The 72,089-nt window shown below is 38.7% G+C and overlaps 1 protein-coding gene and 1 long non-coding RNA gene across 2 annotated transcripts; both read left to right on the top strand.

Moving 5' to 3' along the window:
• The first annotated feature begins 17,654 nt into the window (after positions 1–17,654).
• On the top strand, positions 17,655–37,241 carry LOC141592474 (E3 ubiquitin-protein ligase listerin). The gene is made up of 16 exons (XM_074413158.1): positions 17,655–17,949; positions 18,125–18,236; positions 18,395–18,457; positions 20,064–20,141; positions 21,757–21,848; positions 22,022–22,124; positions 24,606–24,758; positions 25,227–25,882; positions 26,598–27,072; positions 27,847–28,337; positions 28,670–29,417; positions 30,632–31,337; positions 31,643–32,661; positions 33,101–33,559; positions 35,839–36,069; positions 36,809–37,241. Exons 1-16 carry the CDS (start codon positions 17,894–17,896, stop codon positions 37,034–37,036), a joined length of 5,670 nt encoding a protein of 1,889 aa, XP_074269259.1. The 5' UTR covers positions 17,655–17,893; the 3' UTR covers positions 37,037–37,241.
• Positions 37,242–52,096: 14,855 nt separating this feature from the next.
• On the top strand, positions 52,097–54,729 carry LOC141591219 (uncharacterized). The gene is made up of 3 exons (XR_012520741.1): positions 52,097–52,282; positions 52,375–52,438; positions 54,501–54,729. It is a non-coding gene; the product is annotated as an uncharacterized LOC141591219 (long non-coding RNA).
• Positions 54,730–72,089: the final 17,360 nt, after the last annotated feature.

Genomic DNA, 72,089 nt, shown 5'->3' with positions numbered 1-72,089 from the left:
AGGTGCCTAAGCAGATTCTAGACCGAAAGGTTAGAAAGACTAGGAGTGGTGAGACAGTTTTGCTTAAGATCCCGTGGGTCTAACCACGAGACCAAGGAAGCTACATGGGAGCCAGAGGAAGCTATGAAAGAGCGTTACCCTTTCCTTTTTGATCAGGTATGTATGGTTACGGGGACGTAACCTTGTTTCTTTTAGGGGGGTAGGAGATGATCGCGAACAGTTTTTAAGAGTTTTATACCCCTTTTATATGCTGTGTCGGGATGTTTGTCGGGATGAGTTGGGTTAGTATCATGTTTTATGTGGAATTTTGTTTTGGTTGCTGAGTCGGGAAGGTTATGGGAGTACCTTTGTTTAGTAGTGGTTTGAACTTCGGGGACGAAGTTCCTTTTAAGGAGGGAAGACTGTAATACTCCGTATTTATAAGTCTTGGGGTACTCTATCGAGTAGCCCTTACTCTGTCGAGTAAGGGTAAGTTGCGAAATAAAATAGTTTCGACTGTTGGGTACTCGATCGAGTAGTCAGGGGCACTCGATCGAGTAAGGGGGTACTCGATCGAGTACCTTGGGTACTCGATCGGGTGTCGGGTTTACGGGGGAGTTTTCTCGGGTTTTGTTAATTATGCGATTAAGGTATTTAAGTTTCGTCGTCATTGTTTTAAATCACTTTTACAAAACCTAAAACCCTGTTTAAGAGAGAAAGCAACAAGTTCATCTTCCTAATCGCATTCTTAGCAATTCACGGAGTTCAGACGGTCAGTTCTTGTCGTTATTCGTATCGTTGAGTTCCTTGCGTCGAGGGTAAGATCTATGTACCCTTTTTATTGTTTTTCCCTTGATTTGGTTAAACCCTAATTTAGAGATTGGGGGTTTTTATGTGTAGTATGTGATGTGTAGCCTCTATGTGTTGTATGATAGGAGGAGGGTTCATAGAAGAGGCTTTTTGACTCGGATGAGAGACCGTCGATTGTGTGCATACCAGGTAGGATTTCCTACTCAGTATTAGTCCCATAATGGGATATTGGTTGATGTGTTGTATTTGGTTGTTTGATATAATAATTGTACTGTGATTGTGGTTGTGATCGTTGTTGATGGTTCGCGAGGCGTGGCCTCGGGTGAGTGGGGTCACTTGCGGGAGTGACTTCACGCCCTAGTTTCGCCCTTCGTGGAACCCGCCACGAAAGGGGATGTGCACATTAATGGACAGGGTTATCGCTCACTATGTGGAGCGGGGATTTGGTGGGTACGGCTGCGGTCCCCCACTGGTAGGGCTTGGTCCAAAGGGACGATCGATATTGAGATGATGGGAATTGGTTGGTTGTGTGTGTGTGTGTGTGTGTGACGATTAAAGTCGTCTGTGTATCTTATTGTTGTTATACATATTGGTTGTGTGTGTGATTAGTACTTGACCCCTGTTGTTTTGTAAACTGCGGTGATCCATTCGGGGATGGTGAGCAGATATTGAGCGAGTATTGAGATGAGTCTTGGGATAGGTGGGATGCCACGACATGATGATAGGAGTCTTCCGCTGTAGCCTTTAGTTTATCTACATTTCAGTTAGAACAGTCATTTTGAAATAATGTATCGTACTTTTGGTTTGGTTTTGAGGATTGTAACTATTCGCTAAATTATTTATAATAAACGTTGTTTCTTTATTGTTGTTTGATTATCATTGCCTCGGGTAACCGAGATGGTAATGTCTTCATACCTAAGTGGTCCTGGTAAGGCACTTGGAGTATGGGGGTGTTACAGTCTGAGGTTCGATACTAAGCACATAAACTATGAAAAAGTATGTGGTGAGAAGAGCATCACTTCACATTTACATTCAGAGGGTTACTGCTAATTAGAAGGTCAAAAGAGAGCAACATTACAACTTCACAACACATGAAAGAGGTACACTAAGATATGACACCATACCCAATAAATAATCAAAACTAATAAAAACAAAAAAAAACAAAAAGTTGAACAAAACCCAGATGGAAATCACTCCTTTTTCAAAGTAGTGGATTTATTTAAATTGAAGTGGAAATAACCATTAAACCAATAGTAGATTGAGCAGATAACAAGCTAAATCGAATAAAATAGCACAAACTTCCTAATCAATATCATCAACATTATAGATAACCGAAATCAACATCACCAACAACATCATGTAGTTCATCAAAATATGTATAAAAAAAATACTGAAGATCAATGTATGTGTTCATCTAAAAATATGTATAAGAAAAATCATGTAGTTCATCAAAATATGTTAAAAAAAAATACTGAAGATGAAGATTGAATCGACTATACCTGAGGTTCTTGCATTAGTGGATATGGTGTACTTCAGTGACTCTTTTATCACTCTGAACTGGTGCAATCTACAACAGAAACAATACACACATATATATAGAAGTGTAAGTGGAGGGTCGTTGTAGAGGTTATGAAAAAGTGAGGTTAGTTCCCTTTTTCCTGGAATGAGTAACCAAGTGGTCAGGGAAATCACATTTAGTCATTGATACACAGTGAATGGTACACACTGAATGCATGGGGGTCAGTTCCGTGTACTTGGTTCTATTTTTTTAATATTTTTTTAAAAAGTAAGAGTTCTCCTTTTCAGGATTTCTTGTGTTTGAAGAGATATTTTGTAGCAACAATCTTCCAGGTTTTCATGTATAGGCTTGTCTATGCTAGAAGTCTAGAACTCTTATTTTGCCCTTTGAAATCCAGTGTGGTTTCTGGTTCATATAGTTGGAACGTCCATGCATATCTAAGATTAAGTATGTAAAGCGAAATTCATTGGAGATGTAGCATATGGATTGTATGATTATATGGACACCTGTTTTAGTTGATTCGACAGTGTTAATGTTCTTGTCTATCTAATACAAGTAATGTCGTCGCTGGACTACGCAATTATGCATTAAGTCGTTGGGATTCGGAAGTTTTGACCATGTAGCCATGCGACCAAGCAGTGTTAGTTATGGACGACCACCAGCTAGGAGGGTTAAACACATGACAGAACTTCTAAAGGTTGTATGCATTTTTTAGTTTTAGCTACTTTAATAGTTCAAGATGACGATGACCATTTCGAACTCGAGGACCATTAAGAAGTTTCCTGTAGGTTATCTTTCTGTTCTGGGAATAATTGACACAGATAGTCCAAGTTTAGAAATTTAATTTAAGCGGTGTAAGCATCGGCCTTGAAGGCATGTGAATGCAACTTCATTTGACAAAATGGCGTATGCAGTACAGAACTTTCGTAGGCACGATCAATGGTTTGCAGGTTCTGAGCAATTTCATACCTAGGCTGATGAATACCACCTGCTGAAAGGCGTAAGTGACGCTGTCGTAGGTGCCGCCACCTCTATTCCCAGCTAACATAGTCACACAATCTTGATAGTATTACAGGGCTGCCTGCTGGCAAGAGCGTACCAAGTCATCTTCACGGTCAATGCTACAATTGTTAGGTTATGTAGGAACACGGAGCTAGGAGGGTTAAACATGTGACGGGACGCCTAAAGCCTGTATGCATTTTTCTAGTTCTAACTACATTTGTTATTAAAGATGCTTATTACGGAGAACTTTTTTTGAACTCGAGGACAATTAAGCATTTCCCTGTCGGTTATTTCGTTGTTCAGTGATTAGTTAGCACATGTTGTCCAATTCTAGTTATTCAATTCAAGCGATGTAAGTATATGGCCTTTATATCATGTGAATGCAACTCTACATGACTAAAGGGTATCTGCAGCACTGATCTGTCACAGGGATGAGCAATTGTTTGCGTATACTGATCAATTACATACCTAGGTTGACGAATACTACCTGCTGAAGCGTGTAGGTGACACCGGCTCTTCTCCCGTCTGACCTAACCACGCAGAATTGATGGTAAAAAAATGACAAGTGGAAAGTGAAAACATAATTAAATCAACCGATTGTAACCTTTAAATGAATATCAGTCGGATTGACACAAATTGAAAAAAAAAAAAAGGAATATCAGTCGGATTGACATAAATTGGAAACGGAAACGGAATTCAGCTATAAAATGAATAAAAATCTGTTCGGTGCCTAAATTGAAAGAGGGAATGGTCAGATGGAAAGGAATGTAAATACAATGAGGTAACAAGATGATAATTGGAAATTACCTCAGTCGACTTTGTTAGTGCCTTTAATGGTGTATGAGTCAATGTCACGCTTTTCCGATCGAATTCACCCCATTGATGAAGGAATAGTCCAAAAAAATGAAGGGTTTGAGGGAGAAAGATGGAATGTTGAGGTAGAAGGGTCAACAATAGTGGAGAATAAAGGGCCACGTGTCTATGTAAAGGAGTGGGGTAGAAAGAGATCGTTTCATCACATGCCCTGCACACAAGTGAATAGTTAGCGCTATTCCTCAGCAAACGATCAACACAACACACGAACTTTTCACTGTAAATGTAAACAGGAAAAATTAACAACTGAAAGCAACCTGATTTGGGAACACGCAACACATTAATAGTAATTTTAAAAAAAGAAGGCTTCAGAAAATAAAATTAGCCAGATCTGAAAAGCGCAACTCAAACACAAATGACACTGGTCTACTAATACAAGGAACAGACGATAAATCGAAGATATTGACAGTAAATCTGAGACAAGCAAAAAATAAAACAAAATATCCAAGACACTAAGCGAAGAACCGTTTAACTTAACTGAGATCACAAATCAAAGATATTCCCAACACTCACAGTAAATGAAAATCTACTACACACCTCACCAACAACCACAATACAATTCTCACATTTACCGATGTAATTATAACAAAGTCAACCGAGAACTCAGATTAACGACCTCTGGTAAAATCACATATTAGCACGGAATATTTCTTCTACACCTGACCTCTAGAATAGAGGACTTGATGATAGGCTTGTTGTGAGTATGATGTATCCTCATTTATCTGATGACAGTGAGGTAGCAAAAGGTCGTAATCTAATGCTCATCACTGTTAATCTAATTGCTATATTCTTAATTTCAATTGCAAATAGAAATGATGGGAATTTCTCCTGCAACACAAGGCAACAAAGAAGTAAAAAGTTGAGCTCAATCATGAAGACTTGAAGTAAGCTTAATTAGTCTTAATGATTCTCGGTAGTAGTCAACACGTATTAATACGACATTTATGTGGACATTAACGCTACTAATGTAATTTCGCATAGCGAACATAACTCACAAGGAGCTAGCCTAGTTAAGCCGTTATAAGATCTACAACGGAAGACACCTGCATTTAGCACAATGAAGACATACTTCAGCTACGGATGTGAACAAAGCGACAATCCCCATAACCTATAACTTAATTCAGGTGACACAAATTAAGAAAATCCATACCATTCACAACAAGAATAAGCTAAACTAAACCGACCCACCAAACCAAGTTTTGACCACATCTCCAGATCTTGAAATCAGAACCAATTGACAATAAAAAAGCAACTTTAAAACAAAGAAATCCCTACTTAATGGATTGATCAAGCTATATGACAACTTTAATGGATTTTAGGTTACTTCAGCAGCTTGTTTACTCCCGAAAACTTGTTCTTCGCATAATTTGAATTAACATACACTATGTATTACGAGATGGGTCTGGAGTCAATATACCCAGACAACCCAAAAAGGATCTTTTGCCCAAACCTAATATCTGATGATGAAGTGATGAGAGCCAAAATGGTAGAGGAATCAAAAAGTGGAATAGAAGACCAGATCTCAAGAGAGGAAGCACAGAAATTGAACAAGCTAGAAACATGGAAAAGCAACAAATGGATGTGATAAAGATGATGATGTGCAGGGTAAAATAAAGTAGTATATTCATTTATCTAATGACAGTAAGCTGTAACATTCAAGAGTTCAGCCAATTAAAGCAAATAGAGCAGCTAATTTGTTCATTTCTCACCTGAGATTCACTTTTGACTATTGTAGCCAACAGCACAACCAAAATCGACAAAAGCGGGTATCGTTCCATCTGTCAAAAACGACAATACGAGGATTACAAAGCCAATTACTCCCAACAACAACACCCTCTATGGTTCAACAAATAAATGATCAATGAACAATATAATTGAGCCACTAACCAAACCACAAAGGCACTTTTTTTTTTACATAGAAGCAACCAGGTGATTGATTGAGCGATGTCGCTAGAACGACGCCATTGTTGTAGAACCAGCCATGCCGCGGCGATGGACATAATAAAACCGTACTTAAAACCCTAATTTGACAACAGTAAAATAAATCAGAAATCATCAAAATAAGATCATGATTGAACATTTACAACGAAACCAAAAATGCAGAGAATGAACCCCTTACCTTTAAGTGAAAGCTCTAAGATGCAGTGTAAACAATCTGAAAATTACGACATAGAACTAACCAGGTGATTGATCGATGATATGATGCAAAAACGAATCATTAAAAGCTCCAGATCTACAGGGAGGGAATGAAAAGAATGATAGAGGAAGAGTTAAGCAGAAAAGATAAGGAGAACGAGTCAACGTTACGCCTTCCCGATCGAATTTACCCATTGATGAAGGAAAAGATCAGAAAAATTAAGGGTTTGAGGATTGATGATGGAATGTTGCGGTGTTCAAATAAGAGCAGAATGTAGAGGAAAAGAGAAGGATAAAGGGCCATGTGTATATAAAGGAGTGGTGTAGAGCACACAAGTGAATAGTTAGCACTATTCCTAAGAAACATTTTCAGAAGTCCTTGTATTTTAAGAGGTTATAGATATGGAGGCTTTTTTTACATTTATTTTCATAATTGTGACCTCTCTTGTTCTCAAATCTAACTTCGCTACTGATCGTAGTTATACTCTGCTCGCCTCTCTTACTCAATCCTCATATATCTTAAAACATTCGAGCATTTTGATCAAAAACATAAAACCCAGTCAAATTACGTGCATCAACCTAATATTAAGTTTTATCTTTAAAAGAACTAACTAGTTTTTATTCCCGTGAAAATCACGAGACTATTTAGATTGCTAGCATCAATTACCACCCCCAATTATTCCATGTTTTTCATTTCGATCTAAAAGATTGCCGAAAATGTTATTTCAAAGGATAGTCTAATGTTCAATTGAGATATGCTTACAACTACTTCGTAAGTGATAAGCTCTTTTATTAGGGGTTGTGGAACACTTTCACTTTGTTGTTAATGTAAAGATAAGGCTGCGTATTTTACCATGTAATTTACATCAACACTTGAGGCAATAGGTAATCGCAAAAAACTTTAGATCACTACCAGTTACTCATTGGTATTCGTGACAATAATTTTTATTTTATTTTCTTTTAGATTGCTACAAATTATTTTGTTTATCCATATACTTCGTATTACTTTTAAGAAAGAGTATTTTTTTAATCTTTCTATCTCGCCTTGTATTTGCATTTTTTTGGTTTTTTCACCTACCTCGATATTTTCATTCCTAATCTTAGTAAGGTCTTCTAATACATTATATGAAGTACATATCAGTTCATCATTCTTATAAACTGTTAATACGTGTTTGTTCTTTATCTTCGTATTGAATGAACAACTAATCTTCACGATCTCACCATATCATCATTGTCCTTTTTAATTTCTAAATAGTTGGTAAGTGGTTTACACCATTAAGCTTTTGATGAGCATTATAAATCAAAGGTTGATATGAAAATTTCTCAATTATTGTTTGATGATGGTAGGTGATTTCGAATGGCTTCTTTGTGAACGAAACAAAAAAATGTATGGAGTAGAAAGGATGGAAAAAAATACTCCCTTCGTCCCGGTCAATTTTTGTCCTAGACCAAGGAAAGAAAAAGTGACTAATTACTAAATAACAAATTAAGTATAAATGATCAAATTGTTCATCAATTAAGGATAGTGATCTTTCTATCTCGTACGGAGTACTACACTAATTTAGAGATAATTTGCAATGTACCATCTCCTTCCACTATTTTCGCTCTAATTCTGAACCATGGCTGCAACCTGTCACCTCTAACACCATTCACATCCATGCATGTCCAGCCGCCTCCAACACTAATTCATCACCCAAATTCGACCACCACCTTCTCGGATCACCTACATCAGCAGCCGTGTCGTGCATCCCAATCGACAACCACCAAGTACCTTATTTCGATGTCGAAACCGACCTATGCTGCACTTAATCGACCCACCACCGCGCTTAGCTCTACATGGGCCGACCAATGAAGTCTCACTTGCCTCCGTCTTGCTGCGAAAACCTGCTCCTCCATGAAACAGTCACCACGCACAAAGTCGGAATCAACCCTGAGTATCGTCCCAACTCCCAACTCCCAAAGCACCATACACCTCAACTTAAACCACCATGGCTCGAACTCAGAAGCCCAGAAAAGACAACCGCTATAAAAACTCGAACCTAATTCGCCGCACCACAGTTCGGCCTGATAAGAAATTAAGAATAATAATCAAACCATTCCTAATGTCACTCCTAATCATACGCATGACAAATGATCAAATAAAGCAACAAATTATTCTAATTGCCAATCATCAGAATGATTGATTTATTTTTCTTAATTGTACAAATTAGTCAATAATTATGTGTAAATACAATATAATACTTTAGACAACCTATGTTTTGTTAACAGTATAATTTGTACTCGTAAATATTTGTACACTTTGTATGCAATTAATCATCTCAATAATAATACTTCATTCTTCTTCATAATCTCATACAGCCAACATAGTCGACGTCGAGCCCAGATTTCAACTCAAGCTGACCATGGCTGCCTTCATTTGCTCAACTCGGCACCAGAATCGTTCGACTATCATTACTTTCCCCATCAATTCGCCTGTCATGCTCGAGCAGAAATCACACCAGCTTTGTCTCCCTTGCCTTTCGACTTGTGCGGCCAAAATCATAAAATCACCATCGCTTTTACAATCAGGGAAAACGACTCTTTTTCCGATATAGTAAACAAAGAGCAAATTTATTAGATTATACATTCCTAACAAAAGTAGAGTGGTTACAGGAAACAAAATAAAAATGATCGATAATAAAAATGAGTTTTTGGAAGCAAATGGAGGGCAAATATATATGGGGGAGGGAAAATTCAATCGACAGGGGAAGAGGCTCAAAACTTACAAATGCAATTCAATGGAATTCATGAGTTTTTAATGCTTTGTTTTTATGCTAATTAAGATGAGGAGATGGAGAGTTAGAGTAGCGGTGGAACTGAAGAGCTTATTGAAACGCTTGTTATTAATTTTTTTTTTTTTTAATGTGGCATTTAATTTTTACCTTATTACACCATAAAAGTTAGAAGCCTAAAATGAGGAGAATGCTAGAAAAAAGGCTAAAATAATGCTGCTGACATTTCCTTCAATTGTGACGTGGCATTTTTTTATCCTAATTGGCATTATCTATGTGGCATTAATGAGTCATTTTAGGGTAGGCTTTTAATATGAATTATAGATGTGCCCTTCATTAAACTTGACCCGTATCTTCTTTTTTATCCATTATTTTCCTTCGGTGTTAATATTAGTGTGCCTTCGATCATTTTCATGCGACAAAATCTGGTGGTGATGTGCTTCATGAGAACTCTAATAGAGCCCTAAGTTGTATTTTACAATTCTTCATTAAAACTTCAACTCATTTGCGCCAAATAGTCCCCTAGTTTAGTTAGATTAGATTTAGTCTAAAATATGTGACAAATCTCTAATAAAGCACTAAGTTGTATATTCTACTATTTTATAATTGTCTCAAAACTTCATCTTATTAACTATAGTTAACACCACCATGTTATTTCTATTGTTAATTATAATTATCGTATGATAATGTTGTGTTAGAACATAATTATTTTATGTTTAGATATTTATTACTCTTCATGTCGTTTGATATTGAAGAGAGAAGGAAGTGTCTCGAAAAATACATATATAAAAAATAGAGGGAATATTCTCTATTGTCGAACTCTCTCTCTCTATATATATGACTTGAAAATTAGTCTAATATTTTCGATGTCGATCGTATTATTCCTTAGATATGTGTCATCGTCACCTTGTGTTATACCGTAGAAAACAATGTTTAGAGCATGTGTACTTACTCTTACGGGGATTATTGGAATATGCATGTTTACATGATGTACTACAATAAAAAAGGAATAATAGCAAAATACGATAAAACTTATGTATTGTTGAAAATCAATCTTAATAGAAGTTATAATTTTTTATCGAAATACAGCTTAAGGAGAAAATAAATAACTGATTAGCACACCATGATTAGTTACATATTTTCCCTACTAATATATCTCCATCTTCTAACGGCTCTCTTGACATCGATATATATTCCAATCATGACTCAGACTTCTCAGATGTTAATCTTCTCCCCCTTCACAGATTATCCATGGTTTCATCAGGTTACTGCAAGACTATCGTATCTATGAGGCATCGGTTTGCGCTAATAGTTATCAGGTGCCTCATAATCATAGTGAAAGATGGCTCCCACCTCCAGAAAGCTTTATTAAGATCAATGGAGATGCAATAATTTTTAACGGAGCCATATTCAAAATTAGCTAACCTTAAGTTTAGTAAATTAAGTTGGGATCGACCGCCATGAGTGTATAATAATCTTGTGACAAATTCTAATTCCTGAAAAATAAAATAAAAGTATACATAATAAAGAAATGCATTCAAATAACAGAAATTGCACAACAATAATGTACGATCAAGAATAACAGGGAGAAAATAATACCGTATAATAACGAAAATATCTCGCTAATAAAGGAATTGAAATATGAAAGAAAATAATAGAAAAAAACATACCATAATTGTGTTTAGGAAGGAGCATTAATATACACACACAAATAGTTGTCCTATGTACATAGGATTGTATGATGTAGTGGTTTCTTTTAGGTAGAGTTTTAGATATCCAAAGTTGTACTGTAGTTTGCTTAGAGTTATACTCCAAAACGAAAACATTATCTCTTATTTCAATTATTTATCTATTACTTATTTAATAATTAAAGTGGTTTGTAAGTATTGGACTCTCTGTAATCGCTCGAAAAAAGCTTCCTTTATTAATATAGATAGATAGATATAGATATAGATAGATTTTCAACTTATCTATGATGAAAGTTTTGTTAGTTTGACCTTAAAAATAACTATGAAAATACGAAAGAAATAGTTGTTCACTTACATAGACCTGACAAACAGATCGAAGTGTCGGGTTCGTGCTCATGTGACATGCATGTAAATGGGTCATGAACTCTTTAACCTAAACCCAACCGAATTAAATCATTCTTTATATACTAAAAAACGAGTTATGGTAGAACATCGTTGTATGTGAACGATTAAAGATCATATTTATAAACATAATTTCATGTGAACGATTATAAATTATGCTGTTATAGAAACAATTGGATTTTGTTTGATTTTTTAAGGGGTGCGGCTTATAGGCATCTAATAGTCGATTAGGGATGAAAGTCGACCTTAGTGCTTCTACGGTGCCGATAAAATAGTTATTTTACAGCTATTACTTGAGGTTTTTATACATAACTAGTTTTGGAGCCCGTGAAAATCACGGGATCATTAATAATTTATTATTTTAATAATCTTAAAGATTATGGACTATGAATGTTTATCTTCCAACAAATATTTAGGCGTTATTTTAAGTTCTCTTTATTGATTGAATGAATTAGAGTGTTTAGACCGACAAAATAAAATCTCAAAGGTGTTAAAGGTAGACAAGTAGAGATATTATGATAACACAAGAGATGACAATCGTAGACAAAAATATGGCAATGAGTATATGTAGTATAAATGAGGAGGGAAGCCAAAAATTCATCATTTAAGAAAAAAGTGATATGCTAAATTAGTAGAATGTATTAATTATTAATAGGTATAAAGCTGAGAGGAAATTAAAAAGTTTATTACATTTACATTCTTTTGTTACATTAAAATTTGTCATTTTAGGTACCATTTAATTAAATTGCATAGATTTTTTTTATAGATGAGTAAATGAAATCAATGTCATGTAACTATAAATTGATAATCCACGTCACATTAAAATTTCCATGTTACATTTAATTAAATTTGTCATTTTATGTACCCCTTTAATTGGATTGTATAGATTATAAATGGGGTTTTAGGGTCGCCGCATGAAACTTCATAGTGAAAAGAGTTGCATATTCAACTAATAAAAAGTTGCTTAAGGTAATATTTTTAAATTATGTGAGTATGTATCATCCTCCTGCAATTTGAAAAAAAAAAAAAAAGATTCTAGTTAATTCAATATACAATAAATAAATAAAAAGTAAAAAAATATTCTAGTTATCTATGTAAACTTTACATACCAATTTTTGGAATAAAATGGAAAATTTGATTTTTATATAATGGTGAGGGAAAAGCAAAAATATCATCATTAAATAAAAGTAATAAAGTTAAATAAATAGAGTAAATTGATGACTAAAATTATGAGAGGGAGATAAAAAGTTTGAATCAATTTTTTTTAATTTATTTTGTATGTTTGAGACTTTATATTTTTTAATTTTTTTTACTAATAAGCATGTGACACATGATAATAAAAAATAATTTTTTTTCATGACACATCACTTAGTGAGATGACTTAGTGAAATATTTAATCTTGCATTTTTATAATATTGTACTTTACAAACCAATTTTTTGAATAACATGGAAATTATGATTATTGTTATATAATGGTGAGGGGAAAGCAAAAACATCATCATTAAGAAGATAATAAAGTTAAATAAATAGGGTAAATTGATAACCAAAGTTATGGGAGGGAGATAATGTGACACCCCGCGATAACGCGGAAAATATAAATAATAAATTAAAGCGGAAATTTATGAGATTTTTGAAACTTTTAAAATTTAAAGCGGGGGTTCATTAAAACCCAAAACACAAATAATGATTGCGGAAATAAAGATTAAATTATACAAACGTGATAGTCGAGGTGAGGGAAACTATATCCCTCGAATGACAAAGCAATAAAAGGTGAGTCAAATCAATCCTAATAAACCGACTACAAGGCCAAAGTGCTCGCTAGCTCACACATGTCTTCACCCCATGAATGCACCAACTAGTACCTGTCATTCATGTAAACATGAACGCATTACAAATGATCGGTGGGGAGTAACTCAAGGTTCTCCCAGCCACAAAATGTCGAAACGAACATAACAAGGAACTCAATTAGATAAATCATGTGATATACTTATAAAAGATATGAACATCAATTTTATATATTTAAACATGTCAATTAAATGGGGTGGGATGCAATGGATCAGTATTAGCATAATGGAGACTCACTATTCATGTGAAATAATTAAATAGTATGAAAGACAAGAATACGGTCATTTATGCAAAAGCACGCATTTCAAGAAATACAACATAGATGTGAGATTAGAATCCGAATCATGTGAAATAGTTAAGTAAGAGATCAACCAATGCAAATTACAAGAATAGAAACCGTAGCCATTATTTGGAAAACCACTTAGCAAACATTACACGGGACGTGGCTACTAATGTCACATTCATACTTATGGCTTGCATCTCACCATAAGAACAGATGGGAACATCAATCCCGACGATCATATCGCAACTAGAGGGCTTATAGCTCACCTCTAGTATCCGATAGGACCAAGACAATATAACACCAGGCATAACTCTTACCTTGAAGGACAAATACCAATATCTATAACCAAGCAAGACCTTTACTACTCATATATAAATATACAATTCCCCTGGTAGGACGACAATGGTACTCCCAAGACTCGATCCTAGTCTAAATCCGGCCGGACTCTCGGGCGAACGGTCCCCGATTCGACATGCGGCGAAACGATCCGCATCCAAGACTCGATCGACGAACTAAGTCGAGAACCCACAATCGCGAGAACGATCCGAAAGAGGCGGAAAATATGAGCTAAACCCACAATCGGCGAATCGATCCGAAAGAGGCGTAAAGATAAGTCAAGCAATACGGTATAGCATAAAGGCATTATCACCAGAATACGATATGAGCTAACCCACAATCGACAGAACAGTCCGAAAGAGGCGGAAAATATGAATCAACCAACTCCCAGCAGAACGGCACGAGAGCGGCGTAATAAAATACTTGGCAGAACGGCACAAGTAAGGCATAAAGGTATGTCGAGTAATACGTTATAGCATATATGACAGTATAATGGCATTTCTACAAGAATACGACTCTTACAAGTAATTATTTATAATAATCTTTTCATACTTGTAACACCAAAAATAAATATTTCATTTCATATTTATACCTGCCGGTTAAATAGAATATAACAAGTGGTAATGAATAATTTACGTTACATGAAATATACGGGATAAATTGTGACCAACTTAAGTGACTCAATTATGAGCCCAAATAAACAAATTATAAGGAGTCCATCAATTAAATCACATTAAGCCCAACAAACAAGATATGTTAGACCCAACTTAATACTCATGTAAAATTCAAACATATAATCATGTGAGACCCAACAAATTTGTCATGTGAAGTCCAATAAATTTATCATGGGAAGTCCAACAAACTAAATTAAATGAGCCCAACAAATAAATTATGTCAAGCCCAACAAATATAATATGTCAAGCCCAACGAATCAATTATGGCAAGTCCAGATAAATTAACATGTCTAAGAGCGATATTTAACGAATTACTTGTATAGAACATGAGACGGGAATTAATAATATTTTAATTAAACTAAATTAGCGTCCACCCAGTAATATGGCAAACCCAACAATTAAAGCTCAAGGCCCAAAAGAATAAATATATAAGAGATCGATAGGTAATGAATTACGTTATAGAAATTACGAAACGGTTATTTAAATAATTTCAAGTAAACAAAACTAGCGCCAAAATGATTCATGAAGCGATTTAAACACGTCATTGGGTCACACTATGCACGACCTTCATACCCAACCATACACTACTTCCGCAAGCCACCATACCCGACCCCATACACACCCGGTTACCACCCAAAACGGCCACCATTCAGAACACCAATTACCACCCTCACCATCACTCCTCCACGGCTAACACTCAGCCTGTTAAAACAGTCCACATAGCTGACCTTAAGGCAACCCAAACAACCCCCATGGAACCGAGTCCATCCACTAAACTCAGCCACCAAAACGTCACATAACCATCGAACCAACACGGGTCCCAACATACCACAGACATCCGTCATAAAAAGGCCCCAAACGCCTCCCATTCCCCTGTCCCAAAACAGAACCCAAGCTAGCCATTAAAGCATTCCCAAACAGAGGGAGAGTACACTCCATTCCTACGCACAAGGCAACCCAAGGTCGAGTTAAACTAAGACCATAATCTGAGCCGGGTTCAAGATGTAAGTTCCCAAGTACAACCCAACTCAACAACAGACCTAAAAGACTGCCCTAACCGTTCCAAACAGAGTTAAGCCACCCCTTCCACTCGTCTAACTGAGTCAAAAACCGAGTCCGAGCAAGCATAGCCCACGACTGAACACGGGCTCAACACAAACAATTCCAAACGCCAATATGAGGCAATATTTACCATACAAACGAAGTAAAAGTGTAAAGGATTAAACTTTATTCGAAATGAGCATGTAAAACGACGCAACAAGACGGAAATATCGACCCATTGTCGAGTAACCTATCAACGTTACCTTATTGCTCTCCTAAACGTCCAAGAAATCGCCCTACGATGATCTTAAACCCAAAACGGCACGGAAAAGCTCTAAAACCGGATCCTTTTGAAGGACGACCGAAATGCAACAGTCGAAAGTTTGGTTCTTTTTTATATAGAAAGATGGAGAGTGAAGAGGGGAAGCTAAAGGTACAAAAACCATGGAGTTTGGTTGAGAAATGGAGGAGGGATCGGAGTTTGAAGGGGGACGGGAATGGATGTATGCTGCTCTGATTTTGTTGAGCTGCTGCTGCTGCGTTTTTAAAGAAAGAAGAAGGGACAAGGGTGTGGGGATAGATACGGGGTAGAGTAGTAATAATGTAATAATCATAATAATATATAATATATAATAATAATAGTAATAAATATCTATAATGATATAAAAGTAGAGTGTGGGGTGGATAAGGGTATGTGTTGTTGACATACGGTTGGTCCGAGTTTAGATAAAATTCCCCTTAGAAATGTGACGGTCTAACGTTAGACGGAATTTTAAGACGCGAATTATTATTATCACAGTCATTATTATTATCCGGTCAAAAATACGTATACATATATTATTATAAAAATTATGCCTCAAAAATATAATTTAATAATACGTATTTTTATATAAATGAGCTTTTATATATTACTTTTACAAAAATCGTATTTGACATAAAAATAATTAAATAAAATAATTCAAAAATATATAACAAAATAATTAAACGGTTTAATAAATTTTAACTGTCAGAAAGGGAAATTCGCGGGTGTTACAGATAAAAGGGTTGCATCAAATTTTTTTTTTTTTGTTTGAAACTTATATTTTTTAAATTTTTTTAAAAAATTTATGAATGAGGTGAAATATAAGGTTTTGTTTGTCATGTTGAACTCAAAGCTGGTAAGAATATAAATTATACATATATGAAAATTAAAGGGTTAAACAAATTAAAAAAAATGGAAAAATAAAACAATAGGCGAAAGTAGTAACTTACAACGTAACAATAAAGCGTTCACATCAAAGAAGATCATGACATTGAATCCTATAAAACACAACAAAATAAAGAGGTTAGACTTAATTTACTAATAGAAATGTTAAAAAAAAATCATAAAAAAAATCAATACCAAGATATACACAAAAAGATATGTAATTTCACTTAAAGAGATGAAGTATATATACATAAAAAAAATGCTATAACATTCATTAAGATTAAGAATTCAAGAGTAAGATGAAAGGTTGAAATTAGGTTACGAACTTACAATGAATGGGAGAAGAGGAAAAACAAAAGTGGAGTAAATGCATAATAAAACATCTTGAATGTGTTATTATTATTATTATTATAACTTAATTAGACATGAAATATTATAGCAAATTAGGAGGTTTTTGAGAGTTGTCACATGACAATTAAATACTACTCAAGTTAGTCTTTTAATGGTATTTTATAGATGATTTAATTAGTCATTTAACTATATTGTATAGATAGAAATATATTTGAACACGGACATCGGCAATTCAAAGGCATTTTGGCCAAAAAAAATTGGGGAAGATGATATTTTGAAAATTGTATATGTAGTTGATTCATATGTGGGTGAAGTAAAAGAACAAGGATTACTAATCTGATTTTGGTTTTTTTTAAAGAAGGAAAAAAAGAGTGGATTAAAAAATAATTTATTGCTAGGTGGCTTTTAGTCGATGTCTACGTGACATTTATAATCTATCTTAGATAGCTTTTAATTGATGTCTACGTGACATTTAATAGGTGTTTCAAGTAGCCTTTTAATAAAATTTTATAGATTAGAGTGACACGCGGATTAAGATGTGGCATTGCAAATGCATACGTGGCTTTTCCTTAGCCTACGTGGCATTGTCTGCGTGGCCTTTTGAAGTTAGCCTTTTAATAAGATTTTATAGATATGCTGGCATTAAATTGATATTAAATGAAGAGCAAGCTACTAAACACATAAGACAACTTTAAATTATACACGACAGAACATTACAATTAGGCCCGGACATTAAATCTATTATAATAATATTTCATAACACAAATACTGTAAAAAAAAAAAAAAAAAAAGGAAAATATTAGACGACGGGTTGCTAAGAGCAGAAGACCTTAATTGAAAGACCTACCCGAATCAAAACTAGTCTTCCAATGGCGGCAATTCTCGCATAAAAACCCATCGTCCATAATCATATCATTACCCAATTAAAAATTGAAGATACGCTCATCAATTTCTGAACAAAGAAAGAGAGATTACAATCAGTAATACTTAATCAATAATGGGTAAACAAAAGGGTGAAAGTGGAAGAACCAAAGCTCGTGCATCCAGCAGCAGGTTTACTCATCTCTTTATTATAATCAATCAACTTTTTTATTGTTTTTTTTGGATGTTTCAGTTGTTTTCGTTGTTGGATTTTTGTGAGTTTTGGTAGTTTAGTTTAAAGTTGCAATCTTAATGATTTGTTAAGCTCAATTAAGTGCAAAATTTGATGAATTTGATGATTTTTCAGTCTTGCTGCCTCACTTGTTCCTGTGGGCACACCTCAAATTGGGTTTGGTGGTTATTTGGGCAGTACTCGGGTTGATTCTGCTCTTCATGCCGAGGAATCCGGTTCTTTTAAGGTGAAATTTTTGAGCTTTTCGATTTAATTCGGATTATGTTGATCAATTTTGTGTAATTTAATTGCTGTAGTTCCAACGGGGTGAAAATTCCGTTTCGAGTTTCCTTGTTTGGCTTAGTAGTGCTGTGGTGGTGAACAATTTAAGTGGTTTGAATATAGGGTGTTGATGGTGAGATGGTGCAATACTTGAAAAGACTTGCTAGAAGAGACCCTACTACAAAGGTGATTTTCTCGGCTTGGTCTTTTTATCGTTTGTTATTTATGTAATACGAAGTAATACTTCTTTTGTTTCTAGGTATAGTTCGTATTTCATATCAGTCCGCTTAGAAAATTGTTTACGTTTTTGTTTTAGTCAAGTTTTTATCCCACTGGCACACATTTGCACGGTCTTAATAGCAAATGTAACCTATATGCGGGGACAAAGCGGGTTTGTGTTGAAAGATGTTAGTATTGATAAGACAATAATAAGATGACACTTAGCTCGATGGATGGGAAGAGTATCTTGAAAGCAAGTGCATAGATATGTACAATTTTGAGATAAGGAGTCATTGGGCCAAGTGCTTAAACTGCTTATTGTTCTTTTAGATCATAGGATATATATGAAATCACACGGGTTGCTATCAGTTTTATCACTGCTGTTAAGTATATGTTAGAATTGAGGCAAAAGGGCTTTTTACTCTTTTTAATAGTTGCGGAATGTTTGCGGGCTCCCATGGGAGATGACGTATAACAAGACGTTGCAAGTGTTTTTTTTTTTCGAAATGCAAATTGACTAAAGCATTAGAGGATATCTAAATCTGAGCAAAAACTACGCATAAGGCTCCAAGTTTCTGCCGAATCAAAGTTTGACAATTCTGGGATCACACACTACTTGATCATAAAGAAGCTAAGCCACGTCTGAGTATACTCTTCAGAGTGATTCATTCTCGGATATATAGTAGAATTATGCTCAACTGAATACACTTAGTAGATGTACACCTTGTGATTCCTGATCATCTGAACAATGCACGAAGACAGTGGTGGTGTGAAGAGAAATGGGGATGCAAAAGTAGAGAAAACTCATAATCCATGTATAAAACTTTTAGAATCCCTCCACGTTTCCTTCCCTTATCTTATATTCCTAATAAATCAAAGACAGTTTTAAAATCTGACAAAAAAGCCTTCCGGTAGAAGTATGTGCACTTAGTGATCTTGATGAAGAACTCTGACCTTTGTATTAAGAGGTTATCTCGTCCGAATAATCTAGTGTCAGAAAGATGCAAGTGGCAAGATTTTATATGCTGTTGTTTTTTGTAGATGGGCCCTGACTCCTGCCCTTCTGGAGTTACTTTTCAAACTTTCATTGATGAACCGTATCTTTGTCCAAGAATATATGTGTGACTTCATATGCTATTTTCTGTGAAAAGAAGATTGAGCCGAGTGATTAATTTTCTTATTTACAAGTTTTGTTGAAGAATATTCCTTTTCCATCAAAATTTTCATATTTTTCTCAATGCGTCTATTCTAATTCTCTGAGATTAGGTTTCCATTATTTTATTTTAATGACGATTTATGCAGAAGGATGCCTTTAGTATGTTCGTCTTGGTATCTATCCAAAGCATGTGACATCTCACATGTTGTGCTAAACGGGGATTGACAGTTTTGACATGCTACACTAAGCAACACCTTTTTTTGTATTCTGTTAATTTTTTTATATATATTTCGTTCGTTCGTAATTACATCTATGAGACAGTAAATGACATATGATGCTTAATTTTGTATGTATTAAAACAAATCATTTTTTTTCTCTATATTGATCTTGAAGTGCTGCTATCTTTTGTTACTACAGCTTAAAGCTTTAAATTCTCTAGCGGCACTACTGAAGGACAAGTCTGGGAAGGATGTTGTACTGATTATTCCACAATGGGTAAGTACTGTTTTGGACCCTTGTTTATGCTGCAGCCTATAGGAGTAATTGTTATTCAGGTCTCATCCTTGTGGGTGACATCTTATGACATGGTCATCATTTGTGAGTCAGGAATATAATTTTTTTAATTTCTGTTTTCTTAGTAGAGTAGTGTTTCTAATATTATATTGGTACGCTCTCAAGACACTATAATAGATATTATCTTGGGGAGAGGCTTATCTTTGTTTTCAGTAGAACATTTTGTGCATGTTGATGGATTCCTCACTGCCCAAGATTTGGGATCCGAGTTGTTGTGGAGACTATTGGTTTGGTAATTGCTTTTTGAGTACTCGAGATGTGTCGGCAATGGGCATGGTACGAGATCGCCCTCATTTTGCAACGGAATTTAAGCTTGTCGTTACGTTAGTTCCCGTTATATAATGCTTTTCCAAATATCGTTAATGTTTTTCCAAATATCGTTGAAAGTTTACCATAATTTTCATGACTTGCTCATTGTTCCTTTTAAGAAAAAAGTTTGGTAAATGGGCAGATTAGCAAGTGATGAATGTGTGTATCTAAAAAACATCATAAGATAGAGAACATGGACTCTTGACGTGAAAAATAATCTCGAGAATCTGATTTCAAGAAAAAGTAAAGAAATAACATATGATATCACATGGTGTTCAAAGCTTGTTTGAAGGGAAATGCTTATGGGAACAATTTTCCGTCAATAATTAATAAACTGAATCCTCCTAAAGTTATAGATATTTGGAGTAAAATCTCACCTTTCTCCATTTCAATGAACAAGTTCCATCTTCTTTATGAACTCTTTCTCATCCTTTTCTTGTTGCATCTAGTGTGAAGAGTATTTCGTGTTTCTGAAAATCACTGTATTGGCTTATGTGATCTTTGTGGGATTATTATGGTGCAAAGGTCTGGAAACATCATCAACAAATACGAAAGAAGTGTATAATATGGCCACCCAGCCCATGCATATTTGTGAGGCATTGCGCAGTATAAGGATGGTGGTTTCTTTTATCTAGAATAGATATTCCTCATCCTGAAGATTCACTTGATGGCATTACCTTTGGCCATGAAGGACTAAAGGGAGCATATGACCATGATTTGGCCATTTTTGAAAGCCTGAAAATGCGTTTTTAATAGTTCAGGGAAATATAATTCCAGCGGCCCTTTGATAGATAAAAAACAGGCTAGAGAGTGAGGAAATTTGGAACCAACCTTAACCATGAGCGAAGTGGTCTTAAGAAGTATTCTAATTTTGGTACAATTTTCTTTTGGATTATTTTGTCCGCATCCATTGATTGTATCACCCTTGAGAAAATCTTGTCAAAATTAAGAAAAAAGTTTCATGCTAGGCCGTATGTTTATTTTTGTGACCCTAGTAGTTATAACCATATCGCATACTCCGCATAGTGTTTGGTATTGAGGTATGCTCTGATGTCACTCCCATATGGTCTGGTGTGCACTTATTGATGAAAGTTTTGATTATTTTTTCTTTATATACTGTTCTCTTCTATGTCCTTTATTTGACCTTACTTTCTCATTAAGGTTTTGATATCAATTTTGATATTACTTTTTTCTGCGACCTCAGTCTGACCTGTGCTTTCTGATTAAGGGTTTTGAATATAGGAGGCTTTTGATGGATTATAACAGAGAAGTTCGACGTGCAACCCACGAGACTATGACCAGCCTCGTCACTGCAGCTGGGTTAGTAATATTCACTTTCTAAGCTGGATTTACATTGTTGTTATGTATCCCAGACTCCCAGTACAGTCGGTGATCTACCCTCACTAGTTTCTTTGAAATGGGCGAATGAAATTTTAGTTGATGCCAAATGAACTTTATTTTCTGGTAAAAGTAACATTTTCTCTCTTCTGCAGACGGGAGTTGGCAGTGCATCTTAAGTCTCTCATGGGACCATGGTGGTTTGGTCAGTTTGATTCAGTCTCGGAAGTATCGGTAGCTGCTAAGCGGTCACTGCAGGTTCATAGCATTTCATTCACTATTATTGTTCTTGATTGGTGACTAGGGCATTAGCTTGCTTATCAATCCCAATTGTTTTCTGTACTACTAAGAAAAACTAGTCAACTTGAGCTTCTGTCACAGTTTCATCTATGACTGTTACCAATCAAGAAAAAAAATTCTGTGCCAGGAGATATTTGAATGGATGGTTACATAAGCTTAAAAAAATGCATTTGTCTATTAGTTTCCGTTCTGCTATCAGATTTCACTGCTACATGAGTGTAACAACCAGGCCTACAAGTCTACAACTCATCGTCATTTTAGACATAATGTCATGATATGACTCTTTAACCAACCGTGGCAATTAGCCCAATATCTAGGAAAACGCTCATGTGGGGGATGGCGCAGGCCGCCTTCCGCTTCAATAACTAAGAGGCTATGTCCAAGTGATCCTTGAACGAAAATGAAACAACCATTTGCTATCTATCTAAAAAACTGTGGAGGGATTTACAAGGCATTTTAAATTAGTTTTGCCAAACTGGCGTGGAATGGATATATGTTAGTATGACACTATGACCTTCTCTGTATTAAATAACTTCTTTTTTCTATAGAATGCTTGATATTTATGCCAAATTTATTGAATAAAAAGAAAAACAATCGAAGAATACTGTTTTTTAGAGAGTGATATTATTGAACTCCCTATCTGTTGTGGGGCTAAAATGCTTACGAGAATTACCCTCTCTGGACTTTGCCAGACTGGTTTATTTCTTGTTTCTAGCTAGGATAGTTAGCAGTGAAGATGGAAGAACCTCTATACTTCTATACAGAAATTTGTCTCATTTCTCAGTTTTTTGGTGCACAACGAGGATATCTTATGATCATAGCAAGATGTGTGGAAAGAGAAATTGTGATTCTCTAATCAGAACCCTGGCATGTAACACTTATCTGATTTTCACCGTTCCAGTCTCTTTTTAGGTGCATAATGTTACAAGGGGAAACTCCTAGAATCTCCAGTCGAGGAGAGATCGCCTTGAGGGGCTGAGGGGGTGTTGGAAAAACCATGTTTATGCTATCTAGGATATTACAATATTTGACTCCGCAATTAGGTGGAGCATGAATTTGTGCGTGTTTGTGATTAGCCATTCTTTAGACTTTGTTTGAGGCTTTGTTGCTAGAACTCTTTTCCTATCAGTCTTTTAGTTCATTGATAACTCGTTTCATTTTTCTTATTAAAGAGAAAAAAAAGAGCGGAACCCTTTGTTTTTCCTGTGAAGGCTTCGAAGAAGTCATACTAAAGAAGAGCTCACTAGCAAGCAACTATTTTTTTTTGCAACGTCGTCTTTCATTTGTTATCTAAATTTCATTAGGATCATGCTCAAAGATCTATTATGGATAATGATAAGTATCCATATGATCATGAGCCACTAAAGTGAAGGGTCATACACTTGAAATATAGATTATCATGCAAATTTGGCCGGGCTCCTTCAGTTGAATATCCAGTATTGTGAACTCTATACTATTGCATAATGCGTCCTTTAAACCTCTACCAGCATGGCAGTATGTTGAGGCTAAAAAGGAGCTTGAGAAATAGAAATGGTTTTCTACTCGTGTAACCCTAAAGATTTCCCCTATTGACTTGGTAAAGGAGAATGAAGAAGAGTTGATTAGCCGAAGTTTGGAAGATGATTTGTTGGCTATACGTTAATGTACTTGGTGAAAAACATCATCGTGTATCTAATGATAATACTTTCACATGTCTAGTTAAAACTCCACTTTTTGAAGTTGTATAGTTGGAGTCGAGCTCTTGAGCTCTCCACTTGGATCAACTTTTTACTCCCTCCTTTCCCCTTAAGATTTGATTATCGTGATAATTTGAGAGAAATTGCTTTGCTCGTTTGCTCTTGTTTTTTTTATATGGACGTCGCCCTCATGGTGTCTTTTTGTATATGGGCATCGCCCCATGGACCTATGGTGTCTTTTTGAATGTGGATATCACCGTGTCATGCCTTGGTCTCCTTTAATGAATACTACCACATCTTTCTTATCATAAACATAAAAGAAACAGTTTTCTGTAACCAGTTTAATTGGCTAGTTGGCTTTTGTTCGAGGTGCTTCTAGGTGGTCTCATCTCGTATATACTCGGCCTTTTGCTCTTACCAATTTTCCTTGTATAGTTCTTTTCTGGTTGCTGATAGCGTAGACGGTTGAAAAGGGGATTGTGAGTTGTGACTAAGGATTTCGCTTTATTTACTGTAAAGGGCTGAAATTTGTGAGGCTGCTAATTTCAAACCTGGCTTTACCTTGGCAATGACGCATGTAATGCACCCTAATATGTCTGTTCCTTGCAAACATATCTATGTGATTATACTATGAGTCTATGACTACTTTGTTGGATCTCCTCTTCAACCTATATATGCACAAGTTTGTCATTTCATTATTGTGCATTCCAAATAACTACTCAGGGTGACTGGCTAAAAGTAGGATCTGTTTGCTATTGAACAGGTTGCCTTTCCATCTCACGAAAAGAGACTGGATGCACTGATGTTCTGCACGTCGGAAGTGTTCGAGTATTTGGGTGATAATTTAAAGCTGACACCGCAGAGTATGGCTGATCTTGCTGTCGCTTCTGACGAGTTGACAGAAATGCATCAACGAGTATGTACCTAGTCAAATGTCAATTGCAATGTCAAATGTTAAATGTTAAATGTCAATTGCAACTAGTTAGTCTATATGCTTTATGTTTTTGACATTCGTAGATCTAATGGAACTTTAAGTCTTTTAGGATAACTTATATATTTTGTAGACAGGTGTTATTAGTTTAGTTAGTTGTGCTGAGAAATCTCTCAACTTGTAATACTACATTATATTCTTTCATGTATGTGAAGTAGCCGTCTTTTGGTGCAATTCTTGACACATTTTTCATTATGAGTCTCTTGTATTGTTTACACATGGGTAAGGTTGCCTACATATGATCCTCCTTACCCCGCCATCTGTGGAATCATTGAAGACTGTTTTAATGCTGTTGCTACTTTTCTCTTGTATGTTGGTCTTTCATGATGTTTTGCTTCCCCTTCTAACATTGCTCGTCCCTTCATTTTTTCCGTCTCTTTCAATTTATGTCAGGTTATTTCATCATCATTATTGGCTCTTGCTACTCTAATTGATGTTTTACTGGGATTAAAATCTGCTAAAGTCAGCTCTGATGAGTCAAACAACCTACCAAAGAATGCTCTGAAAGCCCAGGATGTTGCAATTTCTTCTGCAAAAAGCTTGATGTCTGCTCATCGTAACTTCCAAGATTTTTTGAAATCTCATGATTCCGTTGTTCGGACAGCTACATATACAGTATTGCGAAGTTTCGTCAAGAATATTCCCGAGGTTATTGGTGAAGAAGATGTGAAAGCTCTTTCACCTGCTATACTGGGTGCTCTTCAAGAAAAGGACCCATCGTGTCACACAGCATTGTGGGAAACAATTCTGTTTTTCTGCAAACGTTTCCCTCAAAGTTGGTCTTCTATAAATTTTCAAAAAACATTTTCAAATCGCTTTTGGCAGTTCCTCAGAAACGGCTGCTTTGGCTCACAGCTGGTCTCGTACCCTGCATTTGTCCTTTTACTAGATGCTTTACCCCCAGAAATAGTTGGACTGCAGTTCTTTATTGACTTTTTCCAGAATCTGTGGGCGGGAAGAGATGCATCTCATCCTAGTAGTGCTGATCGCTTGGCATTCTTCCTTACCCTGAAAGAGTGTTTCCTTTGGGTCTTAAATAATGCATCAAGGTAATGTTTCTTCTTGGCAAATATATTAGCATGTAATTTGTTATTTATTTATTTATTTATGTGTTGCTTGTTCTATATTTTATTTCTTTTATGTTTGACTTTAACCTAGCAGGCCTGATTCTAGTGTTTCGTTTCATTGTAGCAAATATCTGACACACAATGCTGGTTTATCTTAATGCGTCAGGATTTTCCTGTACCTTAAGGACTTCTAATAGCTGCCAATATCTTTCTATTATGGACGATATTTGACCAACGCTGTCAGTACATGGCTGATATTTGACTGAGACGGTGCATCCTATGCCAATATATAACCACCACGACCAATACTAGACCGATAAAGCCTGTATGATTGATAAAAATAAGACTTCATAAACCGCACTATTGTCTACAAGCATAGTGCTACACTATCATGACCGTTATTGTAATCAGGACTGATGTCCAATACAATATGATATTTTGTTTATTTATGTGTAATGCAGCTTTCAAGTAATGAAGTGGCTTGCATATTAGCCTTTAGTCTATAATTCTATATCTCTCGTTTAGCTTGAATTAATTTGGTTCAGGTGAAATTAGTTTCAGACTTTCAGGTGAAGAGAATAAGAAAATACAGAGTAGTAATTAGTCTTGGTTAATATAAAAGCTTTGTTCGTTGTGATTCGACATGGTTCACTCCCTTCCAGTCATCTAATTTTCATGTGTTTTCTTGTTTTGCTAGATATTGTAAACAAGAAGATGTTTCCTCTTTTCGTTTTTCTCTTCTTGACAACATAATTGTGAAGCTTTTGTGGCACAATTTCTTGTCTGACTCTGAGACAAGACATGGAGAGATAGTTGAATCTGGTAAAAATGATGATGCTTTTTCAGAGATACCGAAATTGCTAGATAGTCATCTATTCGAGATAAGGCAAGGGCATTTGCATGATACAGGGGAATGTATTATCAATATTCTTTCTGGTATCTACCCTTTAGATTGTCAACTGCTCGTTCTGTTCTGTGAAGCATTTCAGGAAAACTGCCTTAAGGCGTTGCAGCAAACAGTTCATGCAGATGAAACTAGTTACAATCTAATGCAAATTAATCGGTTTATAGTCATGGTGGGAAAGTATGCAATTTCAAAATCTGAAAGCTGGCCTCTAGAGTTTCTGGCTGGACCTCTTTTGGAGAAAACTCTGTCACTAATTATATCTGCGGTAAGTTCAACATTTTTTTTTGTATGTGCAATCTTGCTTTCAAATTGGAATCTCTTCTTGTGGAGTTCATTCTTGATTTAATGGTTGCCTGCTCTTTTTTACCAATATTGACTGTGTTAAGAAATGCTTTGGAAGCCTTCTGATTGAAATTTACTGTCTTAAACCTTGTGGCTTAGGGAGTTAGGGTTAGCGTTTTTTTCCTGAGATGTTTTTATTTGTGGACAAGCTGATAAAATTTCTTCTTCCTCTTTTAAAAGAAGGGTCTGATTTTGCTCACCTTAAGTCATTAGTTTGAAGGCCATCCATTCATTATTAATATCTTAACAGATAAGGTATGGATGTATATGTCACTCATAGAACTAATGAAACATGGTTGAAGTAGACGAGTGCAAAGAGTTTCCATGTGATTCCGTTATCACCCTTCGAAGGGAAGATTCTATCACACGACATTTGTGTTTGAATTGTCGTCATTATATGGTGGGTCGTGAAATAGTGTCACTTTACGGGAACCTTTGAGGCACTGGACATTTCTTTCAAGATATTGATCTTATTATTCTATTCTTCTCTTACGTACTATGAGTTAGTTATTAGCTTTGCCTTTTGCATTTCTTATGCACTGATCAGATGTTTGTTCTTACTTGTTTTCTACTCATATATCTGTGGGACAACTGTTTAAGGTGTAGAATTTATCGATATATGGATCTTCAAATGCTGTCTCTAGCAGGCACCTCTTTAAGGATCTGGCTGATGATCTGTTTGTGTATTGTGTGGCAGGATTCAGCAGATGCAGTAAACTTTCTACTAGTCATGGTTTCTATTTTTGGACCCAAAAAAACCATACAGAAAATTATTTCTAGTGAGGAGACTGCTAGTGGGATCGGTGCTGATGTCACTGATGGGGTCAATAGAGAACCCAACAAATTTCTGAATGCTTTTGAGAGAACATTTGTACATTGGTGTTTTATGGGAAATGAGAGTTTAGTTGATTCCCGAATGAATGTTTTGCTTGCATTGCTAGATGAGGAGTGTTTTACTGAGCAATGGGATACCATTATCTCATATGCTGCCATTGCTGGTACATCTCACGTTGGAAGGTTGGCTACTCTTATTCAAAAAGTAAGGAGTTTGACAAGGCAAAGATCAAGAGTCCATAACAACAAAATTTTCCAAATTTCGTGCTGGCAGCATGAGAAGCTGGATTCAGTTGCATTTTCTGTTATGTTGAGTGCTCCTGAGTCGCTAGATTCTCATGTGAAGTTCATACGGTATGGCTCATGCTTCAGATTTATGTTATTTGTGATTGCATTCCGATATGGCCTTTAAGCTTTTTGCTGAGCTCAAGCTCAATGGTGACTCTCATCGTTGTTGGGGAGAGTCCTGGCCCATGTTAGATTTGTAAGACCATATACATTTCGGTGCATTTTTTCATTTCCAGTGGAGCCAAAGACTCATATTCTAATGGCTAACTAAATTGGCTGTGCTTTATATTGTGAAGTAGCAGTCATTCTGCTACACTGTTCAGGCTGTTTAGTTATTATCGTGGTACTTGTATCTACATTTATGTCATCTCTGATGCTTGGTGGACTTTCTGCTGCAGAGCTGTCCTTGGTGGTTCCATGGAAGATGATGATGTATCTTTTCTTTCCAAAAATGCGACTGTTCATGTTTACGAGAGAGCATTTGATGAGTTAGTAGCTTTCATTATGGAGTCTCCTTTTGCTTGCGTCAGGAAATTCGGTTCATTATCACGTTCTCTAGTGAACTCTTCTACATCAGAAATAAAACATAATGTAGATGTGGGACATTTGGCTAAGAGGGCTTACTTTGCTCTTGAGGTTCTTAGTAGTAGCACTTTTACCTTGAAGTCATATTGCAAGGAGAGTGAGTTGCTCCTAGGCGCTGCAGGTGTTATGTTTGTAATTGACTGGGACTGCTGTTTATCGCAATTATTAGGCACCGAGTTAAAGAATTGTTCCCAGGATCATATGATGGCAAGGGAGAAGTTTGGTAGAGCTATGCACGAATTCCGTACTAGCATTGACAAACAATTCTGGAGAAGTTTTCCGGCACAATTTCGTGCTAAACTAGGGAGCCTTCTTGTTCAGTTTAATAGGTCCTCTATTTTTGTGGACGACACATTTGATACTAGTGTAGTAACGTCTTTATGCTGCAAGTGGATCGTTGAAGTTTGTGAATGTCTGTGTGTAAGTCAATTAGAGGAGCAAAATTTAATCGACAAGCTTTTAGGCAGTGATGACTTATGGCCACTGTGGATCATGCCAGCTAACAGCACAAACAAAGAGAAAATTACTCTCAGACTTGAGCATGCACCTACTGATGTTCCTGTAAGTTAATTTTATGGCTGGGTCCTTTTTAATAATTTAGGTGGCTTTTTTTTCTTCATCAATGTCTCCTCTGTTCTAATCATTTGGAGGTAAGTTTGTGTACAGTTGATTCCTTCTTTGCTTGTTAGAATTTTCTTTTAAGATGCCGACGACTGGCATAATGTGGATGCCAAAGTGACCTGTTGTATTCTATTATAGAATTACTACTTGTTCATGCATTCGTCAATTGCTCCGAAAACGTTCAGGATTGTATAACTGTGTCTGTGATCTTGTATACATAGTTCTGGACTGGTTCTCTTCTTAAAAACCTTTTTTTTTTGTGGGAGCAACTTTTATAAATCTTATGCACCTGGAGGATGCTTATAACGTTTAGGGGGTCGTTTGGTTACCCACTAAACAATGCAGGAACTTAAATTCATGTGAATTGCAAAATGGGTATGTTGTTTGGTTACCCCAATTCACATGAATTGGAAGTTCCCATGAATTCCAATTCCTCCACAATGGAGGAAGTTGCTTACCTAGGCCCCCCTAGGTAAGTTAGAATGCCTACATGAATTGCACTTCCTCCATGGCAACCAAACATTTTTTTGCAATTCACATGAATTCCAAATTCACGTGTTTTATGACTTCCTAGGCAATACAAATTCCTATATGCAACCAAACGACCCCTAGGTGTACCTGAATGAATTTGTACTGTGTGGTTTCTTAGCGTTTTCCCCTTTTTCAGCTCTCCCCTAAATAAACAAATGAATTTTTTTTGTCTTGCTTTTAGTACTGGTTACCCATCATCCTTGGCAAATATGGATGATATTTACTGTAAAAGAAGTGATTGTTGTAGCCTTCTAGCTTTCAAGGACTGGGATTAATATTATTAGAAGAACACTACTCCAGTGCCATTAAGGCTGTCGCCCTTGGCGAGTAGGAATGAGGGTCGATGTATGCAACCTTAAACCATTGTTTTCAACATAGAGAGGTTATTTTCTAATGACTCAAATTGAAACTTGCTTCTAATGCCTGCTACTTCATAACATAAGAAGCACTTGCAATTTTGTAAGCCATTTTGGTTAAAGTGGCACACCAAAATACGTATAATTTAGTTCATACTTTCCGTTTTTGGGTACCTTTTAATTCGTTTGTGGCATTTACTTTACAGTGGCTAGAACGCTTCATATATACTCAACTATTAAATTTTTATTTTTATTTTGTGGCTGCAGGTATTTCGGACTCATGAATTTGTTGCTCTGATAGACAAACTTATTTTGGAAATTGGTGTCGCTAAAATGTTTGTTGCATTTAATCCACATCCTACAGCTACAGAAGAGGGTCAAAGCGAAAATTACGAGCTTGCTGCTTCTCAGTCTAAGTCTTTCCGAGCTTGGCTCGTGGCTGAAATGTTCTGTACTTGGAAATGGCCTGGCGGTAGTGCTTTAGGGACACTTTTGCCTTCTTTGATCTCTTATGTGAAAAGTGAACAAGGGGGAGAGTCAAGTTTTGTGTTTGACTCAGTATTGAACATTTTGCTTAAGGGTGCTCTTATCTGCGGGATAAATGGGCAGTTAAGGTTTTTTAATACGTGCCCACCTTCAAATAAAGATCTTGATGAGATTGAGGAACCTTTCTTGAGAGCCCTTGTGTCTTTACTCGCCACTTTGTTAAATGAAGGAATATGGAACCAGGAGCAAGCTATTGAGTTCTGGCAATTGCTAATATCTGACCTTTATACGGGACAAGAAACAAACATAAATTGTCTGAGGATTCTTCCGCTTCTTGTGCCTGTTCTTGCACAATTCTTGCACGAGAGTGGAGGATCCAAAGACATGGTCATAGATTCCCTGCCTATTTCATTTAGAGAAGATGTTCAGGATTGGCTTGGAAAGACTCTGGCATTCCCATCTCTAATATCATGGACTTCTGATGAAGGTAATCACTATATTTAGGAAGTGCTGAATAGTGTTTTTTTTTTTCATTTTGTTTCAAGGGGAGATTTGCTTTTCCTGGCTTGGTGGGATTCTCTGAGTTTATCTCTAACATTTATTTATTCGTATGTATGTTCTTTTTCTTGTAATATTGAATAGGTGTCAGCCTATGTTACTGCAACTCTTCATATAGACTCTTGACTTATGTTACTCCGACTCTTCGTATAGACTCTTCATATAGATTCTTGACTTATTTCAAGAGGTGATTTTATTGTTCTAATGTTTCTATTTTGGAACATATGCTTACAGATATAAAAGAATGGTTCCATCTGGCTTTATCATGTTTCCCTTTAAGAAGAACAGAAGACATGCACCAGTTGAAACTGCATCCAAGCTCTTTGGAGACGAAACATTTACTTGATTTGTTCCGTAAGCAAAGGCATGATGCTAGCTTGTCAATTGTTAGTAATTCATTGCCAGTGGTACCGGTATTGCTGTCACGTTTGATGGTTATCGTAGTAGGATACTGCTGGAAGGAATTGGATGAAGAAGAGTGGAGATATATATTATCTCACTGGAGGAGCTGGACTGAGTTAGTAGTTACAACTATGGAAGAAGCTGCGGAAAGCTTGGACATTGAAAATGGTGATAATTTAGAGGTTACAGTCAGCAAAGTAGAGCAACTCATGCATAATTTGGATTCTTCTCTGGTGAATATAGCAATAAATGCTCTTTATGGTTTTTCTTATCTAATGGAGCTGAGTAAATGCCATCCATCGGACCAAACTGAGAGTTTAACATTCTGCACTTCAGAAGTATGCCAATTTACAATTGATCAGATTCAAGAGGGGGTTCTCCGAATATTCTTCTCAGCTGGCATTTCAGAAGCTATTTCAGATTTGTTATCCTGTGAGGGTCTCTCCATCATATCTAGAAGCCATGCTACGTGTCCACAGTTCTGGAACTTGGTTGCACGTACCGTCATAAATTCTTCTATGTCATCGAGGGAAAAAGCTTTCAAAGCAGTTGAGCTTTGGGGGCTTAAAACAAACGTTATTAGTTCATTAATGTCCATTTTATTTTCTTCTAAACTCGTGTCGACCGTGCAATTTGCTTCTTTTGTTCTCCTTTCTAGCGCACCACTCTCTAGCAGTGCCATCATGAAGGAGAATGTATTAGACTCTCTTCCTGGAACTAGTACTAGTGTTTCAGTATCTGATAATCTCGATTTGCTTGCTGAGAGTAATCTACTTAGAGACGAGATACATCGGCTATTATGTACATCACCCGCTGAGATACTTGACCAGGATTTGGAAGCTCAAGAAAGGGTAAGTCTTCTCGATATTGTTTAACATCTTTTGGTGGAGTCTGACTCTTCTTTTGTTTTGCTATTTTTTCTTTTGATGGAGCTTGACTCTGCCTTTTGTTTTGTTATTATTTTATTTTATTAAGTGTTTTTTTTTCTCTCTTTTTTTTTTTTTTTTTTTTTTTTTTTTTAAATCTCATTTTTACTATCATTCCCAATATTTTGAATTACTTTTTCTTTGGATTATATATTCTTCTCATTAGTCTCTTTTTTTCCTCAACTTTTCTAAAAAAAGAGTTTTTCACAGATTTGTGATTATCTTAACTTTATTTTACCTGTAATTAACTGTTTGAAACTATGGTCGTGTAGTTCCAAATCATTTTGGGATCTAGGCTATCTTGTTACTATTTTACCATTATTGTGCATCGGAATAATGATGGAAATAACGATACATATTGCAGGTACAGGTTTTCCTTGCTTGGTCCCTAGTTCTTACATATCTTGCATCTTTACCGGCTTCTTCATCCAAGAGGGAAAAGTTGGTTCAAGAAATACAAGAGTCTGCATCTTCAGCTATATTGGACTGTCTTTTTCAACATATTCCCTTTGAATTGGCTGTGACAAATGGCATGAAAAAGAAAGACTCAGATCTCCCAGCTGAGTTGGAAGACATTGCAACAGCGGCTACACGTGCGATTAGAACAGGGTCTGTACTATTCGTCGTGGAATGTCTTTGGCCTGTACGACCACAAAGTTTGTCTTTACTTGCTTCTGCAATATTTGGGTTAATGCTCCATGTTCTGCCGGCGTTCGTTCGAGTTTGGTTTACTAGTTTACGTGTTCGTTCTGCTTCATCTGCTATTGAATCTTTCACTAAAACATGGTGCAGTCCCCATCTGGTGTCAGATGAATTATCTCAGGTTCACTATTCTATTATCCTTTCTAAGTTTTAACCACATGTCCTATGTGCAATTTTAAATATTTTTCCAGATTTCTTTGTGCATAGTCAACATTATTGTAGATTCAGTATTTAACTACAAGTGTTTGATTTGGCTGCCATACATGTTGATTATCATTGAGAGTTCTTACATTACCAATTTCTGTATATATTTCTTATTATCTGGCCATAACAGTAAACTTAGATGAGTTATTTTTTTTTCTTTTCAAAATGCAACTTAAATACTCTCTCAGATTAAGCCTTCTATATCCTGATAAAAATTACTTTACCTATTATTGAAGGTTTCAAATAATGATTCATGTTAGCCGATCCCAAATAAATTTGGGATTATGGCTTGCTGCTGTAGTATTCTGATGAAATGATCTGAGATAACTTTTCGGGGCTCATTAATGTCTCACTGTTTACTAGTTTCTATCCTATCTCGTCTCTTTGCTTTTTTTTTTTCCTAGTAATTGTGAAGCTTACGAGGGATATTCAGGACGACATCCCTTGGTGTATGATGTTTGCTGATGATATTGTGTTGATTGATGAGACGAAAGAGGGGGTGGAGAGGAAGTTGGAATTGTGGAGGCAGACTTTAGAGACTCGTGGGTTTAGGTTGAGCATGAGTAAGACTGAGTATTTGAGGTGTCCGTTCACTAAAGTGGCGGGGTTGAGATCCACGAGGGCGGGGAGTATTACTTTTGATGGGAATGTTGTCGAGGGTCGATTTCTTCGGATATCTAGGATCTATTATTCAAAAGGATGGGGAGTTAGACGGAGATGTGGCTCACAGAATTAAAGCAGGGTGGTTGAAATGGAAGGGTGCTTCGGGGTTTTTATGCGATAAAGATATGCCCCAAAGATTAAAGGGAAAATTTTATCGCACGGCAATTAGGCCTGCCTTACTTTATGGTTCCAAGTGTTGGGCCGTGAAACATTGTCACATTCAAAAGATGAGTGTGGCGGAGATGCGTATGTTGAGATGGATGTGCGGACATACAAGGAAAGATCGATTAAGGAATGAGGTGATTAGGGAAAAGGTAAAAGTGGCGCCAATAGAGGACAAGATGATGGAAAACCGACTAAGATGGTTTGGCCATGTGAGAAGGAGACCTATGGACGCCTTTTGATTAGGAGGCTTGGAGAATGAAAAAAGGCCCCTAGAGGTAGAGGAAGACCGAGACAGACATGGTTGAGAGTGATAGAGCACGATATGAGATTTCTGGGACTTGAGGAGAGTATGGTGACGGAGAGGGCACAATGGAGGGAAAGGATACATGTTGATTTCTAGTATTTTTTTTTTTGACATATTTAGTGTTTTTATTTAATTTAAAAAAATTAAATTATTTGTTCTTCTCTCCTTTATTACATTTTTCTACCGACCACTTTCTTATATATTTTACTTGGTTCACTTTTAAGGCATTCCGGATCCTTAATTCTATTTCGGTTTTCAAAATCGTTTTAATCTTCCCTCTCGATTTAAATTTTAAGTTTTTATAAAAGAAAGCTGAAATTTGATTTTAAAACCTGTAAGCTTTACCTTGACTTTCCATTACATTTTCGCTCCCCCTTTTTGTTTTTCATTTTCCCTTCTCTATTCGCTTTTTGAGGTGTGCGTTCACCTATGGATGGTTCTAAAGGATGATTCATGTCAGCCGACCCCAAATCATTTTGGGATTAAGGCTCTGATGTTGTTGTTGTTGTTGTTGTAGTAATTGTGAAGCTCAAAGCCAGTCTTTTATTGAATATGTTTTTTGCGTTTTCTGCTCAATCTCATAGCATCTTTTGGGTTTTCCTGTACCATCATATATCATTGAGGCTTTCGAGGCGTAAAAGTTGCAAATATTCTTTATAGGGTGCTTACTCTGTTATCCATCACGTTTAATCCTAAGATAGTTATTTAGCTAGGACATGACATATCTGATCTGGAGTAAATTGCTTTATGCATGTGTTTGTTGTTTTCCTTTTTTTCGGGTTTTGGTATATTACACTTTCTAATTTTACCTCCCTTGATCACTTTTGCTTAACTCTATTTTTATAATCCATCTTGCTATGCCACATATGTAAATAAAAACTACAATTTATACACATCTTTATTAAGTAAAAAGATTTTCATAGTTACGACAAAAAAGGATCTCCGGAGATTTACGGTCCAAAAGAGAAAAGGCCTCACTTGTCTTTTAATCCCCAATTTGTTTTTGATGTTTCGCTAATTTCGAGGTAATATTGTAGTGACCATTTTTAAAATTAATGTTGCAGATAAAGAAGTCAGATTTCGTAGACGAGTGTTTTTCTGTCAGTGTAAGTAAATCTGCCAATGAAGTCGTTGCTACTTACACCAAGGAGGAGACGGGAATGGATCTGGTTATTCGACTTCCTGTTTCATACCCGCTTCGGCCTGTTGATGTAGAGTGTACAAGGAGCCTTGGAATTAGCGAAGTTAAACAAAGAAAATGGTTGTTGTCCTTGATGGCGTTCGTTCAAAATAAGGTAACACCTGGTCTTTTTCTCTAGTGCTTAAAATTTGTTTGTAGTGTCTGCTCGTATTTTTATGAACATAGAGTGAATAATATTTTGACATGCAAAAGATAAAATTTTGTAGCGAGTCGTCGGAAAGTTTGCATCCAGGTAAAACATTTTGAACAATCTCAGTAGTATTTTACACTATTACATTTTCCTAATTTTCACTGATTTTCACTTTTAATGTGATGACTTGCATTTATGATTTCATGTTTGATGTGGAATTAATTATGATATGAAATATTGATTCCAACTGTGATCGTGGACTCAGTCACCGTGTCTCGATATGGATATAGATATGGATCTCGGTCAGCATAACACAATCCTTCTATAGTCTATACACAGTGGCTATGACCTTAAATCGTGGTGATGCGGTTGCGATTTGACGCCTAGACAATGATTTGACACATTTCTGAACACATTATTCAAATGATAATTCAAGTTTCTTACCATACTCTTTAAATTTTGGGTACTTGTTTCACTTTCAAGTGATACTCCGTATTTCTTTCCATATAGATTTTTTTAAATTTCAGTCAAGTAAAGTAATTGTTTGAACTCTAATTTTTTCTATTATGGAACATGAAATTATGTTATCACAATTAATTTGTAAAATTAACTTATATATTAGTCATAAAATTTGGAAAATAAATGATGTGATGACCAAGCTCCTCCACTGTCGACTAACCTTTTTCTTTGGCTATGATTTCAGAATGGTGCATTGGCGGAGGCAATAAGAATATGGAAGAGCAATTTCGACAAGGAATTTGAAGGAGTAGAGGAGTGCCCGATATGTTACAGTGTAATCCATACATCTAACCATAGTCTTCCTCGCCTCGCTTGCAAGACGTGCAAACACAAGTTCCATGCCGCCTGCCTCTATAAATGGTTTTCTACTTCTCACAAGTCTAATTGCCCTTTGTGCCAGTCTCCTTTTTAATAGAATGATCTCTAATTGGCATAATCAAGTTCTTATTAGATTCTTTTTTTTTTTTTCAGTGAGTTCTTATTTGATTGTAATTTATCAGTTGAGCATAATCGCTTTTCTAGTTTGAGATTGTTCAAATTGTAACAATAATAACCACTTTTGTGTAGAGTATATTTATTCATAGAATCTCAATCGCGTCATACCCCGTCTTGTGCAAGTTGACTTGCAGAATACAGTAGCTTTTAGCTAAAATCGATAGGGATGCGCATGCCCTTGGGAGTATTGTGGTTGAGCTTATAGTTCATCTTGATATTATGAACTTGTGGATTAAGAGAGGCGCACAATTAGAACTAGTCCGAGTATATGACTATCCAACCCACGAGAAATAATAGACTTAAAGATCTCAACAATCCCGAAAAAGACGAGTCAGCTAAAACACTACTAGTAAGGAAGAAATCTGATGGGAGAAACTTAAAAACCGTTTTCTAAAGCTAAATTTTGACGGATTGAAAATAGATGACAATAATGCGTCTTTAGGATATCTGTAAGAGATCATAATGATAAAGTTGTTTTGTTGGGAGCAAAAAAGTGCGAATTTAACAGTATTCTTGGCGCGGAAGCTCTCGCTTTAAAAGAAGTCATTTTAGCAGCTAAATATTTAGGAATCTCAAAGTTAATTGTGAAAGGTGATAATTTATGTATTAAGTCAATTCGTAGTGAGTTATCATTAGCACGCCATTTAGAGAAAAAAAACAGGGGAGGGAATCCTAAAAAAATCATCCTAAAAACGTTTTCTCGCCGACAACTCCAGTACACCTTTTTCTGGTCGCCGGCGAGGTCTTCCTTTCTCTTTCTTTTCGCTCTTTATCCTTAGTTTCGTGTTGACCATCTACCACCTGTGGTATTACTCGATTTCGATCAAGTTCTTAAAATTGTTTCAGCTAATTAGCCATTGATCGACCAGTGTTTCTGTTCTTTGCTCTTCGAGTAATCCACGGCGCGTCCCTTTATGACTTTCAAAGTAGTACGATTGATATTATGATTGATTGCTGTTGGTGGATTGGAGTATGGTTGTTGGTGTTGAGATGGTTGATGATGTTCGCGAGGTGCGTCCTCGGCTGAGTGGAGTTACTTGCGGGAGTGGCTTCACGCCCTAGTTGATGAGCGGGGGCTTAGGTGGGTACGGCTGCGGTCCCCCCCACTGGTAGGGCTACACACTTTAGTGTGTAGTCAGTTACGTGATGAGATTGGGAGTTGGAGGTAGCTTGTGATAAGCTATTTATCTTATCGTACTTTCTCTTCTTTTGATTATGCAGTAAACTGACCCCGTTGTTGTTTTGTAAATCTGTGGTGATCCATTCGGGGATGGTGAGCAGATTGTGACAGGTGATGATGGTCTTTAGCTTTGGGGACGAGATAGAAGTCATCACTTCGAGTCTAGCTTCCGCTGTCATGAGATTTATTATTTTAGTTTCAGTTGTTGAACACTAATAGACATTTGTTTTGGAGTTGGTTTTTGGAACATGTAATCGTTAATTTTTTATACTTTAATAAATGTTGTTTTGGAATGATAACTTTGATATACTAGCCTCGGAAAACCGAGATGGTGACGGTCTCTCATGCTAGGGTGGTTCCGGTAAGGCACCTTGGTATGTGAGGGTGTCACAATTACCATTTGGGACGAAGTCCCCGTTGAATTCACTAAGCAATACGCCGGCAACGTCGAGATTCAAGACAACACCCTCACCCTTGAGGTCCTAACCCATAATAACAAAGAGGGATTCACCGAATTCCTAACCCGTTGGAGAAGGGTGAGTACCCAATTGGTCAGCAAGCCGAGCAAATCAACCTCGGTGGAGAAATTTGTCAACAATCTCCGTCCGGTTTATGCCAACCTACTAAGGTATCAGAACATCAAAACTTCCAGGATCTGTAAATCCTCGGGATCTGTATCGAAGATGACCTACGCAAGGACGTTTTGGCCAAAAAGCACGGGTAGAGGCTATCAACGATCTACATCAACTGGTCGTCCCTACGGCCAAGTAAACAAAATCGATGAGGTCAAACTCATCGAGCTGACTGCAAGGAAAGCTGAACGTCCCCAAAGGACATTCACCAATGTGGGATCAACCTACGCTAGCGCCCTAAAAGTCTCATGGAACAAGGGAAACTTCAACCACTCGGGCCCACTCCGAACCCGCCTGAAGCCAGAAGAACCCGGTTTTGGAACCTAACGCCTATTGCCAGTACCACCTAGGCAAGGGCCATGACACAAAAACTTGCTTCAAGCTGAAGCACGCTATCCAAGCTATGATTGACAAGGGAGAGGTACCTCTATCTCCGCCAACAAAACCAAACAACAAAACAAACCCCTTAGGAATCCATTCCATCTCAGATGACGAGCCAACTCTGGATTGCTCGCATCTCATCTTGCCCATTAAGGACGAGATCAATGCCTTGGAAAAGGACGCCCCGGACGATATATTTTTGTTCAGCGCCGCGCTTATGCTCTCCATGTTTCAACAAGTTGAGGAAGCCATAACAAGTCTCTCAGAAAGGATCACCCGACACGAGGATGCTTACCACCGGATAATATTCAAGCCACTAACACATGCACCACATCCAAGGGAACTCCCAATTCCAGAAAGGACTACTCCCGCGACCATTCTTGCATGCACCTCACAACATAAACCACAATAATCAACCCCACAACAACTTCCCCCACAAAAACTATCCTCCGAGGAATACCCCTCCAAGGTACCCTCGCGACCCTGAAATCAACATCTGGAAAGACGACGTGGATGATGTCTACATTGTCTCAGTAAAGGGCAAGCAAATCAAAGAAATTGATCACCTTACTCGATCTGGACGCCCTTAGTAGAACCGAAATAACACAATGAACAACCCGCCAGTAATCAGTGACCAAATCGTCCCGGACGTGGACATTCAACCTAGGGTTCCCGATAAATCGATTCTCAAGCAACTCCAGAAGGCCAAGGCCGAAATATCCATTTGGCAACTGATCGCCACATACTTCGAGCACCGACAACTTTGCTTCAAGCCTTGGGAAAACTAACAGTGCCTTCCACCTTCTCACCCGAAGAAGTGGTAGCCTATATAACCAGGGATGTCCCTGACCTGAATAACCCAATCATCTTCTCCGATGAGGATATCCCTCCCTTTTGAGCCAACCACAACTTGTCCCTATACATCACCGTGCAATGCTTGAGAAAGAACATACCCACGGTCTTGGTGGATGACGGATCTGTAGTCAACGTCATTCCTCTCAAAATAGCTCATAAGCTAGGGGTCAAGGAAGCTGACCTAATCCCGACCAATCAAAGAGTTCGTGCCTACGACGGCACTCGCCGTAAGGTCGCAAGTCTTATCACCCTAACCATCGCAACAAGACCCTTGGAGAGGTACGCCAGTTTCCAAGTAGTCGACATCGACGCATCATTCAACATGCTTCTAGGGCACCCCTAGATCCATGCTGCCAAAGCCGTCACATCAACCCTTCACCAAAAAATCAGGGTCCCCTTCAACGGGAAAACAATCACAATTACGGCATCCCAAATCAAAGCTGTCATGAAAAAGGGGATAGCCTCGCAAATCACTGAGGAGGTCATCAACGAAATGTAGAGATTCCAAGCTGTGAATGCCCTAACTGACGAACCAACATCATTTGATTATGATCTGTTCTCAAACCCCACGATCAACCGCATCTTGATGCACCAAGGATATTTCCAGGGCTTGCCTCTCAACCCGGTGAAAAGGTCCTTGCCTCCCCCTAAAACAGGCTAAGGTCCTCTATATCCCTTTAGGACTGGGCTACGAGACGACCGATGAAGACATCCGGGATATGGGTCTCCTCATGAAAAAGCGCATAAAGCCAGGAGTCATCCTCCAACCGTATCACTTGACCCTTAAAAGATACTTTGTTCTCGAAGGAGAGTCTGAGCTTTATGACGGCTTTCCCGAGCCTATTTAAGACCCTATCGCGATGGTCAAGCACCCGTGTATAGAAGTCTTTTAAGAATGCTACTTCATCCATGACAACAACATCAATGCTGCATCGATCAAATCTGAATCGACCCCTTGCCTACACGGGCAATCCCTAAGCTTCTCTTTCGAATAAGATAACATCAAGCACCTCAACTACGAGGACATATAAACATTGCGCTCAAATACAACCAATTCGATCCCACTTCCTTAATATCTGATGCTAACCCAGAGAAAGCTATCCAAGGCTGGAGGAAGACTGTCCAGTGGACCGACCGTCAAGGCCGCATTCTCAAGATCACAACTGGAGAAGGCCCTATGTTCAAAGAGGGAAGTGAAGACGAGACTGAGTCCGAGTCTAAATCTGATGACAATTCTGAGTCAGAGTCTGTCTTAGGCCCTAACGCTCCAGATGTCCCGGTTTAAGTCCCTTTTCCACTGTATTATCACAAACTTGTGGTTGTTTTAGAGGCTGAGTCAACTGAAGTCACCTCTGCTCTTACAGAAGGTAGAAACCTGGATATTGTTCTAGGGGCCACTCCCTCTACTGTGTCACCTCTGACTCCCTATGAGATATCTGTCCTATCCGAACTTTTCGCTTAGATTAACTTAATGAATGCTAAGTTTGCTTACGACTCGCCTCAATTTAACTGCAATGCAACTCTGAACGATAATGAGGAATTTGACTTGAGTGACTACCCACCTTACCTAGCCAAAGAACTCGACAAATGCAAACACAGAACACCCATCATTGAGAAGACCGAACCCATGAACGTAGGGACCGATAATACACCTCAATAACTTAGGATAGATACCACCCTTGACCCCTCGGAAAGACAACAATTCATCGACCTCTTACACGAATACAAGGACGTATTTGCACGGTCCTACAAAGACATGACTAGAATCAACAGAGAGATTCCGGATAACAAGATACCCATTAAGCCCGACGCTAAGCCCGTGAAGCAAAAGGTGCGCTGTATGCGCCCTGAAAATCAAGGAAGCGGTAGACAAGAAATTAAAATCCGGATTCATCAAAGCTTCCGAATATTCTGATTGGATGGCTAATATAGTGACATCTTGTTAGACAACACCGTCGATAAAAAAAATTTACGGATGGGTATGCTGGGTACAAACAACTCAAAATGGCTGAGGAAGACATGCACAAAAGGGCATTCACTACGCAGTGGGGCACATATTGCTACACTGTTATGCCCTTTGGCCTAATCAACGCCGGAGCAACCTATCAAAGAACTACCACCACTATCCTACATGACATGATTCACAAGAAAGTGGAGGTATACGTCGATGACATGATCGTCAAATCAAAAGAGCGAGACGGCCACATCAGCATCTTTCGAAAATTTTTCGCCCGCCTTCGAAAATACAACATGAGACTAAATCCTCAGAAGTGTGCATTCGGGCTTACCTCCGAAAAACTTTTGGGATACGACGTCAGCAGAAGAGGCATCGAAATCGATCCCACCAAAATCAAGGCTCTTCAACAAATGCCTCGGCCTAAGAACGAGAAGGAAATTCGGGGATTTCTCGGTCAAGTCCAATACATAAGCCGCTTCATAGCCAAACTCACTATGATTTGCGAACTTATCTTCAAGAAGCTCTGCGCCACTGATCACACTGACTAGGACGACGATTGACAGAAAGCTTTCGACATGATAAAGGAAATCCTATCCAAGCCTTCTGTCTTTATGCCACCTCAACAGGGAATTCCCTTATCCCTATACCTGACCGTCACCGACACGGCCATGGGAGAAATGCTAGCACAAACAATTGACGACGAAGAAAGAGCCATCTAATACATCAACAAAAAGTTCATTGAGTACGAAATAAGGTACACCCAACTGAAGAAAATATGCCTTGCCCTGATTTGGTCAACAAAGAATCTACGACATTATATGCTCAGTTACACGGTTCACATCTACTCCAAGATTGAACCCGTCAAATACATCTTCGAATAGCCCGTGCTAAACGGAAGGCTGTCCATGTGAACACCCATGCTATCCGAATTTGACCTCAAATTCGTACTCCTTAGGGTTATCAAAGGAAGGGCAGCCGCCGATTTCCTAGCAGAAAATCCTGTCAACGAAGATCCAACGACGAACTCATGGTCACTTCCTGACAAAGACATCCTTTGTGCTGACACCGACGCATGGGACCTATAATTAGACGGTGCATCAAATCTGAGAGGCTTCGGGATAAGAATTCTTGTAATATCACCAGAAGGGGGACACGTTCCGATCTCAGTTAAACTAGACTTTGCCGTCACCACCAATGCCGCCGAATACGAAGCATGCCTCATCGGCCTACAAGCAGCCATAACACTTGGCATCAAGAGGTTGAGAGTCCACGACGATTCCTCACTCATTATCAATCAAGTGTTAGGATCCTGGAAAATACGAAGCGACAACCTAGCACCATACCAAGAAAAAATTAATCAGAAGGCCGAATTCTTCGACCAAACAACTACTTTCATTTGCCACGGGAAGAGAGCCAATTTGCCGACGCCCTAGCAAAACTTGCTGCTCTCATAAACATACCCGACGACATGAAATCCATGCCTTTATGTGTCGAACGAAGGAGCAAGCCAGCTCATATCGGCCGGTTTTGGATACCAACTCCCGTCCCCTTTTTGCATATCTGGCTAATGGAAAGGCTGCGGTTGATCGAGCCCCCAGTTGACGTGACAAGATATCGCCCCGATCAATTGTGATGAGAACGAGGCTATACATGGTGGACTTCACTCGAGTATGCAATTATTGGGAAAATAAATTGAAGAGTGAAGGTGGGCCCTTGATTAGGTGGATCGTGCCATGGTGGCATCTTAGATCGGTGACTGGAGTATCGTCTTTGGATACGACACGATCAATTCGCGTTCCCGGCTTGGAATTTGTGGTCTATACTTTTTCAGAGAGATTGATAAGGCAAGTGGGCCTAAGACATAAAATCCCGAAGCTAGACACCATCCCTCAAACTGCCTTGGCGCATACTTTGGAGTCTTGTCGAGAGTGGGCAATTCGTTGGGCCCAAAGGAATATATGGTTCATACCCATTCCGTTTGGCTCGTTATGGGTATCTGACTCATATCCGCAGTGGAGGAAAACTAGTACTGCCGAAGAGCGTGAAAAGCTAAGGAAGCACGAGCCCGTACACTATAAGATCCACGAAGTGGCGAAGGAGAACCAAAAGTACTTAACTGAGGAGGAAGAAGAGGCCGGATATCGGGTCGTCCGTCCGTCGAAGAAACCAAATAATGCTCTAGCCGAGAAGATGGTGGTGGATCGAAATGGGAAAGCTAGACCACGAGAATGACCATTAGTGATTAGGTCAGAAATAAGCAAGAGCACCTCGCTCGTGGCCGAGACAAGAAATGTGACAAAGGCAAGGGGAAAATGGAGGAGTAGTTTTAGTCATTTTTAATAGTATTATTTATTATTTGAGTTGTAATAAATGGCGGGGTTTTAAGAATCCTAGCCTAGCATTTTAATTTTCAGCATTTTTAGTTTATATGTATTTGACGTATTACTATTATTTAAGGAGTAATGTATAAATGATTTATTAGTTAAGAAAGTTTTATAAATTTTCTTTATTTATTCTTGTCGAATTTCAAATGCAACATACAAATGTCCTTCTATTTACATCTTGAAAAGACGGGTTGTATCCTGTAAAGGATTGGCTACGTATTCATTAGAAAAAAATGAAATCTAACCCTGTACGTAGTTCGCAAATATGTAAAAGAATAAATGTTCAAAGAAAGAACTTGTAATGAACTTAGAAAAATAACCGTGTGCTTTACTTACTCCTAAGGAAATGCACGTCAATTTAGTTGATGATATGAGGATGTCAAAATGTCAAAATGCAAGAGCGAAATGTCATAAGCTTTTTAGCGGGCCAGGGGCCGGTTTTATTTTGTTTCGCAAGGGCGGCACGTGCGTCACGCGAGCGCGTTTTATCCCATTCTAAGGGTAGTACCATTTCAATTGGTCTAGGTTAGTCGGATTAGAAAACTCATTCCCGTCTAGGTATGTGGTTTAACCGCATCCCCTGAAAGTATTGACTTGACCAAAAACGGTCCTGTCCAATTTAGTTTAAATTTTCCCTGTGGATTGACAGGTAAGAAAGCTCTGACTGACTTGAGTACTAAATCCCCTTCCTTGATATTTCTGGGTTTGACCCATTTATTAAAGGCTCATTTGATATGTGCCTGATATGTCTGCACATTGTGTAATGCGCGTAGCCTCCGTTCGTTCAAGAGGACGAGTTCATCATACCTATCTCTATTCCATTGAGCTTCTGGAATTTGACTTTCGAGTAATATGCGTAGGGATGGGATCTTTAGCTCTACTGGTTGTACAACTTCCATGCCGTAAGTCAAATAGAAAGGAGTATCCCCACTGGGCGTCCTAAGTGACGTGCGAAATCCCCATAACGCAAAGGGTATTTTGTTAGGCATATCGCGATAATTGTCGATCATTTTCCTGAGGATTGTGACGACATTTTTGTTAGCTGCCTCTACCGGGCCATTAGTTTGAGGTCTATATGGCGAGGAATGGTGATACTTGATCTTATATTTGGCTAGTAATTGTTCACCTTCGGCCTGAAAATGTGACCCGTTGTCACTGATGATTTCATGTGGGCAACCATATCGACAAATGATATTTGTTTGTATGACTTTGCCACATGTTTGGCTGTAAGGCTAATGTAAGATGCCGCCTCGACCCACTTAGTAAAATAGTCGATAGCTACTAAAATGTAACAATGACCTCATATCCCCGCTGGAGTGATTTTCCCGATGATGTCTATTCCTTTAGCAGAAAATGGCCAAGGAGATGTCATGGTATATAACATTGAGGGAGGAACATGTTGCACATTCCCGAAGATCTGACAATTATGACAATGCTTGACGTATTTGATGCAATCTGACTCCATTGTCATCCAGTAATACCCTAGACGCGTAATTTTATTCGCCATCATAGGTCCACTCATGTGAGGACCGCATTCTCCATCGTGAACTTATTCCATTACTTTCTGTGCCTATGAATGATCAAGGCAACGCAAGATGACTCCAAGTGGTGTTCTTTTGTATAAGTCTCGCTGCATGAGGACGTATTGAGAGGCAAGTAGGCGTATGGCACGTTGTCCCTTCTTATCCATATCTGGTGGATATGTACCATTAAGCTTGAAATTTAGAATGGCCTGTAACCAAAGTTCCCCTGGGTTTTTCTCTTCATCTGTAAGGAAGTGTACATAGGCTAACTCTGACCGCCGTTCGATGCATAAAGGCATTTCAACCATGTTGCCTGCCATATTAATCAAGAATGCGAGTTTTTCAAGAGCCTCCGTGATAGGCTTATCGTGTACCTATGCAAAGATAATATTTATACCCTAGACAACAAATGAATGTAGTACTTAGGGGTCGAACCCAAAGGAGATGGGAGTTATTAATTAATTGTTATGGATTGAATTTTACCTTGGTAGATTAACGGTTGATTGATTGGTTTGGTTTGATGTAATGATAAAACAATAATAAAAAAAATGTTTAGGGAGGTCGGGTCACACATGCAAATTATGTAAATGCTCATGTGGAGTTAGGAAGTTGATTTTACGATAAATGTTTAGGCTTAAAGACACCCACCTTACGATATTAGTGTCAACCATAGACCGGGTCCTAGAGAAACTCTCGTCCATGACTAGGTCGTCCTACTACACATGCTTAGTCTAATTCAATTCCGTGTCTCTCGACTTTAGAACGAATGAACAAACTTAATCGATGAATAAGACCTTTAAACCTAGATTAAACATTATGGTGCAAACATGTGATAGAAACAATTATACAATATTAACTTATCCTTATTTTGACATTTACATATTACTTAATCATGCATGGCTTCCTTTATTCCCTAGACAAATGTAACTACTCAAACATGATAAAAATGTAAACTACACTAATGATAATTAAAATGATAAACATAATGGAAATGTAAATAGAAATTACCTTGCAATATGGAAATGAACTCTAATCTAATCTAAGCTAATAACTAAACTAATGAAATAAACTAATGGAAGAACAATGCCTATAATGAAATAACTTGAAATGAAACTTTGGAATAAAACTTGAATGGAAATTGTATTGAAATGCTTTTAACATAAAGTAAATCTAATCTAAGCTAAGCTAATAACTAAACTAATCTAACTACTAAACTTAGAGAGAATTATGAGAAATTGTGTATGTGAATGGTCTAAAAGGGTGTCTTGAGTAGGGTTAAAATTCCGTATTGGGACCGGACCGGACCGGTTGGACCGGAATTACCCACTTTTTCAAATTCTGGTCCAAAAATTCCGGTCCATTGGACCGGATCGGACCGAATTGGAATGGAATAAAAATACAATTTTAAGAAAAAAAATGCAAATAACAATAATTCCGGGCATTCCGGTCCAAACCGGTCCGGACCGGAAAATACCGGTCCCGGACCGGACCGTAAACCGGAAAATACCGGTCCCGGACCGGACCGGAAACCAGAATCTTGTAAAATGGTGGACCGGAGATCGGACCGGAATTTTTAATTCCGGTTCCGGTCAACTAGATTCCGGTCCGTACCGGTCCATTTTTCCGGTCCGGTCCGGATTATGCCCACCCCTAGTCTTGAGTGTCGACCAAAGCCTCCTATTTATAGGAGTAGAGGAGTGTAACGTTCGTAGCTAGATGTCCATGGCCCCGATCGGGGTCGTAGCAATCTTGGTCCGCTCTCTTTAATTCTTGGTTAAATGCTTAGGGAATCCAATGTTTGTGTTTTAATGCTCAATTATGCACCCGATTAAGAAGTCTATTTGACATCCAATGTTCCCTTAGCATCCAAAGTTTTCCATCACAATTTGGACTTTGATTTTGGGCTTGACTTCCATTTGACTTTGTTGTGCATTTCTTCATTTAATCCATCACTTTTGCTTATGCAAGTCCATGCACTATCTTCGTGCTAGTCCATACTTAGTCTTCCACTTAGCTTGATTCTAGTGACTTGCAAATGAGTAGGATTAAGCTCCTAGAAGCTCAAATACCTACAAAATATGACAAAACATACAAATAGAACTAGAAAGCAAATATTAGCTCAATATCACAAAGGTTAGTGCATATTGACATGTAAATTGGAGCTAAAATATGGGGATAAAATGTATATAAATTGGACTTATCACTCCGCAAACTGATTTTATTCGTGAGGCAGGTGTAAATAAGTAACCTGATCGAAGATTTGAGCAACCTGATCTATCCTAGCCTGATAGGGTGCTAGACTTTCACTTCGGATTTTCCAAGATCCAATGATTTGGTTAATGATTAAAAATGAGTCCCCGTGAATTCGAAAGTTCTTGATGCCCAAACTCACTGCTGCTTGTAGACCAATGAGGCAAGCTTCATACTCTGCTGCATTGTTTTTCACCTCGAAGTCGAGTTTGACAGAAAATGGTGTATGCTCACCTTCAGGAGAAATGAGCAACACTCCTATTCCAAATCCTCTCAAATTGGATGCCCCATCAAAGTAAAGATCCCAAGAATCCGTACTGGTTTGTAAAATATCCTCATCTGGAAACGTCCACATGTCTATTACTTGCGTATCATTGATAGGATTATCCACGAAGAATTCAGCCACGACGCGTCCCTTTATGACTTTAATTTCGTAGTGCTAAACAAATTCCTTGGGAAATTTCTAGTATTATCAAGGATTGAAATTAAACCTTCATTTCTTCGATGAAGTGATAATTAAATATTGCTTTCACGAAACCAATAAGGATGCTGCTTTTATGGCTTCTATTGGACATTCATGTACAACTCTTTCGAGGTGGTTTGAAAGCTGGTGGCTTCAACTTACCTCACTCATTCGAAAGGATTAGATAGGTTAGTCCTATTCCAGAGAATAAATCTAATTTTCTTACCTTATAAAAAAAAGGTGAAATAAAAACAATTCATCTTAAACTTGAATAATAACATCACGCTTGAACAATATAGAGAAGTAGATTACAATGAGAATTGAGCACATGAACACATTCTATTTGTATAATGAGCTAAACATATTTCATACGATGTAATCTATCTTTCTATATTATTCTATAAATGTTTTACTCTTAAAAGGTATGAAGTTTCCCCAAATGTTTGCTTACGAATAGTAACTTTCCATGTGAATAGTTCAGCTCTTAGGAATAGTACTCGATCTCAACCACTCACTTATGGATGGTGCATCATCTCAACCGCCTAAATAATTCCCCCGTCTCTCATTTCGTAGTGCTAAACAAATTCCTTGGGAAATTTCTAGTATTATCAAGGATTGAAATTAAACCTTCATTTCTTCGATGAAGTGATAATTAAATATTGCTTTCACGAAACCAATAAGGATGCTGCTTTTATGGCTTCTATTGGACATTCATGTACAACTCTTTCGAGGTGGTTTGAAAGCTGGTGGCTTCAACTTACCTCACTCATTCGAAAGGATTAGATAGGTTAGTCCTATTCCAGAGAATAAATCTAATTTTATTACCTTATAAAAAAAAAGGTGAAATAAAAACAATTCATCTTAAACTTGAATAATAACATCACGCTTGAACAATATAGAGAAGTAGATTACAATGAGAATTGAGCACATGAATACATTCTATTTGTATAATGAGCTAAACATATTTCATACGATGTAATCTATCTTTCTATATTATTCTTTAAATGTTTTACTCTTAAAAGGTATGAAGTTTCCCCAAATGTTTGCTTACGAATAGTAACTTTCCCTGTGAATAGTTCAGCTCTTAGGAATAGTACTCGATCTCAACCACTCACTTATGGATGGTGCATCATCTCAACCGCCTAAATAATTCCCCCGTCTCTAATCTCCCACAGACATGTGTCTACAAAGTGAGTCCTCTTAGGAACAACTCCGCTTTCCTCTCTTCTCTTCTTCTTACTCCATTGTTACATCACATTGTTTAACAACAACAAATAACTCACTTTAATCAAAACAAATGACGGCCTCATTATCTGCAACAACTTCATCTTCTTTAACTGTTGTTGGTATGAACATCATTGTAACATTCTGTTTGATATTATGAGTGTCTTGATATCGCATTTTCTAGTGGATAATATGTTACGGAGCTAGCAGCGTTTGTGGATAGTAGCTGGTAGTTTTTGGAGTTGGTGTCGAGAGAGGCTATGATGTAGTTGATACGATATCGTGAGCCGTGTTGTGGAGGTAGGCATAGTTAGTGGAGTTGGTGTAAAGAGTTCATGTTTGATAGATTTGGGTTTTGTTTTGAGACTTTAGTTGCATTGTTGTGTCTTGATCGAGTTAGTATGTTTATCTTGGGTATGGGTTGAACTTCGGGGACGAAGTTCCTTTTAAGGAGGGAAGTCTGTAATACTACGGTTTTCTATGTCTTTGGGTACTCTATCGAGTGGGGCTCACTCTGTCGAGTAAGTATGTTTTTATACGAAACAATGTTCTGTCTGATGGGTACTCGATCGAGTAAGTGTGGCACTCGATCGAGTAAGGGTCACTCGATCGAGTAAGTGACTTACTCGATCGAGTAAGTGCATTTCACGGGTGATCTTTGACGGGTTTTGTTAATAATGCAGGATTAGTATATAAAGCCTCCGTCATCTTATTATTATTATCATAAAATCATACTTCCCCTAAATCCTAGCATAAGGAAATTAGCTACGCATGATTGAACTAAACGCGATAATGATAACAACAACGATAATTAAATTGGACATGATGAAAGTACGAGAATAAGGATTGAACATAAGATGTAAAAGAGAATTAACGAAAAGAACAAAAGAATTAAAGAGAAAGAAATAAATGAAGAACAAAGGTTAATTGAATTACCGAAATAAAGGAAGAAAGATTACAAGTTTCTCAGATCCGAAAAGCTAAAGCAAAGCAACGTATGAAAGAAAGTTTTGCAGTGTGAAAGATAACCTAAAATTGTTCTCAGCTATCCTTTATATAACAATAGCCAAAAATTATTACTAAAAAACTAAAGGGCCGATTAACTTATTAACCAAATGCGGCCTGGTAGGTGAAAATAGTCGATCGACCAACAAATCAGTCGATCGACCAAATCCTCAAGCAAAACTAGTCGATCGACTTTATAAAGCAGTCGCTCGACTTTTTTTCAATAGACAGCAGCACTCAGCTTCCTCTTCACGCACTTCCGTGCAGCCACACGTATTCCAAGACGACCGTTTCCCGTTGGGTCATGGCATGAACTGTCTGCTGGTTTCCCAAAGATTGGGCTGTCTTTAGTTCGGCAATCTGGGCAGTTAATGCCTCTAACTGAGCTGCAACAACTCCATCAGATGAACTTGCCCCTCTTGTACTACCTCTGGGGTTCCCATATTTAGCAGTATGGGTAACTATTTGGTCAATTAGTTTCCAGGCATTGTTATAATTTGTGTTGTCCTAGAATCTCCCGTTAGCTGAAGAATCAAGTAGTGCCCGATGTTTATCATATAGTCCATTGTAGAACTGGTTGCAGAGAAACTGTAACACCCTCGAATTTCCCATTTTGACATTTAAAATTTATTAAACCGTTTAATTACTCTATTTTATATTTTTGAATTATTCAATTTAATTAATGTTATTTCAGACACGATTTTCATAAAAGTAATATATATAAAAGCTCATTTATATGAAAATACGTATTATTAAATTATATTTTTGAGGCATAATTTTTATAAGAATATATGTATTCGTATTTTTGGTCGGGCAATAATAATAATGACCGTAATAATAATAATAATAATAAGAATAATAATAATAATTTCTGTCTTAATTTCCGTCTAACATTAGACCGTCACATTTCAATTGAGAATCTTATCTAATCACGGACCAATCAAAAATTGACAACACTCATGTCACTCACCTACCCTCTTACACTTTACTTTTATATACTATCATATACTATCATATATTATTATTATTATTATTATTATTATTATTACTACTACTACTACTACTACTACTACTACTACTACTATATATTATTAGCTATTATTTTTGTGGTTGTTGCTTCACTCGTCCCCACACCCCTCATTTCTCCTTCTTCTTCCTGCGAACAACAAAATAAACAAACAACAACAACACCACCATACTCAAACACCCATTTCCGTCTCCTTCAAACCCGATTTTCTCCCTTATTTCTCAACCAAATTCCATGAATCTTGCGCCATTAGCTTCCCCTTTTCGTTCTTCATCTTTCGAGGTAAGAAAGGTCCCTACTTTCTTCCAAAATCGTGACCGTCGTCTTTCTTAAGGCTCGAATCTCGCGCTAATTTCATTCGTCTTCGTGTTTAGGTTCAAGCTTTGACAACTCGGTATGATTTTGAGTCGAAATCGTGTTCAATAAAGAATTTATAAGGTAACGGTGATAGGTTACTCGACAAACATGTCGAAATTTCCGTCTTACATGTCGTTCTCTGGTTCTTGTTTAATAAAGTTTAATTCTTTACCCTTTTTATCATTTGTGTAGTGAATTTGTCTCGAATGGCTGTCTGAAATGGACGGTATCGTCCTCTGTTTCTTTGACCGTGTTAATAATGGTCGCAGAACTGGCGTTGTACGATTGTGGTAGTCGAAATAATGGTTGTGCGTGACCTGTCACGGCCTCTGTTGGGTCAGGTTTTAATGTTTTGCAGGTTGTCCCGACATGACCGTGCTTGGCACGTTTTGGTGGTTGTTTGATGGACCGTTGTATTGACTGTCATGGGTGGCTTTCATAGTGTGCATCAACGATTGATTAGGGTCGTAATGACGATAACAATTTTGTCTAAATTTCGTTTCCAAATGATTGTCTGTGACGGGTTTATGAGAACCCACAACGGGACTGTTTTGAGTCGTGTTGGTGACGGTCTTGTTTTATTCGATAATCTCGTGTTAAATGGCTTCATATAGACTGCGTTGGGTACTGTTTTTGGTGGGTGATTCACCGGCTGTTTGGGCAGCCGTGGAGGAGTAGTCAGGTTGGATACTGTTGGCGAGCTGATGGCTGGCCGTGGGTGGGTGGTTTGGCCACGGCTGGCTGTTTGTTGAGGGTAGAGCTTACACGGTTTGTCATGTGTATAAGTGTATTACAACACCCCTTGTTTCCTTGTCTTTCTTCTTTTTCTTCCTTGTTGATGGTTCCTTAGTTGTCTTATTTGTTGGGTTAAATACTCACCATTTATTGGGCTATGCATATTCTAAACATTGGGCTTGATATGCTTCACTTCTTGGATTTCCTATGATTTATTTGTTGGACTTTCCTTGATTTAATGGTTGGACTTTATGATGATTAACTTGATGGATTTCTTGTGTCTTCAAGTATTGGGTTTTTATAACTTGTTGACGGGCTCATAAATGAGTCCCTTGAGTTGGTCACAATTTATTCCGTAATTTTCATATAACGTAAATTATTCAGTATCACTTATTATATTTTATTTAACCGGCATGTTAAATTATGAAGTGGAATATTTAATAATATAACACAAGTATGAGATATTCACTATAAATAAGTACTTGTAAGAATCGTATCCTTGATAATGTCTTGTATTGTTCGGTTGTAAGAGTCTTGGTCCTATCGGATACTAGATGTGAGCTATAAGCCCTCTAGTTGCAATATGATCGTCGGGATTGATGTTCCCATCCGTAATTATGGTGAGATGCAAGCCATAAGTATGAATGTGACATTAGTGATTCCATGATATATGACATTCTATCTTGTTTATATTTGTGTCATTAGTCTTACTCTTATTGTGACTCAAGTGGGACGTTTTACATTGTGTGACGACTTAACATTCCTTATTTACCCTTTCGGACCTTTGGTTAGGGATATGTGTGCTATGTTTCCGGATTGAGTTATCCTTCCGCCTCTTCGGACCTTTGGTTACGGACTGTGTGCCATGTTTCCGATTTGGGTTTACTCGACCTTTGGTTACGGTCTGTGTGCCATGTTTCGAGTCTTGGATGCGGATAGGTCACCGCATGTCGAATCGGGTGACGTCCATCCCGAGAGTCTGGATCCAGGTTTAGACTAGGATCGTATTATGATCGTCGTCCTACCAGGAGGTTGGAGTCTAGGATGTAGTCTTGTGTGTAGTATCTCGGACATGCATTAAAGGTAGCCTCTGAGCCGGATACTCCGTCTACACTTTGTGTTGGCCTTACACTTGTGAGTCGTGTCAATATGAGTTGGTTGACTTGGTTATTCTATCTTCGTGATTGCATATTCATTCTAACGTATCATGCCTATTCTATTAAGAAAATATTATGCCTATCTCATCATGATTATCCATATTACTCTCTTGTCCTTTATTGTTCAAATATGTTTCATGATCAATATGTTTAATTAAGTGTTTGTTAACTTGCATTTCGACATATTGTGGCTGGGAGAACCTTAAGTTACTCCCCACTGACTGTGGCGTTCATGTTTACATGAATGACAGGTTGTGAAGATGCTTATGTGGGGAAGACGTGTGGGCTAGCGAGAACTAAACCCTTGGACCTTAGTTTACTAGTTTAGAAACCCCTTATCTGTTTATTCGTGTTATATCTTTTTTCCGCTTTCTAGACTTGGGTTGTAATAACCTAAGTTTGCCTACTATTGTATTTGTTTCATTTCATTAGTGGCTCCCGCGTGTTAATATTTATCTAGTAATAAAAGTTTTTAAAATTTCCCAAATTTCCGCTTTAATTTATTAGTTTTATTTTCCGCTTTATTGTGGGGTGTCACAGAAACCACTTCTCAAACCCATGGTGAGGGACTGAACGAACTAGTCTCTTAAAACGAACCCATGCCTCGTTTAAGTCCTTAGTAGGACCTTGTTTGAAACCAGTGATTTGATTTCTCAAGGCATTCGTCTTATGGGGCGGGAAATATCTTTTGTAAAAGGCAAAAGCTAAGCTCTTCCAGTCGGTAACCCCCTGATCTACCATGTCTAAATCACGCAGCCACTCTGCAGCACCGTCTCGCAGAGAGAATGGGAAGAGCACCTGTTTTACTTGGTCTTGGGTCACCTCAACAGTCAAGGGTATGGAGCAGCAGTAAGTAACGAATCTCTTCATATGTGTAGCAGGGTCTTCCGTAGCTCCCCCTCCAAACAGATTTCTTTCTACCAAGTTAATGTAGGATTGCTTTATCTCAAAAGTCCTATTATCTGTTGTACGGAGTTTGAATCCCTTAGGAATCGATTCAAGGGTGGGTTCTGAGTGACTTGCTAAGGTAGCCATGATTGTAGTAGCAGCAGAAGTAGAAGTGTCTTCTTTAAAAGATTGATTTTCTGCAATAAAACTGGCGTAAGTGGCTTTAAGCGTACTCAAGTCTTCTGCTTGGCGGACTTTCCTCCAAAATTTTTGTCTAGCTCAAAATGTCTTTTCTGGTTCGGAATCGTATGGTACGATCTCGGGCCTGTTAGACCTGGGCATAAACGAAACACTAAAGAAACGAATGAGAACGGTCTTAAGGAACTAATGTCCCCTAAGACAAGACAAACTAAATAAAGCAAATAAATATCACAGTCTACCCGACAACGACGCAAAAATTTGACAAGCTAAATCGCACCCTTATCAAAGATAAACCAACTGGCCTAAACTAATGTAGTAGAGAAAGTCGGGATCGTATCCACATGGAGACAAAATGTTCTATTTGCTAGTCTAAATCTGTCCAGGTAACAAACTGGGGGTTGTTTTGGTTGGTTTCTAAAACTAATGCAACAAAGAGAAAACAATAATTAAAGTAAATGATATAAAAATATATGGAGAAATAGTTAGGATAAACGGTTCACCACGATCTATGACAGTCACAGGTAAGGTCAAATAACTAGCACAAATACGGTCTGATGGGTAAAGAATAGGTCCTCTCGATCCACTATTAGCCCTAGAAGTCTAATATATCTTTCGCTCTAATTAGATCAGTCTAATGTTCGTAGCAAGTCTCTACCTTTTCCAATCTTTCGATCTAGGTCAAGGGTCAATAATATGGTCAACTAATCACATGCATTTAATCAGTTAAACGGCAATTAAGAGCTACGATTAACAAAACAGACGGAGTAAAAGGCTAGATAAAAAACTCTAATATATTATTATCATAAAATCGTGGCTCCCCTAAATCCTAGCATAAGGAAATTAGCTACGCATGATTGAACTAAACACAACAATGATAACAACAACGATAATTAAATTGGACATGATGAAAGTACGAGAATAAGGATTGAACATAAGATGTAAAAGAGAATTAACGAAAAGAACAAACGAATTAAAGAGAAAGAAATAAATGAAGAACAAAGGTTAATTGAATTACCGAAATAAAAGGAAGAAAGATTACAAGTTTCTCAGATCCGAAAAGCTAAAGCAAAGCAACGTATGAAAGAAAGTTTTGCAGTGTGAAAGATAACCTAAAATTGTTCTCAGCTATCCTTTATATAACAATAGCCAAAAATTATTACTAAACAACTAATGGGCCGATCAACTTATTAACCAAATGCGGCCTGGTAGGTGAAAATAGTCGATCGACCAACAAATCAGTCGATCGACCAAATCCTCAAGCAAAACTAGTTGATCGACTATATAAAGCAGTCGATCGACTTTTTTTTCAGTAGACAGCAGCACTCAACCTCCTCTTCACGCACTTCCATGTAGCCACACGTATTCCAAAACGACCGTTTCCGAGCTCTAGCTTCACTAATGTCTCAACTTCAACTCCGGGAGCAGAATTTGGCTTGATTTCACTCCTCTTGGGCCAACAACCTGCAAAATTCATAGTACGACCGAAGTAACCTAAAACAAGGGAGAATAGTAGCTTACGCTACCCAAAATAGCATAAAAATGCGTGCAAAATAGTAGAGTAAACGTATGAAAAAGGCACGCATCAGTTCATATCAAGCATTTTTACACCTTTTCTCACTAAGCAATGAACTTAACATAATTAGTTGACACCAAAGCATTTTTGCATCTTTTCTTACAAAAATATCCATGTCAAGCTTGTAAATCCGAACCCGACATCGAGTATTATCAAGACGATGATAATTATTCCGAGTCCCGTTATCCACATTAGCAGAAAAATGGTCTTAACGATCTTTTCAACAAAAGCGGGTTTTAACACCCTTTTACAAACATTTTCAACAACCAGGAGACACCCCTTTGGATCGTCGCCTAACTCGTGCCTAAACATGCCTCATGGTTTCCAGTTTTCAAACCTGCCAGGCTCCCTTGCATAGCCCTAGGGCTCGTGCCTCAATATACTGCCTGGTTCTGCTCCTGTTCCCTTTCCAGCACTGGTTTAAGACGATCCCGACTTTGATTAACCCGAGTACAAGACGGATCAGATTGACGAGTCCGCATTTTACACTTTGCATTTTAATGCACTTTTCTAAGACAAATGGATCACGTTATGCACCATAAACCTAATGATACGTGCATTTTATATAGTCTTTTTGGCTTTTTATGCACGTATTTCTATGCTATTATCGTAGTTTTATGCTACGAAATGCCCCGAATATGCTACTTTGGTTTGTTTTATTCTATTTGCACGAATGGACCAGAAAATAGTGAAATCGAGCCTTTTACCGTCCGTTTAGCATGCATTTGGAGGAAGAGTGAATTTGGAGCGGGAATGTAGCTATTTGAGATGCGCAAAGGAGTAAGATAGCTAGGCGAGCAAAGGAAGAACTTCAAATTGCTAGTGCCTACTTTGAAGAGCCATATCTCGAGTTCTACAATTGATTTTCAGGTGATTCCAATTGGAGATGAACGTTTGTCCTCTTAACTTTCCAACGCCATTGGAATCACCCTGTTTTCCCGAATAACAAAGAAATGGGAGCCGTTTAAAGTTCAGTGTGCGAAGCAGGAATTGTGCGCTGGAAAGTACTCGATCGAGTACAATTATGTTCGATCGACTCCTTTTTATACTCGATCGAGTAGTTGCATTTTAGGGTTTACTCGATCGAGTAGATTTTTCACTCGATCGAGTGGTTTGAGCTTAATTCTACTCGATCGAGTAGTTTTAAATGACTCGATCGAGTGGTTTGCTATTGGGCTCGGGCTTTTTAGTCTTAATTCGTTATTAGGTCAAATAAAAATCCTATTTTCTATAAATAGGAAGGATGAGATGTCATTTGTATCTCTCATCATTTAATACTACAATATACGTTACTCTTTCTCCCTTTTATTGTTCTCTGCTTCCCGGATTTTACTCTGTAATTCTCCTTTCTCTTTTCCTCTCTCTATTTATGTTTATTGCTTTACCTTTTGCTCTTCCCTTTATTATGTCTAGCTAATTACCCTGCTAGGATTAGGGGAGTCAATGAATGAATCTTAGTTGCTAATTAGTTTGCAGATTGTCGTTGTTGTTTTTGTCTATGTTGTTAATCGCTGCTTTAATTGTATCTTGCTGATTGAATCGATGCAATTAGACTTTTTAATTTTGGTAAGCCTTGACCTGGACCGGAAGGTTGGAAGGGGTGAGACCTACAGTGAACAATACAATGCTTTAGTGAGGACGGAAGCTAAGCTAATACTCCCTCCTATTCTAAATAACTCTCCCTATTTCTTTTTTCGTCTATTCACAATACTCTCCCTATTTCCTTATTTGGTAAACTTTTATACTTATTTTAATCACCCCACCCCACAACAATATCCCACAATAATCATACTTTATCTTATTTTAATCACCTTACCCCACAACAATAGTTATTTTAATCACACAATATCTTCACTCTCTCCAATCTTCTACCCCACTACAATACTTTACCATATAATACTCCCCCTCCCTTAATTCCCGTGCCTTCCATGAAAGGGGAGGGTTATTAAGAATAGGAGGGAGTAGTATTTTAGGGCGAATTGAGACCGGAAGGAGATATTCATTGCCCCTTAGACCGACACATCGACTAATCTGTGACCTTAACTGCAATTAATTGACGTTCATTGATGAACCGATATCCTAGTTTCCTTTCCCTTAGCTTAATTCCTCTTATCTCTATTTCTCTTGCCTTAATCTTGTTAGTTTAGTCAAAACAATTCAAAACCCCCACCGTGACCTTAGATAGACCGAGTAGACAAGTGGATAGTGACCGCCTCCCTGTGGAGATCGACCCTACTTACTGCTAGCTTCTGTTAGTGTAACTAGGTATTTTATTTTTGGTACCTGACGAGGGTATCACCTAACTCGGTAAATGGAGGTTTAATTTCCGTCTTATATCCAAATCAACACTAAATCCAACTCGACATCAATTACTTGATATTTGGATAAACAACCGACATAGAAAGTTTCACATGTTAGGTTTAATCTTGTGGATGCGCATTCATGCATTTTACTCGTTTCATCAACTTTTGCATTCAACCAACCAAGATCGATCAGTAGAGGTCGCTACCGCGGGCGGGATTGGGTGTCCGATTAAAGGGCTTCCCAATACGTACCATCACCTCTTACTCAGAAATTTCGGAAGTGGACGACCTTATCCAGGGCGAACGAGAGTCATTCTAACTAAGGGTGTAAATGAGCCAAGCTAAGCTCGAGCTCGGCTCAAATTTTTTAGCGTGAGCTCGGGCTCGGCTTGAAGCTCGTTGAGCCTATAAAATTTAAGCTCGAGCTTGGTTCGGGAAAGCTTGAGCTTGGTTCGGGAAAGCTTGAGCTTGGCTCAAGTTCGAATCGAGCTCGTTTTGTAATTATATATTTTCAATTTTTCACCTTTTAAATCTAATTAAATATAAAAAATTTTAAAATAAAATAATATTATAAAATACTAAAAAAATATTATATTATAACATACTTCTATAAATGTCTAAATAAAATATAATTTGAAATAAAGATAATATTACAATATAAAGATTATACAAAAAAAATTATAAACGAGCCCAAACGAGCTTCCGAGCCGAGCCTTGCTGAGCTCCGGCTCGGCTCGTATTTAATCGAGCTTGGCTCGAGCTCGGGTTTACCGAGCACGAGCCGAGCTTTGACCAAGCCGATTCCGAGAGCTCAACGAGCTAGCTCATATCATTGAAAGCCCTAAATTTCTAGCGATACGATGCTAAAGAAGGACCATTCCTTATCTTTAGTAGCTATGTTAAGCACCGCTTTTTGCCTTATTTGACCTAGGTATAAAGTGGATTCGAACGGTTCTAGGCATCCCATAATTGCTTGGTGTCGACTCCGAACATCTATACATCGTTTCGAGACCCTCACCGTGACGAAACCGCCCGATCTAAAATGATCCGGCCGAAAGCATCCATTACGTCACCGAGCGTGGCTTTCGAGACCGCTATGCGCCCGCGAGGCCGATGTGTAGGTGGGCCCATGTCCACAGATTGGCGACTCCGTTGGCGATAACTAGGACACTTGTGTCTTTGCGATCCCTAGATGGTAAGACTCGAACGAGATCTTGGTTGAAATGCATTAATTGTTATTACGGTCATAAGTCGGGTTCCTTATCCGGGCCAATAACCTAACCTTTCCCGACCAATTGGCTCGTTCCGTTGGCGTGAGTTTTCTCATCTCCGCGTTTCTCATCTCGATTGCGTTAAGCATACCGTTGGCATTACACATTTCTATTTCGCCAAAGAGCATTCATTTCCTTCATGCACGAGGCTAAGGAACCAACCTTACACAGTTTGTTTGGATTGGCGTCCCTCTTGAAATTCGGGGATTGATCGGTTGGAGTGTAACCACCCTTATTAAGCCAAAACCCGTGTCAGCATTATGCATAATATAATGAACTGTGAGAGCTTATGTACTATGTGGTCATAAGTCCTTCCGTGTCATTTTAAAACTTTCAAAACACACCTTTTTGCGCCGCCATAATGGCCATTTCAAACCTCAGTCTTTTGCCGACCGTTGCAAACCTTTTCATGCCATCTTATTGACAATTTTCAAACCGGTTTTTACAACCGTTTCAAAAGCACCTTCTCATGCTGTCGAAATGACGATTTTTAAACCAGTTTTTTTACAACCATTTCAAAAGCACCTTTTCATGCCGTCCTAATGACGTTTTCAAACCGGTTTTTTTACAAGCCGTTTCAAAGCACGTTTTTCCTGCCGTTGTAATGATGATTTTCAAATGCACGGATTTTAAACCGTTTTTCGCCGACATAATAGACTTTTTCGCCGACATAATGGGCCTGTCAAAATCCGAAAGTGACACATCTTTTTCGAGGCTTTTCAAATCCCAAGGACAACACACGGTTCGAGACCACAACAATTTCAAACCTTGCAAATCTCGATTTTCAAAGCATCATTTTCAAAGTCGCCGCAACTCTAACTCAAACCGTCTTTTGAAAACAAACTTAGAACGACCCTTTTCAATTAACCGACTTTTCGAGGATCCCTACTCTTCGAAAGCCGTCCATAAAATAACAAGTGTATCTTTTGAAAACTCTTGTTTTCGAAAATTTCAGTCCACCACTCCAATTCCGCCTTGTGTCTACCGAGTCAAATAAAATGTACTTACGAGTCTTTACTTATGAGTCCTCTCACCTCGAGACTCGTTCAACGGCGTCACGCCATTCGTTGGACGCAAGTCAAAGTCTAGTCAATACCGTCGCACCATCAATTGAGTTAGCACTGAGGCACCACACACGGTTGCCCTTGTCTCGTTAGGTCCAAAGTGTCTTTCCGTCCTCAGAACCATGGCCCCATCTTCAGCTTCGTCCAACAACAACAACAACAACGATGACAATAGAGATCTCACAACTACTCAGCTAGCCAGTCTGCTCACAACCCTTAAGGTCACGCTGGACCGTGTCGAGACCGGTATCGACACTCTAAAAAACAAGGAACCCGGAGAACATAATATTCTGCCTTTAACCGAAACTGAGAAAAGGCTTAAGCTCTTGGAAGAACAACTCTTGGCCCGTGGAAACAACATCCACCTCGAAAACAACAGGAGGTTCGAGCCCGTCGGAGATCAACTACTTGACAACTTCACCTTAACTGATGTGCCTAAGTTCAGAGGAGTAGAGGACCCACTCAATCACATCCAAGCCTTCAAGGATTACATGTCTATCAAAGGGGTCAATCTAGAGCTCTTTACCCGGATCTTTCCATCATCCTTGGAACCAATTCCCCGTTAATGGTACTATTCCCTTGACCCAAAGAGCATTACTATAATACTACGGTTTTCTAAGTCTGTTACTTGGCCGAATGTGGCTTACTCGGCCGAGTAAGTGTTTCATGTATTTCTAGACAGACTACTGTCCAGGAATACTCGGCCGAGTATAGGAATACTCGACCGAGTAGAGGATATCTGGTCTTACGGTGTTTATTTCCGTGGTTTGATTTAGAGAGGATTAGAGTTATATAAACGTGGATTTCAGTTTCTTAATCATCTTTAACAGAACCTAAACTTACAACGTAACTATAATCATCTCCAAATCTCTCTCTCAAGTGTGTGGATCTTCGTGAGTCTTGTTCATCCTTCCTTGCGTCGATTGTGTCGGTAAGCCTCTAACTATACGAGTTTCATCAATTAGTCTCTTAGGATTTGCCCTAGTTTTTAATTTGGAGGAAAGGGGATTTTGGCATGTTGTAATTGGAATTATGTGATTATGGTTAGGTGGAGACTTCGTAGAGGAGCCATTTTAGCCTGCTTGGTTGTCTCATTTCAGTTTGTGCTAAGGTAGCATTTCCCTACTCGGTTTAATGTTTAATCGATTTAAGATATGTGTTGTAATTGATTGTATGATTGATATTATGATTGATTGTTGTTGGTGGATTAGAGTATGGTGTTGGTGTTGAGATGGTTGATGATATTCGCGAGGTGCGTCCTCGGCTGAGTGGAGTCACTTGGGGGAGTGGCTTCATGCCCTAGTTGATGAGCGGGTGCTTAGGTGGGTACGACTGCGGTCCCCCACAGGCAGGGCTACACACTTTAGTGTGTAGTCAGTTACGTGATGAGATTGAGAGTTAGAGGTAGATTGTGATTAGCTGTTTATCTTATCGTACTTTCTCTTATTTTGATTATGCAGTAAACTGACCTCGTTGTTGTTTTGTAAATATGTGGTGATCCATTCAGGGATGGTGAGCAGATTGTGACTGGTGATGATGGTCTTTAGCTTTGGAGACGAGATGGGAGTCATCACTTCGATTCTAGCTTCCGATGTCATGATATTTATTATTTTAGTTTCAATTGTTGAACGCTAGTAGACATTTGTTTTGGAGTTGGGTTTTGGAACATGTAATCGTTAATTCTTTATACATTAATAAATGTTGTTTTGGAATGATAACTTTGATATACTAGCCTCGGGAAACCGAGATGGTGACGGTCTCTCATGCTGGGGTGGTCCTGGTAAGGTACTTTGGTATGTAAGGGTGTCACAATTACCATTTGGGACGAAGACCCCGTTGAATTCACTAAGCAATACGCCGACAACATCAAGATTCAAGCCAATACCCTCATCCTTGAGGTCCTAACCCATAATGACAAAGAGGGATTCCCGAATTCATAACCCGTTGGAGAAGGGTGAGTACCCAATTGGTCAGCAAGCCGAGCGAATCAACCTCGGTGGAGAAATTGGTCAACAATCTCCATCCTGTTATGCCAACCTGCTAAGGTATCAGAACATCAAAACCTTCCAGGATCTGCAAATCCTCGGGATCCGTATCAAAGATGACCTACGCAAGGGCGTTTTGGCCAAAAAGCACGGGTAGAGGCTATCAACGATCTACATCAATTGGTCGTCCCTACGGTCAAGTAAACAAAATCGACGAGGTCAATCTCCTCGAGCCGACTGCAAGGAAAGCTGAACGTCCCCAAAGGACATTCACCAATGTGGGATCAACCTACGCTAGCGCCCTAAAAGGCTCATGGAACAAGGGAAACTTCAACCACTCAGGCCCACTCTAGAGCCGCCTGAAGCCAGAAGAACCCGGTTTTGGAACCTAACGCCTGTTACCAATACCACATAGGCAAGGGCCATAACACAGAAACTTGCTTCATGCTGAAGCACGCTATCTATGATATGATCGACAAGGGAGAGCTACCTTTACCTCCGCCAACAAAATCAAACAACAAAACAAACCCCTTAGGAATCCATGCCATCTCAAATAACGAGCCAACTCTGGATTGCTCGCATCTTATCTTACCCATTAAGGACGAGATCAATGCCTTGGAAAGGGACGCCCCGGACGGGATATTTTTGTTCAGCGTCGTGCCTATGCTCTCCATGTTTCAACAAGTTGAGGAAGTTATAGCAAGTGTCTCAGAAAGGACCACCCGACACGAGGATGCTTACCACCAGATAATATTCAAGCCACAAACACCTGCACCACATCGAAGGGAGGGTCCTTCAAACAACCGGAACTCCCAATTCCAGAAAGGACTACTCCCGCGACCATTCTTGCATGCACCTCACAACATAAACCACAATAATCAACCCCACTACAACTTCCCCCACAAAAACTATCCTCAGAGGAATACCCCTTCAAGGTACCCTCGCGACTCTGAGTTCAACATCTGGAAAGACGACTTGGATGATGTCTACATTGTCTCAGGAAAGGTCAAGCAAATTAAAGAAATTGATCACCTTACTCGATCTGGACGCCCTTACTAGAACCGAAATAACACAATGAACAACCCGCCAGTAATCAGTGACCAAATCGTCCCGGACGTGGACATTCAACCTAGGGTTCCCGAGAACTCGATTCTCAAGCAACTCCAGAAAGCCAATGCCGAAATATCCATTTGGCAACTGATCGCCACATCCTTCGAGCACCGGCAACTTTGCTTCAAGCCTTGGGAACACTAACAGTGCCTTCCACCTTCTCACCCGAAGAAGTGGTAGCCCATATAACCAGGGATGTCCCTGACCTGAATAACCCAATCATCTTCTCCGACGAGGATATCTCTCCCTTTTGAGACAACCATAACTTGGCCATATACATCACCGTACAATGCTTGAGAAAGAACATACCCACGGTCTTGGTGGATGACGGATCTGTAGTCAACGTCATTCCTCTCAAAATAGCTCATAAGCTAGGGATCAAGGAAGTTGACCTAATCCCGACCAATGAAGGAGTTCGTGGCTCGCCGTAAGGTTGCAGGTCTTATCACCCTAACCATCGCAACAAGACCTTTGAAGAGGCACACTAGTTTCCAAGTAGTCGACATCGACACATCATTCAACATGCTTCTAGGACACCTCTAGATCCATGCTGCTAAAGCCGTCACATCAACCCTTCACCAAAAAATCAGGGTCCCCTTCAACGGGAAAACAATCACAATTCCGGCATCCCAAATCAAAGCTGTCATGAAAAAGGGGATAGCCTCGCAAATCACTGAGGAGGTCATCAATGAAATGTAGATATTCCAAGTTGTGAATTCCCTAACCGACAAACCAACATCATTTGATTGTGATCTGTTCTCAAACCCCACGATCAACTGCATCTTGATGCGCCAAGGATATTTACCGGGCTTGCCTCTCAACCCGCTGAAAAGGTCCTTGCCTCCCCCGAAAGAGGCTAAGGTCCCCAACATCCCTTTAAGACTGGGCTACGAGCCGACCGATGAAGACATCCGGGAGATGGGTCTCCTCGTGAAAAAGCGCATAAAGCCAGGAGTCATCCTCAAACCATATCACTTGACCCTTAAAAGATACTTTGTCCTTGAAGGAGAGTCTGAGCTTTATGACGACTTTCCTGAGCCTATTTAAGACCCTATCGCGAAGGTTAAGCACCTGTGTATAGAAGTCTTTCAAGAATGCTACTTCATCCATGACAACAACATCAATGCTGCATCGATCAAATCTGAATCGACCCCTTGCCTAGACGGGCAATTCGTGAGCTTCCTTTTCAAATAAGATAACATCAAGCACCTCAACTAAGAGGACATCATAAACATTCTGCTCAAAGACACCAATTCGATCCCACTGCCTTAATATCTGATGCTAACCTAGAGAAAGGTAATCAACGTTGGAGGAAGACTGTCAAGTGGGCTGACCGTCAAGGCCGCATTATCAAGATCACAACTGGAGAAGGCCCCATGTTCAAAGAGGGAAGTGAAGACGAGATTGATTCCGAGTCTAAATCTGATGACAAGTCTGAGTCAGAGTCTGTCTTAGGCCCTAACACTCCAGATGTCCCGGTCTAAGTCCCTTTTTCACCGTTTTATCACAAACTTGTAGCTGTTTTAGAGGTTGAGTCAACTGAAGTCACCCCTTCTCCTACAGAAGGTAGAAACCTGGATATTGTTCCAGGGGCCGCCCCCTCTACTGTGTCGCCTCTGACTCCCTATGAGATGTATGTCCTATCCGAGCTTTTCGCTTAGATTGACTTAATGAATGCTAAGTTTGCTTACGACTCGCCTCAATTTAACTGCAATGCAACTCTGAACGAATATGAAGAATTTGACTTGACTGACTACCCACCTTACCTAGCCAAAGAACTCGAAAAATGCAAACACAGAACACCCATCATTGAGAAGACTGAACCCATCAACATAGGGACCGACAGTACACCTCAAGAACTTAGTATAGGGACCACTCTTCACCTCTCGGAAAGACAACAATTCATCGACCTCTTACACGAATACAAGGACGTATTCGCATGGTCCTACAAAGACATGCCTAGAATCAACAAAGAGATTCCGGACCACAAGATACCCATTAAGCCCGAAGCTAAGCCCGTGAAGCAAAGGGTGCGCTGTATGCGCTCTGAAAATTAAGGAAGCGGTAGACAAGCAATTAAAAGCTGGATTCATCAAAGCTTCCGAATATTATGATTGGATTGCTAATATAGTCCTTGTGCCCAAGAAAGACGGCAGAATTCGGGTCTGCATCGCCTTCAGAGACCTGAACAAAGCAAGTCCAAAAGACAACTTTCCTCTGCCGCATGTTGACATCTTGGTAGACAACACCGTCGATAAAAAAAAATTATGGATGGTTATGCTGGGTACAAACAAATCAAAATGGCTGAGGAAGGCATGCACAAAAGGGCATTCACTACGCAGTGGGGCACATATTGCTACACTGTCATGCCCTTTGGCCTAATCAACGCCGGAGCAACCTCTCAAAGAACCGCCACCACTATCCTACACGACCTAATTTACAAGGAAGTGGAGGTATACGACGATGACATGATCGTCAAATCAAAAGAGCGAGATGGCCACATCAGCGTCCTCTGAAAATTATTTGCTCGCCTTCGAAAATACAACATGAGACTGAATCCTTAGAAGTGTGCATTCGAGCTTACCTCCGGAAAACCCTTGGGACACGTTGTCAGCAGTTGAGGCATCAAAATCGATCCCACCAAAATCAAGGCTCTTCAACAAATGCCTCGACCTAGGAACGAGAAGGAGATTTGGGAATTTCTCGGTCAAGTGCAATACATAAGCCGCTTCATACCAAACTCACTATGATTTGCGAACTTATCTTCAAGAAGATCTGCGCTACTGATCACACGGACTGGGACGATGATTGTCAGAAAGATTTCGACAGGATAAAGGAAATCCTATTCAAGCCTCCTGTCTTTATGCCACCTCAGCAGGGAGTTCCCTTATCCCTATACCCGAACGTCACCGACACGGCCATGGAAGCAATGATAGCACAAACAATTGACGGCGAAGAACAAGCCATCTACTACATCAGAAAAAATTTCATTGAGTATGAAATAAGGTACACCCAACTGGAGAAAACATGCCTTGTCCTGGTTTTGTTCAACAAAGAATCTACGACATTATATGCTCAACTACACGGTTCACATCTACTCCAAGATTGATCCCGTCAAATACATCTTCGAATAGCCCGACTAAACGGAAGGCTGTCCAGGTGGACACCCATGCTATCCGAATTTGACCTCAAATTCGTACTCCTAATGATTATCAAAGGAAGAGCAGCCGCCGATTTCCTAGCAGAAAATCCTGTCAACGAAGATCCAACGATGGACACATGGTCACTTTCTGACAATGACATCCTTTGTGCTGACACCGACGTATAGGACCTATAATTCGATGGTGCATCAAACCTGAGAGGCTTCCGGGTAGGAATTCTTATAATATCACCAGAAGGGGGACACGTTCTGATCTCAGTTAAACAAGACTTCGCCGTAACCACCAATGCCGCCAAATACGAAGCATGCCTCATCGGCCTACAAGTAGCCACAACACTTGGCATCAAGAGGTTGAGAGTCAACGACGACTCCTCACTCATCATCAATCAAGTGTCCGGATCTTGGAAAATCCAAAGCGACAGCCTAGCACCATACCAAGAAAAAATTAATCAGAAGGCCGAATTCTTCGACCAAATCAACTACTTCATTTGCCACGGGAAGAGAACCAATTTGCCGATACCCTAGCAAAATTTGCCGCGCTCATCAACATACCTGACGACATGAAATCCATGCCTTTGTGTGTCGAACTAAGGAGCGAGCCAGCTCATATCGGCCGGTTTTGGATACCAACTCCCGTCCCCTTTTTGTAGATCTGGCTAATTGAAAGGTTGCGGTTGATCGAGCCCCCAGTTGACGTGACAGGATATCGCTCCCGATCAATTGTGATGAGAACGAGGCTATACATGGTGGACTTCACTAGAGTATGCAATTATTGGGAAAATAAATTGAAGAGTGAAGGTGGGCCCTTTATTAGGTGGATCGTGCCATGGTGGCATCTTAGATCGGTGACTGGAGTATCGTATTTGGATCCGACAGGGTCAATTCACGTTCCCGGCTTGGAATTCATGGTTTATACTTTTCCGGAGAGATTTATGAGGCAAGTGGGCCTAAGACATAAAATCCCAAAGCTAGACACCATCCCTCAAGCTGCCTTGGCACATACTTTGGAGTCTTATCGAGAGTGGGCAATTCGCTGGGTCCAAAGGAATATGTGGTTCATACCCATTCCGGTTGGCTCATTATGGGTATCTGACTCATATCTGCAGTGGAGGAAAACTAGCACTCCCGAAGAGCGTGAAAAGCTAAGGAAGCACGAGCCCGTATACTATAAGATCCGCGAAGTGGCGAAGGAGAACCAAAAGTACTTAATTGAGGAGGAAGAAGAGGCCGGATATCGGGTCGTCCGTCCGTCGAAGAAACCAAAGAATGCTCTTGCCGAGAAGATGGTGGTGGATCGAAATGGGAAAGCTTGACCGCGAGAACGACCGTTAGTGATTAGGTTGGAAATAACGCAAGAGCATCCCGCTCGTGGCCGAGAAAAGAAATGTGACAAAGGCGACAAAGGCAAGTGGAAATTGGAGGAGTAGCCTTAGTCATTTTTAATAGTATTATTTATTATTAGAGTTGTCATAAATGGCGGGGTTTTTAGAATCCTAGACTAGCATTTTAATTTCAGCATTTCAGCATTTTTAATTTATATGTATTTGACATATTACTATTATTTAAGGAGTAATGAATAAATGATTTATTAGTTAAGAAAATTTTATAAATTTTCTTTATTTATTCTTGTCGAATTTCAAATGCAACATACAAATGTCCTTCTACTTACAGCTTGAAATGGCGGATTGTATCCTGTAAAGGATTGCCTACGTATTCATTAGAAAAAATGAAATCAAACCCTACGTATTCATCTTGTAATGAACTTAGAAAAATAAGCGTGTGCTTTACTTACTCCTAAGGAAATGCAATTCAATTTATTTGATGATATGAGGATGTCAAAATGTCAAAACGCAAGAGCGAAATGTCATAAGCTTTTTAGTGGGCCAGGGGCCATTTTTATTTTGTGTCGCACGTGCGTCATGCGAGGCTCATTTTATCTTATTCTAAGGGTAGTACCGTTTCAATTGGTCTAAGTTAGTCGGATTAGAAAACTCATTCCGTCTAGGTCTGTGATTTTAACCGCACCCCCTGAAAGTATTGACTTGACCAAAAATGGTCCTGCCTAATTTAGTTTAAATTTTCCTCGTGGATTGACAGGTAAGAGAGCTCTGACTGACTTGAGTACTAAATCCCCTTACTTGATATTTCTGGGTTTGACCCGTTTATTAAAGGCTCGTTTGATACGCGCCTGATATGTCTTCACATTATGTAATGCGCGTAGCCTCCGTTCGTTCAAGGGGACGAGTTCATCATACCTATCTCTATTCCATTCAGCTTCTGGAATTTGACTTTCGAGTAAAATGCGTAGGGATGGGACCTCTAGCTCTACTGGTTATACAGCTTCCATGCCGTAAGTCAAATAGAATGGAGTAGGCCCAGTGGGTGTCCTAACTGACGTGCGATATCCCCATAATGCAATGGTTATTTTTCTAGGCCAATCATGATAATTGTCGATCATTTTCTTGAGGATTGTGTCGACATTTTTGTTAGCTGCCTCTACCGCGCCATTAGTTTGAGGTCTATATGGCGAGGAATGGTGATGCTTGATCTTATATTTGGCTAGCAATTGTTCAGCTTCGGCCTGAAAATATGACCCGTTGTCATTGATGATTTCATGTGAGAAACTATATCGACAAATGATATTGGTTTGTATGACTTTGCCACATGTTTGGCTATAAGGCTAATGTAAGATGCCGCCTCAACCCATTTAGTAAAATGGTCGATAGCTACTAAAATGTAATAATGAGCTCATGTCCCAGCTGGAGTGATTTTCCCGATGATGTCTATTCCCCAAGCAGACAATGACCAAGGAGATGTCATGGTATGTAACATTGAGGGAGGAACATGTTGCACATTCCCGAAGATCTGGCAATTATGACAATGCCTGACGTATTTGATGCAATCTGACTCCGTTGTCCTCTAGTAATACCCTAGACGCGTAATTTTCTTTGCCATCATAGGTCCACTTATGTGAGGACCGCATTCTCCATCGTGAACTTCTTCCATTACTGTCTGTGTCTGTGAATGATCAAGGCAACGCAAGATGACACCAAGTGGTGTTCTTTTATATAGCTCTCCCTGTATGAGGAGATATTAAGAGGAAAGTAGGCGTATGGCACGTTGTCCCTTCTTATCCATATTTGGTGGATATGTACCATTAAGTTTGAAATTTAGAATGGCCTGGAACCAAGGTTCCCCTGGGTTTTCCTCTTCATCTCTAAGAAAGTGTACATACGCTGGCTCCGACCTCCATTCAATGCATAAAGGCATTTCAACCATGTTGTCTGGCATATTAAACAAGAATGCGAGTTTTGCAAGAGCGTCCGCAAACTGATTTTCTTCGCGAGGCAGATGTAAATAAGTAACCTGTTCGAAGAACTGAGCAATCTGATCTATTATAACCTGATAGGGTGCTAGACTTTTACTTCGGATTTTCCGGGATCCATTGATTTGGTTAATGATTAAAGACGAGTCCCCGTGAACTCGAAGGTTCTTGATGCCTAAACTCACTACTGCTTGTAGACTAATGAGGCATGCTTTATACTCTACTGCATTGTTTGTCACCTCGAAGTCAAGTTTGACAGAAAGTGGTGTATGCTCGCCTTCAGGAGAAATGAGCAACACTCATATTAAAAATCCTCTCAAATTGAATGCCCCATAAAAGTAAAGATCCCAAGAATTCGTACTTGTTTGTAAAATATCCCGATATGGAAACGACCGCATGTCTATTGCTTGCGTATTATTGATAGGATTATGTGCGAAGAATTCAACCACAGCAATATTAGGATCTATCCGAAAAGCGGCCTCTCTTATTGGGTGTAGGATCTGGAGTGGGGCCAATCAGTTGGATTAATCTTTCAGTGATAAGCACTCTAAAAGCGATGGCATAAGGCATGCCCAAGTCTGAAAATTGTCTTTGCGGGTGTGTAGCTCTTTCTGGCGAAGGCTCCACAAATTTTACTTCGGTGATGCGGAAGGCTTGCTTTTCGGGAGGGGTCACGGATGTTGAACCTCCTTTAATGGTTTCATCGATGTGATAAATTTCTGCTGATAGGTCCTCGACGCTTTTGATGTTACAAACCTTGAAATGGGATGCATAATTTGGCTGAAGGCAGTTAATGACATGTTTAACTAAAGCCCCATCTCCTGACTGATAGGATGGTGTTGAGTCTACCTTTCTCCTTTTTACCAAATGATTGGTAGAATACTCATCTTCTCGATTACCCAAATCGATGAACTTCCTATAAGACCGCTCAGTTTCTTTGTCTGGAGTTGTTAGAAGTAA

This window comes from Silene latifolia, chromosome 7, assembly GCF_048544455.1.
Source record: "Silene latifolia isolate original U9 population chromosome 7, ASM4854445v1, whole genome shotgun sequence".
Taxonomy (NCBI): domain Eukaryota; kingdom Viridiplantae; phylum Streptophyta; class Magnoliopsida; order Caryophyllales; family Caryophyllaceae; genus Silene; species Silene latifolia.
Note: the sequence above shows the minus strand (reverse complement) of the source record. Positions and strands in the feature narration are given on the sequence as shown.

Coding starts and splice junctions, on each gene's coding strand:
- LOC141592474 (XM_074413158.1), top strand. CDS start 17,894: ATGGGTAAACAAAAGGGTGAAAGTGGAAGAACCAAAGCTCGTGCATCC. Junction 18,237..18,394: donor AGGAATCCGGTTCTTTTAAG/GTGAAATTTTTG, acceptor GTTTGAATATAG/GGTGTTGATGGTGAGATGGT. Junction 22,125..24,605: donor CTGCTAAGCGGTCACTGCAG/GTTCATAGCATT, acceptor GCTATTGAACAG/GTTGCCTTTCCATCTCACGA.